The 72,089-nt window shown below is 43.1% G+C and overlaps 1 protein-coding gene across 1 annotated transcript; it reads left to right on the forward strand.

The window, feature by feature from the left end:
• The first annotated feature begins 13,797 nt into the window (after window positions 1-13,797).
• Tmem170b (transmembrane protein 170B) lies at window positions 13,798-51,786 on the forward strand. The gene is made up of 3 exons (XM_057787443.1): window positions 13,798-14,253; window positions 38,893-39,063; window positions 44,705-51,786. Exons 1-3 carry the CDS (start codon window positions 14,157-14,159, stop codon window positions 44,833-44,835), a joined length of 399 nt encoding a protein of 132 aa, XP_057643426.1. The 5' UTR covers window positions 13,798-14,156; the 3' UTR covers window positions 44,836-51,786.
• The last annotated feature ends 20,303 nt before the right edge of the window (window positions 51,787-72,089 follow it).

Raw genomic sequence — 72,089 nt, forward strand, 5'->3', positions numbered from 1 at the left:
TTCACAGGGAAAGCTGCGAGGTGCATGTAGGTCACTTAGTAATTGCATATTTGAACCTTCCACTGAACCATTACAGATCCCTGGTGTTTGAGTGTTCACTCTCCGAAGACGCCTCTTTTCATAAGACACCATTAAAATGATATTGTGCCTCTGTGTAATTTCTATTGTTAGCACTTTGGGGATATTTTAACTCTCTCTGTCATCTCTCTCTCTCTCTCTCTCTCTCTCTCTCTCTCTCTCTCTCTCTCTCTCTCTATCTGTGTGTGTGTGTGTGTGTGTGTGAATTGAATCCAGGTTCTTACAGAAGCTAAGCAAGCACCCTACCACGAAGCAATGTCATCAACCATTTATTTTAATTTCTCATTTTGAGATGGGGTCTGTCTGTCCCAGGTTCCCGGGCTGACCTTAAACTCACTCTGTAGCCCAAGCAGGCCTTCTACTCATCTTTCTGGATCAGTCTCCGAGGTATGTGAGATTACAGGTTTGTGCCACCAGATTGCTTACTTTGAACATAACATCATTCATTTAATTATAAGGGTTAAATTACCTTCCCTTTGAGTAATCTATCTTATAAAGTATTACTGTAGAGTTGGAGAGATGGCCCAGCGGTTAAGAGCAGAAGATGGAAGCAGAGGGTCTAGGTTACTTTCTAGAACCCACGTTAGACAACTCAAAATGCCCGTTACTCTAGTTCCAGAGTTTCCAATGCTCCCTTCTAGCCTCTCTGAGCACCTGCACACACACAGAGAGAGAGAGAGACAGAGACAGAGAGACAGAGACAGAGAGACAGAGACAGAGAGATGAATAAAACATTTTAAAGTATTTCTATAGAGCAAGGTATAGCCATAAACTAGTAAATATTTAGTGTGCTGTAAAATTCTGTAATAGGTATATTAGAAAACTACCAACAAACAGCAGAAATTCTCTTGAAAAAACACTGATGTTATTAGCAACAAACAAGAGAAAATTAAAGTGGGAACAGAAAGCAATCCAAAACTGACCTCCCTGGACTGTTTACATTCATTTGTTCAGTTTCTACCAGATCAGGTGTCAGGTTCAGTCTATACTATCCTAAGCTATCAGCTGCCAGGATGTCTCCCTTCAGAGCTACAGGATTTGAGATGGGGGAAACCTTTCCTCTCAGAGCTGTAACACTTACATGACTGAAGTGTGAATACCACGGAAGTCCACCTTGGTGAATCGACCAGCTTTATCGGGGTTCCTTACATAAATAAATATGGGTGAGGAGTTACTTACAGAAACAGAAATGACTCAAAGACAGTGGCATCACCAAAGCCCACCTCAGCATGGATGACAACTCACAAAAACTGGAAACTTGGAGCCCATTGCACAGCCTACAGGGAGCTCAGCAGGTTGGAGGGTGTCCTTTGGGTTCTAAGAAGATCCTTATTTACAACAATTCCTAATTTTCCCCCCTCCCTCCTTCCATCCCTCTTTCCATTCTTCTCTCCCTTACTCACTTCTTTCCTCTTTCCCCTCCTCCTACTTCTTTTCTTTTCCCTTTTTCTGCAAAGTTGACTGGTTATCAAATAAACCCAAATAATAGAAAAATGAAGTGATTCACGAGAGGCTTTCTCCTATAAATAATCAACCAACCCCATCCACGCTCTACACATCCTTGGCTTTACATATGGAAAGCATCACTTCTCTAGTCCTTCAATATAAGTTCAATTTTAGGTAGACATCTATAGTGATACTGGCTCATTCACCAAAGTATTGAGTATAGAGATCACCCCTACTCTAATGATGCTTTAGTGTGAAACTTTTATGTGTGTCTTCCTGACCAGAGAGTGTGTATTATTAGACAAGACTTAGAATTTGACATCTGATGACTCCTTTAGGTTGTTTTTCTTAAAATTCTAATCCCATCATGTAGTTCTTAAAAAGGCATTGCACTAATTTTTCTTAAGGAAATATGAATAAACATATTTTAATCCAAGACAGAGCATCAACAATAGACAAAGGAATGGATTCTATTCAATCCAGTATGTGAACAAAAGAGTTTATTTGGCTTACTTAAAGGAGCATGGCTGAAACTGACAACCCTCCAAACAGCTCCACCAACACAGAGTTCTGCCCCTTCATTGATGATGACATCATGGAAGCTAGATTATAGAGCCCTACTTTTAGTCAACATGCTACTTTCTATTTACTCTGCCATCTCCCAAAGTCATTTACATCTAGGAAGTGGAGGGAGCAAGGAGTTAAAACTGGACTCTTAGGTAGAAGAACTATTCCCCTACCCCTTCTGCCTACTAGAATGTGTCAGTACATTCATTACTGATACCATAGAACTAGCTGATGTTGTAGTGTTCTGTTTATTTATTTTTTCATGGCAACTGGGCCAAAGTCATCTCTGAGATAGCTATGGGATGATCATGTTATGTCTAAAGGAAAAAAAAAAAACTATGACGAAACAAAAGGAAATCAAGTTTAGTTGGTCCTACAATTATTTAAAATGTTGTTGATACGTTTAATATTGTAAAAATGAATTTAAAAATTTTTACTCTTAAATGTCAATGATTTCTGTTTTCAAACAGTTGGCTTGAGTTCAGCAGACAGTTCTGTGACATGCTTTTAGTGATTGAGACAAAGAGATAATATCCACTCACAATGCTATGTAATACTTTTTTCAGTAATACCCACTAGGCTAATAACCTTTCTATTACTATAACTGTGTTACAGCTCAAAAGAAAAGGTATCCTGCTGGTCAGAAGTCAAGGAATCTCTGTATTACAGCTCTGAGGGCAAAGGAATCCCAACAGAAGTGTTACAGCTCTGTTCTCGTGGGGCACGGTTTTTCCAACAAAATGGTACAGTCCTTGTTCCAGGTGAGGTTTTCCTACTGCAAGTGTAACAACTCTGCTCCAGAGACATATTATAGCTCTGCTCCGCTAAGAAAATGTCCCAGCAGAAATGTAGCAGTTCTGCTCTGCCCCCCTCCACACACTCTGTTCTGATCTTTGCTCTGCTCCTGTGAAAGAATGTCATTACTATAAACCTCACTTAAGAGATTTATTGGGAGAGAGGAATCCAGGAACATGGCTGCTTCTGCCAGGGTTGAAAAGGGGCAGTTCTAAACTGAACGGGTATAGGGCTTATATAGGTTTTCTTAGGTGTGGAGTTTTCCAAGGGGAAGATTTTTCAGAGGATTAGTAGGATTTTAATTCCTGAGCTTGCTACAAGCTCAGAGATTGGTTGGATTTTGTGCCTAGGGATTGACTGGTTTCATCCTCTGGGATTGGTTAGTTTTTGTGCTCAGAGAGTGGTTGGTTTTTGTGATCAGTGATTGGTTGGTTTTTGTGTTTAGGGACTGGTTGAATTTCAACTCCTGATTTGGTTAGAGTCGGGGTATATTTTCTTGGCTCTGCTCTCAGGACCAGGGTTTTCTTTCACTGGCCCTTTCACCCTACAATAGCAAATTACCCCTCAAAACAGTTTTTACAGAGAAAAGGTTTAATTTGTTTTATGAGTTTGCAGATTTCAGTCTGTGATCCTTTTCACTCCCTGTCTTCGGACTAGCATATATTTAGTTTTCAGAAACTTGTTTTCTATATAGTCTGTGTAAAATCTCATTCTCAAACTGTTGAAGAACTTAATTAAACTAAACAAAAATGTCACAATAAATACCCAACATTAGTGGTCAGTGCTACAGCATGGCAGAAGAAGAAGAGATGAGACGTGGAAGTGGTATGAAGAAGACATATATACAATCAGGCTTCTCTTTATTTAGGCTCTTCTGATGTAAATGAACGCTGAAATGGTTGGAGGGAAATTTCTAGAATGAGTGAGGTTTGATATGGGCTTTGAATGTGAAGATTTGAGAGAATAAAGTATTGAACCTAATGAGAACATGCTCTGTTTTGTAGAGGAGCAATCCACCTTTCTAGACTAATGTGTGCTAGAAATTTTGGGAAACTACTCTGGTGAATATGGCAGACAAAGACGTGTCAGTGGCATTGGAATATGAGTGGCAGCACAGAAGGAATTGCTGAACCACGGAGTATCAGGGTAGCAAATAGGGTAAGGTTACTCAAGTTGCACTGGATGGGTGGAGGCTGAACCCCAGGCAAGGTAATTGGGGCATCCTATGATAATCTATCTCTCACACACTGAAGACATCATCAACACAGTACAGATGTGAGAAGGGATGAGAGATTATTCAAGAGATGAAAATACCTGGTTTCAAATGTGCAATAGCTGGAGAAGACAACGGAACTTCTTGTGTAAAAGGAGTCTGCATGGGTGGGATTGGGGCTTAGGGGAGAGTGCAGGGAGGAAATGCATGTTGCTTAAAAAAAATAGCCAATGGCATGGAAGGTTCAACTGAATTCAAGAAAATGGAGATCTTTGGAGAGGGACTGTGAAGAGGAGGATGGAGAAATGGGGTGAAGATGCACCCACAATAAAGGCCTTGGACGGGTAAAATGAGCCATTGTTGATGGAAAATGCAGTCTGGGAAGTGAAACGCAAGAGTTCCAGAGAATTAGGAGAACAAAATGGATGAGGAGGCAAAGAAACTCAATGAGGAAGAAGATGAGCACATGAACTGGTTAGAAATCAAATAGAGGAAGGATAGGGGTGAGGAACTTGCAAACATGCGCAGAGTAATGAAGTTGTTATGAGCATGGGCTCCAGCAGCCACTCTCCTTGGATCTTGGGTCCACGAAATCAGGACAAATTAATTTGCAGAGGTTTACTTACTATAATGTACAAGGCCGACTATCTGTCAGCGCCCTAATTCACGTCTCTCCCATCAGTTCAGCACGTGTTCTTATTTAGAAATGTGGGTGTTTCGGAGCTAATGAGTCCAGAGGAATTCATGCTAGACAAAGGTGGGTCTATAGTGTCCTTGTAATAAGTGAAGAGAGACATAAGGAAGACACCTATGTCTGTAATGACAGGAGCGGAGTCTGGGGTTACCTAGCTGTAAACCAAGAGGCACTTAGGGCTGCTGGAAATAGCAGAAATGAAAAGGAAGGCATGGTCCCATCCTGACCTAGCATTTTAGAAGGAGCAGGGCTCTTGCCTCTAGGACTATGAAAAAAGAAGTTCTGTTCTTTATAGCCCCTGGTTTCTGGTGTGGTAGTCCCAGAACCTTAATGCATTAGGCCACCTCCTTCTTAAAATGAAGATGGTACTGTCTTCACAGGAAGGATGGGATATGGCACACTGAAAAATGCTTGGCACAGTATCTGCTCTGGAGCTAGAACACAGGCAAATGTTGACAGTATATTATGTTATTCTTTAAGGATCTGGTTGTGGACAGAGGGAAAAATAATCCTAGTCAAGCCATGGGGACAATAAAGTCCGCAAATTTTTTCTTGCTAAATAATTGGTGCCGATTTACTAGAGACGACAAATGCCTCACTTATAAAGATATGCATCATTTTAGACGAAAAGCATTTTCTGGGTTGGCCACTTAATTGGTGTGATGTCACACTTCAGAATTTCAGAACACTAGGCTTGCTCTCAAATTAGAGACATTAACACCATTGAATACAACTTCTACAAGAATGCCAATTTTATCAAAGCTAATTATAGATATTCACATATGAAAGAAGAGAATCCTATTTTAGGTGAAGAATCAACTGTGTTGGCTTAAATTCTCAATGACTTAAATCCAGACAATATTTCTTTCAATATAATTTTTCAAAACAGTGCATTATACATCATTCTCTCTCAGATATGCAAACAGCTTTACCTACCCTGCCTGAAGCACTGGGGAGAAAAGTTCAAGGGTGAATTTTTAACTGAGTTCTACTCAGCAAGTTCAAAAAAATTACTAATCTAAGTTCATGGATTTATTTTCTCCTCATACTTTAGACATTGGTACACAGGCTTTGCAAGGTTTTCCTAAGAATAAAAAGGAACAATGATTTGAAAATGCTTAGCAAGTGCTCATATCACGTTTGCATATCCAGAAAGGAAGGAAGATGAGAAAAGGACAAAGAGACTTTAAAATTATTCTCCTGTGAAGTAACTGTTACAGCGGTTCCTGAAAGCAAGGAGAGGACCAGTAAAAAAGTCATAATGAGAGAGTGTAGCTGAGCAATAGACTATCGGTTTAGAATATTCCTACTATTTTTAAGTCACATTGAAATCATTCATTATTTTTTTTTAACTTCTAAAGAATATTTAACATGAAATCTATCCTTTAAGCAACAAGACTACTGTGGACCGAGAATCTGACCCTGCATTATCTTCACCCTGGAGGAAATTAAAGTCCTTATTTACCCTTCTACTACACTTTGAGCACCAGAGTTGACAATAAAATATTACATAGTTCTTCATTTGAACTTGGAAATCCAGGACAAATATAAGGAAGCTGAACATAAAATATGAGTTCCCTTGGCAACAAGACTCTGAGTTTTTGAAATGTTCTATTGTTGCAAGGAGGAAATTACATTTTGTTGTGCAAGCTGTTGGTCATGGAGCCTTTGGCAAACTGAGAGATGACAGTCAACTACTGCCTAGCTCAGGGAATTTCTCAATATATATTGGCTAATGGGGTTTTAGAACATTGCCCTCTGTTCCTTTCATAATTAGAAAAGACAAAGACACTTAGGGAGTGGATTACCTTGCCAGTTGACTCAATCTGAAACCTGTGATTAGACAAGGCTTTGGTCTTAAGGCAGGCTTTGATCTCTTACTTTCACAAAGGTAAAGGCCAGATGTTCATATTTTTCTCTTTTATAATCCTCTCGGCATTTATGGAAAACAGATATACATGCTAATAAATGTAGGTTATAGGTGCACACCTATATATTATGTATTATGTTCAATATATTTACTAAGTACTTATAAGTCATATATAAATATATACTAACTCCTGAAGCTGTGTATTTTGCATATTTATATTTATCTCACAGTGTGTAAAGCCTTGTGGTGGTTTGAATAAGAATGGCCCCCAGAGGCACATACAGTTGGGAGCGGTCGGATTGAAAGTATTAGAATGGCCCCCACAGGCTTGTATATTAGGGAGTGGTTGGTTTGAAAGGACTAGAAGGATTAGGAGGTGTGGCCTTATTGGAGCAGGTATGGCAATTTTTGGAGGAAGTTTGTCACTGGGGGTGGGTTTTGAGGTTTCAAAAGCTCATGCCAGGCCGAGTTTCCTTCTCTCTTTCTCTCTCTCTCTCTCTGCTTCTCTATCTGTGGATCGGGATGTAGCTTTCAGGTGCTCCAGCACCACGCATGCCACCATGCTTCCCACCGTGATGACTGTGAATTAACCTCTGAAACTGTAAGCGAGCCCCAATTAAGTGTTTCCATTTATAAGGGTTGTCCTGGCCATTGTGCCTCTTCACAGCAATGGAGCAGTAACCAAGACAAAGCTAAAACCTTAAGATCAGGTAGCCACACCCGTTCAGCCTGTGACAAGGGGTCTCTTTAGCTGTACAGTAACATACTCGTCTCAGAGTTGCCTGTTGTCTTTCTCTATGAAAATGCAAATGTCCTGTATCTTGGGTTCTTAATGGAATCATGTAGACTCCAGTAGTGGCGGGCCGCCCTGACTTTCCAGCAATACTGCTTATACCCTAATATCCTGTCTTTTAGACTGATGTCACTCCCAGGATTGTAACTTTGCGTGATAGACATCAGCAACATCCTAACTAGGTCTCCATAAACACTTAATCTTCACCTTCACAGCTTCACACAGTGTCCTTGTGGGATCTTCCTGCTTGGCATCTGACCTTGCCATACATTGTGGGCTTTAGGGGTTTCCTGGAATCCTTTGTGATGCCCTTACTTTTGCGTGTTTCATGCCTGCACAACTGTATCAAATGGTGCATGCAATCAAGCTCTGTTGTTGGCTCTAGGCATGCTTGGCCCCCTTGAAGCACAGTTTCATTTGCCTCTGTGTGTGGACCCTGGTAAAACATTTTTCTAGGTGATCGTTTTTGAACAAGGAGTCCCTTCAATGATTTTGTCAGCCTAAGACCATTCCTTCAAAATAAATGTGAGTTTTCACAAGTTGGCCTTACTGCCAGGGACCTTTCCTACTGTTAGGTTTCTTTGTAATGGAACTAAAGGCCCTTAACAGTCATAGTTGCGTTCCCACCGCCTTGCTGCAACTCAAACCTTTCCTGCCAGGCTGTTTTCCCTGCCAAGCCGCAGCTTTCATAGCTTTTTGCTCTACTTGCCACCTTCTCTTACTACAGACCTGGAAAAGAGCAATTAACAGTAACCACGACATGCCCTGAACACTATCCTGTCTTGAAATGCCCTCTGCCAAACAATTAGTGCGTTAGAGTTTAGCCACAGTCAAGTCCTCAGGACACTGGCAAAGTGTGATTCTCTGCTAGTATACAATAGCAATGCTGTCTAGCCTCGTTCTTGGTAAGAGTCCTTGTTCACCTCTGAAACCCTCTGACCATTTGGAGCGCATGTCCACATCTGCTGGCGTTCTTCTGAACTCGCCCCAGAAGGACCAGCAAGCATCGCTTGCAGCATTGTAGAGCTTCTCTAGCTCACACCTCCAAACTCTTTCTCGTTCCTCCCACACATCTGCTCCAAATGCTCAGAGCTATGTGGACGTGGTCGAGTTTACACAGCAACCGCCTTAATTTTTGGTACTAATTTTCTGTATTTCATTTGTGGAAGGAGTATTGACTTCTTGTTTGAAGATTACTTATTCAAGTGGAGGTACATGTGGCAGATGCCATCAGAGGCCAGAGGGTGTTGAATGTCTCAGAACTTCAGATTGGGACAATTTAAGACATCTGATGTGGGTGCTGGGAAACAGACTTGGGTTCTCCGAGAGAGAGAAGCTTTAACTGCTGAGCCAGTTCTCCAGCCCCCAAACTTTTGTTTTTAAAGCAAATAGTCCATGAGGTTGAGGCAGGCTACAGCAAGCTCAGAATGATCTTTGTGGGTTGTGATTGCAGTCTTCACACGGACACTTAGAGCTTTCCCATGACATCACCTTATGGCTCGGCTACTCTGCTATGTGAGTATTCGCTAAACCAAAGGCCACAGACTGGATAGCTTAACTAGTTTATTTTCCACGGTTCTGGAGGCTGGGAATCACAGAGAAGGGTGGCATCAGGCTCCATGTTTGCTCAGGGTCCTTTGCTGGGTTGCAGATCAGCACCTTGTTGCTGTATTTTACACAGATGAGAGACCATCTCTCTCGACTTTTCTAATAACAGCATCAGTCCCAATCACAGGTGTTCCACTGTCATGATGTTCTAGTAATTCGGGAGAATGCATCAATTTGGAGAGATACAGAGAGTCAGTACACAGCATGGTCTATGCTGAGGTTGTTTTCGGGTCGGTTGTATGTGTTTAACATCAGATCCATGGTTTCCACAGAACCAGGTGGAAAATGGCAAAAAGATAAAGTTTACATATGCTGATTTTTCTCAGATTTTACAGCTGTTATAACTGTCTGTTATTTAACCTGGCTGAAAACTGGGAATAAGTCACAAGAACCTCGGAACTGTGTTTGGGTGAGGAGCAGTGAGCAGTTGGGGAGCAGTGGTGGCAGGACATTTTCAATGCACACATTTCATATGGTGAGCGTTTTGAGCCACATGAATACATGACAGTTGTCAAAGGAGGAAAATATATGTAATGTTCTCCTATCAAAAAGCTCCTTTACCAGCCCCTTTTGCTTGTTTCTTAGAAGAGATATTTACAAGGTAGCAATTTTCATCTGTCCTCAAAAAAAAAAAAAAATCCATATGTAAACGTGACAGGAATAAAAACTAGCACCTTCTGTTATTTACAGATCCAGATTCCATTCTGAGTGTTGAAGGACCCAAATGTTAAGGACCCTGGTCCTCAAAATATCTCAAGAATACTGCAATGAAATATAAGTATAAGGGCTGGGCGGTGGTGGCACACGCCTTTAATCCCAGCACTTGGGAGGCAGAGGCAGGCGGATCTCTGTGAGTTCGAGACCAGCCTGGTCTACAAGAGCTAGTTCCAGGACAGGCTCCAAAACCACAGAGAAACCCTGTCTCGAAAAACCAAAAAAAAAAAAAAAAAAAAGAAATATAAGTATAAGGAAATAATATTCTCTACAGTGGGTAACATATGAAATACATATGAAATATTAAAATTCACAGATAATGAAACTGAAGCTTAGAGGCTAATAGCCCGTTGCAATTAAATGTTCACTTTGGCTAATGCAGTTAAATTGGGGCTAGAACGCAGACACTTGAGCTGTAAGAGCAGACAGAATGTACAATCTATTGTAAGAGGATGGGAAAAGAGAAGAACAGCTATGAGGAAGTAGAGATGTGTGCTTTTTAGATTGCTTGGGGTGAATGGACAACCGACACTGTCACCGGAGCAGTTTTATCAGTTACGGTGACAGACATTACCAGAAACAATCATAGAGCCAACCACAAGTGTTGTCTAGGTATTTCCTTCAGGAAGCATTTCCTTGGAAGGAAGCTGGGAAGGGGGGAAGCCGGGAGAAGGACTCACGAGAAAGCTACAGGAGCTCACAACAAAGTTAAAAGTTAAAAGACATGCATTGCCTTCCCAAGGTTACCTAAGTAGTAAACCCCTACTGGAGGAAAGATTCTTGTGTGAGACAGAGAGGGGACCAAGCTCTCCATGAGGTGACAGGCAGGTGTCAGAAGCTGTTAAAGTATTCTTCAAACACACTAAGGACACTATTAGTGTTCATTTCTTATCGTGGGCTCTCTTTCTGGCATTTGTTTTCTACTAACGAAGATGTTGGGGATGGGTTAGTTTGACCGCTTGGCAGGTGTCAACTCTCCCTTGTTGCCCTGTTGGCCTTGAGCGAAAGGACTGCCAGGTAAGCAGTCGGCCAGTCTACCAGCATCAACCGTACGGGACAATCCATGCCCTCAGGAAAGGGGCTGCAGACAGGTTGCCCTATTCTTTTTCTGTACAGTCTTTGGGGGAACTCCAGCTGATCTTGCAGCTATTTCCACTAGAGGAACCTTTGTTCCTGGCAGCCTAGTGGTAGGATGGTTGTTGCTGATACAAAAAGGACTATTGTGTACCCGGTGCAACCATAATCTTCCTTAGCATGAGAGATTTCTGTGCTTGTTGCAAACACTCCTTTGGCTACTTAAGCAGCTTTTCTGGTTCATTCTGTAAGCTGTCTAGGAGACAGTGTCCGGTGCTACTGTCCACGGCTTCTCTAAAGAAATCTTTCCTTGCTGTCCTAATTTGCTTCCTTTTGCTGTGATAAACACCATGCCCAAAAGCAATCTGGGAAAGAAAGGGTTTGTTTCATCTTACAGTCCATCCCAGAAGGAAAGTCAGGGCAGGAACGCAGTACAGGAACCTGGAGACAAGAACTGAAGGAGAGACCATGAGGGAGCACTGCTTACTGACTTGTTCCTCATAGCTCACTCAGCTTGCTCTTCTATCCAACCCAGGAGCACCTGCCCAGGGTTGGTACTGATCACAGCGGGCTGGGCTGGGCTCTCCGCATACCAGTCATTAATAAAGAAAATGTCCCAGGCAGTCAGATGGAAGTGTCTTCTTAATTTGAAGTTCCCTCTTCCCAGATGATTCTAGGCTGTGTCAAATTGCCAAAAAAAAAAAAAAAAAAAAAAGGATATATAAATAAATAAAACTAATGAACTCAAAAACTATTTTGAGTAGGGTAGATAGGGCTCCAGACAGAACAGAATGAGAGCAATGACAGAATCACACTAGGGGTGGCAATGGCAGAAGAAGAAGCAGAACTGAGTGGTCGGTGGGCTGAGCCGCAAAGGCAGCCAAGGGAGCAGCTGCATTGACAGTTACAGAAGAGGCAGAGCTCCAGGCTGTAACAGGTGGAGCTGGCGGCGGCAGCTGGGCAGCCCTCCTGACAAATACCTAGAGATACACAAGCTGCCAGAGAACAGTTCTTGAAGAGCGGCTCCTTGCTTACCCACCATTCCTATGGGGGTACAGCAGAAGGGCTCCAGCCAGCTGACTGGTAACAAAAGTGCAAGACTGGACTCTGTTTTTATTTAAAGAATTTGGTATTTTATTCACTGTGGATTTTTGTATTTAAAAAAAATACGTCATTTTAATACCATTTATCTTGATACAAGGTTTTTTTTTGTGAAATTGCTTTAAGTATTTTATATTTCATTATGCCTCAACTGTCTAAAATAAATGTTTGGATATAAGTTTAAGAAAACGCATGGAAAAAGAAAAATGATAAGTTTCCTATGAAGTCAATTAGTTATTAAACAAATATTTCTGGAGCATTTTATGCTAAGCACTACCCTAGGTTCAAAATGTTTTCATTATGTATTTTTAACGCATGCTACAGCATTTTAAATAACACTGTAATTATAAAGACTCCAATAGCCTAAAGCTTATCGTAGGAGAGTTGAATGAAATGCTCCAAGACTTGGCTATAAGCCTGTCACTAAATGTTCATATTCGCTAATAATGTCAAATCCCTTTGCAACATCATTAGGTAACTTCCCATTCTGAACTTTAATGCTAGGGAGGGACTGGTGAGTGGCTGCTCCAAAGAAAATAAAAAGAATATAATTAGAAAAGAAGCCTCTTTAAATCACTTAATTCCTCAAAATCAGTTTTTAGAATGTTAAAGCTTCACTTATGTCAGATAACCTATAATCTCTGAAGTAACAGATTTAATTCAGCTGACAAACTCTAAATTACAGTGGGTTTTAATTAAATCCCTATTAATGATCCCCTAATTTCATTTTTCTATATTGTGGGATCAAAAGAAAAGTATACATAAATATAAAACTGCATATGCAGTATTATCATTTTTAAATTGCTCACCAAGAACAATACGTAGACCACTTGACTCTTAAGCATCCGGGCAAATACACCTGATGGCTTTAGCTATGGTTTTTTTTTTTTTTTCACTTCCCTCTTTAAAACTTTATCAGCAGACCGTTTGAAAAAAAGATGGAGTCGGATGAAGGGAATGGGATGACGAGCATGTTTTGCAAACACATTTTTATTTTTCAGATTAAAACGTTTCAAACTTCAAGGAAGAATGCCATCAGCATAATTGGACTTAAGATGCTTCTGAGGCTGACCTTGGATTTGAAGGGCAGGGAGAGGGGGGTTGATCTAGTTTAAGTACCAGGGAGGCCTGTGTGGTAAGACAGTTGTAGATGAAAGGAAGAACTAGAGCCAACCTTGGCCAGGAGGATTCCGACACCTGCTGGGCCTTGCTTGCGTCAGTACGTGATTTCAGATCCTGCAGCCACGGGAGATCAAGTTCTTACTGCCCGCAGGAAGGCTAGTTAAAATGATAAAGAGGATCTATTTCTGTTTTAGTGGATTTAGCAAAGGAAGAGACTTAACCAGGTCACTGGACTCGCTTTCAGAAAAGCCCGCAAATAAAAACACCCCAACATTGGCATTTCCACCTTTGCAAAAAGTTGCTCGCAGACGCCCTCACGGAGAGGGAGGAATCTGGAATCGCAAAGCACCGTCTCAAAAAACAAAAACACAAACCAACAAAAACAACCTGACAGCTTTCCCGTTCCACGCGCACCGCTCTCACGCTGGCCCAGCGCGCCCGCCCGCTCGGGGTCTCGGGGGCGCGCAGTCCGGCCGGGGGCGAGGGGCGTGGAGGCTGGACCCTCGGAGCACCCAATCAGCAGCCAGTCCCGGCGGTGGCGCCAGTGACGTCAGAGGCGCTCCCTCCGCCCCACTGCGGGCGGACGCCGGGAGCAGCCGGCCACCCGAGCTCTAGGCTGCGGCGGGCGGTGCACGCGGAGCCGGGGCAGTGCGCGTGCGCAGCCGCTCACCGGGGGGAGGCGGGGCAGAGGGGCGGGCACGCGCACGCGCGCTCCCGGGGCGGTCGCGGGCGGAGGGGGCGGCTCCTCGAGTGTCGGCGACCCTAAGGCCGAGCGGCAGGCGGGCGGCAGGTGCCGCGGCCCGGCGCCGGTGCCTTGTCGCGCGTCCCCGCGATGAGCCTCGTCCTCCGGCCTGCCCCTGCCGGCTGCCGGTCCGCGCGGGCCTCACGGCGTGACCTGAGCCTCGTGGCGTGGCGGGCCCCCGCGGCGCGACGCGGGCCCTGAGCGGGAGCGGCGGTGCCTCCCGCGGCCCAGGCCTCGCCCTCCCGCGCTCCTCGATGTCTCCCCGGCGGGGAGGACGCTGCCTGCGACACCCGCCGAGCGGCGCCCCCCGGAGCGCCCCGCTGCCGCCCCGCGGGGACGATGAGGGCGGAGGGCGCCGACCACTCGATGATCAACCTGTCGGTGCAGCAGGTCCTGAGTCTCTGGGCCCATGGCACGGTGCTGAGGAACCTCACGGGTAATGTGCGGGGCGGAGGGAGCGGTGGGGACCCACTCCACGCGTGTTCTGGGCATCCGAACCCTCGGCCCTGTGCCAGCCGCTGGAGCACGCGCGAGTCGCGTCAGTGTCCAGACTGGATCACAGTTCACGTTTGTGTCACTTAATCCCCCCCCCCCCCACGTGCCCCGCATACACACACGCGCGTGCACACACACACACACACACACTGTCTCTCTGTCTCTTTCTCTGTCTCTCTATCTGCTACTTGCAGTTTCGATCATTTTTATTCTTTCTTTCCTGGTGTAGCTTATTTTCTTGCTGACAGATCTCAAACCAAATGCAGCAGTTCCATTCCCTGCTCACGGTGATCTGTTTGCTTGGACCATTCGTTTCTTTTTTGTAGATGACTAAGTAGATTATAGTGGGTCAGGGGCTGGGCCCAGGTCTAGAGCAGTCAGAGCAGCTGTCTTGTCTTCTCACCAATTTCCTTTTGTCTGTTTGTGTCTCCTGGCCTCAAGATGCTGCTTTTGTGACATTTGGGAATTCAGTGTACTTCCCTTCAGTAATCAGGTGTTTGGGAATTGAATTGCGCTACATTATAGCATCAGTTTGTGGTTGTTGGAGTGAGGCTTTAGTACATAGAATATTTTCATTTAATCTGTAGGCTTGCTTTGGGAAGAAACTTTTGGTTTTCTTAATGTGGAAATGTTTATACTCTTGAGTTCTGTGTATTTTAAATACCTTCTAAAGAGCAATACTGACAGGAAAGCGATTAACAGTTTGAGTCTGGGACGTCTGCTTTTCTGAGGCAACAACCCCCTCCCCCCCAAAAAAACCCTCAGTTCTTTAAAATGTCTTAACTCCAAGTGAACATTAATATTTCAAATCTGTGATATCAACTTAAAAGCACATAGTATACATATGCATATATTCATAGGTAAAATCTGGCATGATACAGGGCTCACATGTTCGCAGAGAAAAGTGTGATGGAATTATGGAGCACAGGACAATTTTTAGGATATTAATTCCTTCTGTGCGGAAACTACACAACTGGAGGAACTCTGGAGCCAGCAGAGTCTTCTTGGCTGCATGTTTATATAGTTCTGAAAAGTTAAATCCACGTAAAGATCATTTCAAGATAGACTTCTTTATCTTACTTATGATTTTGTATTTATCCACAGTTTCATATTTCCAAAGTAAGAATTGTTTATTAATGAATAATGATATATTTAATAAGAATATATATTACCTATATTAATAACTATCTTGGATCCTCAAGATATTTTACAGAAAGTTGGTTCAGGGAGTCTTAAGAGTACGTGTAGATGTGTGGGTCTGTAGGCAAGATTTAGCAGTCTTTTAAAACATTTAAGGCACTCATTATTTTGATGGCTTTTCCGCTCCACAAGTCACCCATTTGATTAGTAATAGCAGGTAGCAATCCTGGAGAGCTTCAGTTATCTCTGGTGTGAGCCTAATAATTGCTTATAGAAAATGACAGCTTGAGGTTCTGTGTGTCCTGCACACATGGGATCGTAGCTGTCCAGCATGTCGCTTGAGGCTTAGTCAAGAGATGCAGTTTACTGTGCCACGTAAAGCCTGGTCTGTTTAAAATGAGCAAGCAAGCACGGTTCCCAAGGCAATAAGCCCACCATTTATTGGATGTCTCTTATGGATTGCTCTCTCTGTATAGAATTTCTAATCTTAATAACTCTGCTATATACCAAGCAATTCAGGCAGATTAAACTACCCTAAGTTATAGGGAGCAAATGGGGCTTCAGTGCGAACCTGCCTACAGAATGCCTTCTCTTTGCGCTTCCCATAGCTCTGTATTAGCTTCATCAAGCAGTGTGAATTTCTTGCTTCATCCTTCTACTTCTGCTCCTTGTACCTACTTCTGTTTTTAATTGCATTAAATTTTTGTCTCTTCTGGTTTGAGTGCTTTGAAAGCAAGGCCACTGTCTTGATCATTTCGGAATTCTCATGTCATAGCACACCAGAATCTGGCACACTGTGAGTGCTGAATCCATGTTTATTGAAGTTAGACTGTGAAATAGTACCTAATGCAGGACTTAAACATGCTGCTGCATTGCATTTCATCTAGGTCTCTTGGAATAAATGTGTCATTAAAGTGTAATGAGGTGCTTAGGCAGTCTTTGTAGGCACTCGTCTCACACACTTGGAAGACACGCAAATGCATATTGAGCGCAGTTGTATTTAGTGCTTGGTACCCAGGCTTCCATGTTCTTTATTTCATATTTTCAATAGTTTTTGGGAGATTGTGTTTCTTTACAGATACAGACGTTGAAGCAGAGAGTAAACTTCTGTTTGGTGCTAATACAATTGTAATATGTACTGTTAATTCAGAAGGCGTAGTTGGCATCATAGCAAACTTGTAAGTGAAGCATAATGAAAAGAAGCATAGTAGAAAGCCAGGGTATCTTGGATTATGGCTGAAGGAATTACAGAAATCTGGGTATTGGGAATTTGGGTTAGTTAAATACCAAATAAGAGGGAAGTAAGCTCTCATTTCTGTTCTTTGTACAGACAAGCAATGTGATTTTACTCTTAGGATTTTGTCTAAGAGGCAGGAGTCTGACCTTTGGAAAGCAATCTGATGTATGCATTGCTTTGACAGGAATAAACGTAAACCAAGAAGAACTAGAAGCATCCTAACCTGAGAATTTTAGAGTTTCTGAACTCCCCGTCTGTCTTAGCAGCCTGCCTTGAGAGATGTTTGACAGAGGCAGGGTGGGAGCTGCTCTGAGTTCCCTGCCGTCCTTTCTGTCCCACATAGCTGCTTAACCTGGGCAGGTCTGAGAAGACGTAAATCTAATGATACTTAACGATTAGCCTGGCACATACTTGTCGAAGCCAGGGAATATGGAAAGGTATCTCCAGTGGCTGGGCCTCATACATCCCAAGACACCTCCTCTACCCCTACCCTCCAGCCCACTTCACCCCTGCCCTCTCCCCAGATTTCCTGAAACCACAGAGAGTATCTAATCCTTAACATGTGTGCTTATGATACAGTTTACTCTGTTAGGTGCAGTAAGATGCTTAATCATGACACACTAAAGCTGGAACAAATTTAACTACACACTGTCACTACTGTGGCACTCCTGTTGCGCTCTGATGCTATTAGGTAAAACAATGGGCTACTTGAACGCAATCATTGCAAGACCGAGGCTGGCTATCCAGTAGCTAACAGTCAGCATGATAAGGGAGATGACAGAGCTGATTCTTAGTAAGACAGAGCAGGACGGTATGAGATGGCACCGTGCTGTTCAGCATGGCCAGCAATATTAAAAGTGTGACTTGTTTGTTCCTAGAATTCTCCATTTGGTGTGTTTGGATGGTTGGTGATACAGGTAGCTGAAACCATAGAAACTGAGATTTTTGAATGATGGTTTACTGATTTGTTCTGTTAATAGAAGATGCTGAAAAATGCTAGATATTATTGAAAAAACAATGCTTTCTAATATTCTGAGTGGCTGTTGTTTTGTAAAAGTTAGTGACCCATATTTATTATATTCCTAGTGATAGGAATCCTCTAAGGTTTGGTCAGCTGTTTAATGTTTCCCTCTTTTGGAGACACTCACATGAAGATTCTGAGAACAAACCGTTCCCAAATCCTGTGTCTGTCACTAGGTGACCACCGTCCACAATCGCTGTGTGTCTACACTTTCCTCTGGATGTAGTATTTAGGATTCCTCCTTTGCTTAACCCTGAATAGGTTATAGGCTTTTTTTTTTTTTTTTTTTTAGCTTAGTAGAGATGAATGGCTTCCTTTCTTTCTTCATTCACTCACAAGTACCTTTTTCTGTGAATGTATTCTAAATTCCTACCCCTCAATCTGAAGTTGGACTCGATACTGTTGTTACCTTTTCAGCTTTGTAACTTGGTTTTTCTCCCGATAATTAGCTGTATCTTTTTGCTTTATTTTGCTTTTCTTAACTGATTTGGCTTCCAATTTGTATTCTGATCCAAATTTGGTTACTAAGGATTTAGAGAAGAATTTTACTTTAGAAAAGGCAAGTCCTTACTGCTGGCCAAACATAGTGGGGTAGGGGAAGGGTTACTGAGCCCTGGGAGGAAAGTAGATGCTATCCACTTAGGCTTGTCCACTTCCTCTTTGAGAGCAGAAAATGGGGTGGGGGGCAAGTGTACCCTTTCTTCTCTTACTAGTAATAAGTGTTGAGAGCCTTGGGTCCAATATATGGTGAAGAATAAAAGCTTATAGGCATATCTGTATATACATATATATGTGCGTGTGTGTATATATACATATATATATATATACTGTTCATTTTGTATGTACATGTATATGTATGCACAGTGGTTCCTCAAATTATGATGTGGTTATAGTCTGATAAACCCACCGTAATGAAAAAAAACCTACTAATAGGAAGTATGTTTAATATATCTGTCTTACCAAAACCAACACTTAGCCTAACCTACCTAAAATGAGCTACAGTGTCCCCTGGTTGGCTAGAAGTCATCTAACACAGCATCCATTTATCGCACACACAGTGGAGAACAGAGAGAGTGGTTGGGTGGACATAGGCTGACAGCATTGTAAAATTGAAACTCTGTAAGTTGAACCCCTGGTAATTTGGGGTCTCTCTGTCGATACCCATTTCCTCTCAGAGTAGTCATACACATACTGTGCTGGTTTCCATTTAGAGTTTCATAGTTGATGTCAGCCAGAAAGGAAGAAATGGTTCCTATCTGTATGGTGTGGTGAACACCTTCACTGTTGTTTTCAGGTAGCTGGGGCTCCCTTGGTGTGAGTCTGTGTTCACTGATAGGTTATACTCCCTCACTAAGGCAGGCCTGTCGAGAGTGGTCAGAAATCGCTGCTGTTACTCGGTTGGTAAACTCAGCTTTAATCCTACATGCTGTGTTGTGTAGTGTATGCGTGCGGGATCGCACAGGTGACTGCTTTTGAAGCACATGATTGGTATTTCTTACTCTTGTGGTAAGTGCAGTAGTGCAGGCAGGTTGTGTTTTGTAGCATGCATCGTTCTAGAAGGCCCGCCTGTGTGTTTGACAGGAGGCTGTAAGCTTTGAAAAGTCAAACTTGGTGTTCCCTGGGCTCGCACTTCACTTCCACTCCGTTAGTTTGGAACTGTACATAAGCCCCTGTTCTCTGGAGTACTGCGGACTCATTTAAAGAATATCTGATTTTTGACTTTTTAATAATTAATTATATAGCATAATTTCATTTATCTTCGCTTTCTTTAGCCACAAGACAGTGAGCTAATCGTAAAGACAGGTCAGAGATGTTGTGCATTAGTAACTGTTTAGGAACCCCGAACTGGAAAGGAAGGGAAATTGGTCTAGGGAAGGGAGCCAGAATTAAAAGTGGTCAGGTGTGGCAGGCAAGCATTGCCTGAGAGGTGAGCATTGACTGTGCATAGTTATGGGGAGAGAAATCTTAACTCATCCACCAGCTTCTGTGCCAGAGCTATACAGAGCACTTCCCATGTGTTTCCCTGTAGTTAGTGACTCTGTAACTTATTAGCTCGCTGTGTATGAGTGTTTAAGGTGTGATAGGGCAATTACATATTTTAATGACCTCTCTAACCAATAATAGTTAATTATAGACTGCACAGTGGTAGCAGCACCACATTTAAGAGGTCTCCTTAACCTTAGCCGGGCCCTGGTAGTGCACTCATTTAATCTCATCACTCAGGAGGTAGAGGCAGAGCCAGGTGGATCTTTGTGAGATCGAGACCAGCCTGGTCTACAAAGCGAGTTCCAGGACAGTCAGGGCTACAAAGAGAAACCTTGTCTTGAAAAAGAAAACAAAAGAGGGGCGGGGTGGGGAGAGGCTCTCAATTTCATTTAGTGAACTTGACCTTGAACTAAGAAGACTCAGCTTAAAGAAACTTTCCCCTAAAATTTAGGGAAGTAGGAAAAGCCAGATTTTACCAGAGACTAAATGCCTAGCCCTAGAGTGTAACCTAGGAGCACATATGCACTTCCTGTAGGACTAAAGAAGATAACGTGTGACTTCCAGGTGAGAGCCTTGGAGACCTGGCCTGTTTGAGCAACTGACAGGTTGTGTTGCTGCCCCTTCCCTTGAGGAGCTGTCCTGAGCACTTGAGAGTACGCTGATTTGTCTCATATTTTCGTAATTCACCATGACTTAGATCGTTCTTACACAAAACAGTTTGTGTCTAGCATTTTAATTTTAAGAATGTGGACATGTCCATGTTAGAACTTTCTTTGTAGAATATAACATTTTTCTAAACCTTTTTAGTGAGCAGGACAGGGCTCTAAGAACATTCATGTGTTTTAGTTGATTAATGCCCCATGTGGTAGGTACACATCTTGCAGAGACGTGGCTCAGGACTTGAGGAATCATCGCTGTTCAGCAAACGTGTCATCTCCTCAGAGGTAAATTGCACCTGGTGATCCCCTCATAGGTCTCTTGCAGTGAGCATTAACTTACAGATTTGAACTGCTTTAATGTTGAGTTACAGTTACTCTCACGTTTTGAAGCTCAGAACAAGGAACAGGCTCTTCCGGAGTAGGCTGGTTTTGGGTGCTCCCGTCCACCTGTCAGCTGGGCCTGTGTTCTCTGTAGACTGTCCTGGGACCAGAGAGACAGCTTCCACAAACACATCTGTGTGGCAGGTGGCAGGTGGCAGGAAGGCTTGCGGTCTTCAGAGGGAGGAATAGTGGCAGCACAGAGAGAGCAAGGGCGTGCAGTCCCAGAGAAACAGAAGGCCGTAAGAAAGGAGGCTCCTGGGCGTGCACAGTTAGACGGAGTAGCCATGGGAAGCCTTTCCAGGAGCGAATCTGGACTTGACTGCAAGCCCTGTGCTGGCCGTTGTGGTACGTGCTGATAAACAGATAAAATGGTCCTGGAAGACTGGGCGCTTTCAGAAGTGCTTCTTGATGGCTTGTTGACTTTGGGAAGGACCAGGAGTAGGATTTTGAAGAAAACTAAAGGAGGAGATTGGACCTGTGTATGTGATGGTAGGTAGTGAGGGCAGGACGGCTGCTTATAGAGTGTTCCAGACATAGTACACTAACAGGAGTGATGCCCTTGGATGTGTGTCAAGCAAAGATTTTGTTTCTTTAATTCAGAAATAGGAATCTAGTTTGCATCCTCAAATTGCACTTATCCTTCTGTCATGCACAACTTCAGGCTGAAGTAGTTGCTTCTAAACCTGCTTGCGTATGGGGAACCACTAGGGCTGGGTATACAGCAATGAGGGTCCAGTCCAAGTATAAAGTATGGGTCTTCAAGGATTTTAGAGCTGCTCTTGGGTGATTCTGTCATAGAGTGCTCAGCAAATGGGAATGTATGCTTAAAAACTACTAAGAGTTTTTGGAATGAGCTCTTCACTGTTCTGTAACATGATGGAAGTTAATGCGGTGGAGTAGGGTGACCGTAGACAGACTCTCCATATGAACAGTTAATATTTGAGGATAGTACCATAATATATTAAAATACTTCATTTATATAATCATTAGCCATAAAGATCCCTGTTAATGTATAGTGTGTGTGTTTGTGTGTGTGTGTGTGTGTGTGTGTATTAGGGTTTGTAGACCAGGCTGGCCTCAAACTCACAGAACTCTGCCTACCTCTGCCTCCCGAGTGTTGGTATTAAAAATGTAAGGCACCACACTTGGCATATATTTAAAATTTCTAAGTCATGTAGTTTCATTAAATCCAAAGCATATAGAATTAAATATTTAAAGTGTCTGTAAATCTGTAACTGAAGTTTGTTTTAAATCTTCCTGACGCCAAGCTAACTGTGGTCCTTCTAGATTTGTGTCTGCATGTGGAGTCAGAAGAATCTATGTCACAAATCTGACTTTTGTCATTGTGCCCAGTGTCGAGAAGTCAGAAGAGGACATCACATCTCCAGGAACTGGAGTTACAGATGGTTGTGAGCCACCATGTTGGTGTTAGGAAGTGAACCCGGGTCCTCCATAAGAGCAGCAAGTGTTCTTAACCACTGAGCCATCTCTCCACCTTGCAATCTGTCTTACATTAGACAAGCATGTATCTCCCAGACCTTGCTTTTTTTCCCTATAACATTAGTGTCAATGTTCATATTGATCTTGTCATGCACACCACATCTTTAATCCCATCAGAGGCAGAATGATCTTTGTGAGTTCAAGGCCAGCTTCATTTACCTAAGTGAATTCCAGGACAGCCAGGGCTATGTAGAGAGACCCTGTCTAACAACAACAGCAACAACAACAAAAATACAAGATGATGATGATAACAGTAATATTGATTGTATTGTATTGATATTAAGGAAAAACTGACTTAGAAATTTTAAAGAATTAAGGAAAGTTGAGAAAATATTAGGAGTCCAGAACAATTTTTCATTTATAAATAAAGGTCTCATTAATCTTTGAATTATAACATTTCAAGCAGTCCTTCCTTAGACTTTCAGTATACTCATTTGTAGGATGAGATTCAAAGGCAAGAAAAATCTTTGCTGTTTTATGACGACTTTGTAGCTTTTAGGACTGAACTGTTCCCTTTTACCTTGGTTGGAAACCTGAGTTCAGTATCTCCAGATTCCTTCTAGTTCTGAACTTGCTGTGGATTTCATCACACTGTGATGCCACTGCCTCTTTGGGACCGTAGTGTCTCACCTGAGCACTTCTTGCTGAGTGTCTCTGGTTGTATTTTTGGTTTCTTATGGTTTTTTTTTTTTTTGTTTGTTTGTTTGATTTGTTGAGTCAAGATTTCTCTGGCTGTCCTGGAACTCAATATTGTAGATCAGGCTGGCCTCGAACTCAGAGAGGTCCACCTGCCTCTGCCTTTGGAGTTCTGGAACTAAAGGCGCACACCACTACCACCTGGCCTCTGGTTGTGGCTTTATTTCCTGACCTGCCATTCATGCATGTGGTCTTATACTTAGTTTTAGTTTTAATTTGAGTAACATGTTATGTGTGGAGTTTTATTAGAAGTTACGCTATTCCTATAAGAAGTTCATTTTTAGCTTTCAATATTAATAACCCTATATGATGAGACTGCAAAATCTTACCCATTTTTAAGATTGCTTTTAGGTCAGTGTCTGATTTAAAAATCATGTGGTAGTATGACTACTTTTTTTTTAAGCATCACCTATATGCCCTCAAGGTAAGTAGCTTGAGGACATATAAGCAATAACATTGAAGTTTTCTGTAGTTGATCTATTCTACCTTCATATAGATTTGGATTGTAAATAATTATTCCATTGCATTTCTGAATGAAAGACTGCTGTAGCTTTAATGTAGAGCAGTTTTTAAGTTACTTTAAATAACTTGAGCATTTTAAAGCAAGTGCAACTGATTATTGTAAATGAAAAATCCTGCTTTTCTAAAGATTCCTTTTTACTGTTTGATGCTGCATATTGTAATTTACGATTTTGAAATTATATAATTAGCAAGCAAGAGGGTAATTTAGCCTAAGTGGGTAATAAACAGTATTGCCATAACTTTTAAAAGGCGGTGTGTTAAGCAGTTGTTGAAGGTGCCAGAACTGACTTTAAAAATTAGTGGTTTTTGTCTTCTAGGAAGCAAAAGCAGAGAGCTATTAGAGATCTAAGTAGGCTTGTATGTTAAAGGACAGTTCAAGAGGGTGGAGACAGGAGTTCATCTTGAGTGATAGATGGAAAGATTTGTATCTGTGCTTAATCTGTTACTCCTTCTTCATGCAGTCGCCCTTCACAATGGTGCCATTGGCCAAAGAAATTCCTTTCATGGTTTTAGCATGGGAGTGCTGACAGGTGAATCTCCTAATTTTTCCTTCCAAAAACCAAAATAAACAAAAAGAAGAAAAAGAAATAAAAAGCAGAAGAAATAAAAAAAATCTGCATTGTGACTTAGCTTTTTGAAGACATTTTTGCTAGATATAGGTATTTGCTTGCTGTCTTCTTCCCTTTGGTTTTCTTGTGGAGGATACTGGCTTCTGGTTCAGTAATTTTGCTGTGGAGGGAACACCACTCGTCTGACTTTGGATTCTGAGACTCTTGGTGACTATCTCTTCAAATATCTTTTTTTCCTGTTGCCTCTTCTGGGATCCCAATTACATAAGTTATTTGTTGGAGTTCTGTAACTCTTGGGTGTTTTCTTCTATTTCCACTGTATTTTTTCTTCTGTCTTAGTTTTAATTTCTTTTGGTATATCTTTAAGTACCTAAATTCTTTGTCCAGGTGCCTCAAGTCTCTTAATGAGCCCATTGAAGGCATGTTTTTTCTATCTAATATGTTTTATTCAACTTCTGTGTAGAAGTTTTAACTCTAAGAGTTTCCAACTAGCTCTTAAATCTCGCTGCCTGGTGACTTTGCAGACTGTCATCTGGGTCAGGTTCTGTTGATTGTTGTATCTCTCAGAAGAGGGTTTTCCAGTTTTTGAGTGTGTCTTAGTTTTTATTGTTGGATGCAAGATAGAAATGAGATACATAATCTTCACTGGCAAAGACCAGCAGTCATCCACACTACTCAAGAGTTGAGCTGAGTTTGAGTTTGGCTGTTGCTGTGGTTACCTTTGCCATACCACATTCTTCACGTTCTCTAGAGGTTGCCACTGTTGACTTGTGCTGGACATGGGACCTGATGCTGCAGGGCTGGTCTCGGGCCAGTGCTCCGTTGCCAGTTTTCAGTCATCCTGATGTTTGCCTGCATTGGGGACCCATCATGCACTTGCTCACTGCTGAGCTGTTGTTTGTGACCCAGTGCTAGGCTTATAGTGGGGATTCTGATCATGCTTGGTATACTGGGGAACTGGGAGTAGAGGCTTCCCAGCATGCCTGCCTTTCCAACCATGGTGGTCTAACTTGGCTTTTGTCTATGCTTGTTCTATGGGTAGGTGTTTCTGGTGCCTTCTGCAGTAACTGACCTCTGCTTGGAGTAGGATTCTTGGTTCGTAGACAGTCTTTTGCTTTTCCCCTGAAGGTAGACATTTTTCCTTCTCCTGTTCTCTATACTTGAGCAGCAGATTATTTTTATCTCTAGAGGGTAATAAGATTTGCTGCTCTCCCAGTGGCTGAAGGGCGGCAGACTGTGATCACCTATCTGGTCTACACCATCTATATCACCATGTGGCTTCTTTAGCCTCCTACTTTCCACCCAGGCTTTCTAGGGCACATCCAGGAGAGAACAACACCCCAGTTTCTCATTCTGTTATTTTACTCAGCTGACAGTTAACACACAGATCTGGCTTATTACTCTCCTAGATGGTGCCCATCTATGGGGATGGTGGTATCTTTTGACTGACCTTGTTACCTAAGACCTTCCAAGTTTGGAGTTTGCAATATATCTTTTAATGGGAGTAATAGTTCTTTTAGCTTTCTGTATCCTACATTCTGATTCATAGTTACTGTTTGAGAGAACATAGTTTTAAAAGTATGGCCAAGTAGATGCTACATTTAAGGGAAAATGCCATATATAAACTAAAATAAAGCTATATAAAGATGTAGGTTAGGTAGTATCTACTTTGTCTACTTGACTTTTTCCTACATTTAGTTTTCTTTATTCCTCGTCTCTCACTCACATTTTGGATAGTCTTATAAGTAGACCAAACATGCTTTTCCATGTGTGTAATCCATATGGTTTTATTTATCCACTAGTCCTTTCTAGAAATCTGGGAGGCCAGATATGACATCTCTCTTGTTCCCTCATCTAGGCTGGACCAGTGGTCCTTCCAAATAGCCAAGTCCAGGCCTTAACCTCTTAACTTTTTTGTGTGTTTTTTTGTTTTTGTTTTTTGAGACAGGGTTCTTCTGTAGCTTTTGGAGCCTGTTCTGAAACTAGCTCTTGTAGACCAGGCTGGCCTCAAACTCACAGAGATCCACCTGCCTCTGCCCTCCAAGTGCTGGTATTAAAGGCATGCGCCACCACCACCCGGCCTTTCTCTGTACTTCTGACATCATCTCACAATTGCCCATTTGCTCCAGGCTCAGTTTCCTGTATCTACCAGAGTGATGTTTTTAAAAATTGAATTTGGTTGTGTAACTTCTGTATTTAAAATATGTAGTAGATACAGATATGGCGGGGCCGTTACAGTCATGAACACACAGGAGCTATGGCTACACTACATGCAGGCATGTGTCACACACGTGTGCACACACGCACACATACAGAGAGAGAGAGAGAGAGAGAGAGAGAGAGAAGGGGGGGGAGGAAGATGGGAAGAGATAAATATGAGAATAGGGGAGTAGTTGGGAAGAAGGGAGTCAGCAGTAAAGGGGGAGGTGATAGAGGGTAGTGGGAGTGGATGTTATAATGAATTATATGCACATATAAAATTGTCCAAAATTTAAAAATTAAAAGATTTTTCAGTTGGCTGTCCAAAACCTTCCATCTTCATAGTAAAGTGCACATTGTTTAGATTCTCTGACATTCCAATCCTCCCTGTTTTGCCTCTAACACTCCTCATTTCTCAACAGTTTTTGCCTTTGGTCATACCAGTTTCTACAGTTGCATTCAGTTGTGTGATTTGAACATCATGTTTTAGAGCTGTGGTTTCTCATGCTTGGCTATACATGAAAATCACCTGGAAAACATTAGAGAACCCAGTGTCCAGTATGTGATTATTATATACAAGGCACAAGACCCCAGGAACCGCACCAACCCAGACTCCACAGCCCTCTAAGACAGTGATTCTCAGCCTTCCCAATGGTTCGACCCTTTAATACTTTTGTTGTGGTGACTCCCAACCATAAAGTTATTTTGTTGTTACTTCCTAACTATAATTTTACTACTGTTATTAATTGTAATGCAAATATCTGTGTTTTCCAATGGTCTTAGGCTACCCCTGTGAAGGACTTGTTCAACCTCAGGGGTTACGACTCACAAGTTGAAAACCACTGCTCTAAAACAAATCCTTCTGTTCTGTAAATAGTGACTTCACTAAATTTTGGGGGCTTGGTAAGCCATTTGATCCTTGTCACAGCTACTTAGTCTGCCATTGTATCGCAATAGCACCCATGGATGATCTGAGTATGCATTCTGGTGTCCATGTAGAATTTTTTATGAAATTTTCCTCTTTGGATTTTAAACAATCTTCTTTGAATGTGCAATTATTTTTAGCCATAGATTGTTCAGAGACAGCATGGAGCAGACATGACTCATAGGCTGTATTCACTTATTGGCCCGAAACTAGGGGATCTTACCAAATTATAAATGCATTGTATCCCATAGTGTAATCCGACATTACAAGATCAGAAGTTTCTGCTGTACGCAATGTAGTGGGAGCAATTTCTGTATGTTTGCATTCCCTGGATTAAAAAAACAAAAACAAAAACAACCAAACCTTACAATCACCCTATTTGAACACTAGATTATTTTAAAATATTGCAGGGACTATTTATATAAAGCTGAATATTATGAATAGTCCCTAAATGTTGTCTTTTGTAGGTGTCAGATTTTTCATCTTGAGGCATAAAGTATGTCAAATACATAGTTTTTATTAGAAAGGATAGTTACTGTTTATTTGTGTATGTGTGTATGCATGTGTGAATATACCCACATACATGTCTGTTGAGGGGAACGTATGCCTGCTTATGCGTGGGGGCCATAAGACGACACCAAGTGCCCTCCTCTATCACTGTTTTTTTGAGGGCAGACTTTCTTCCTGAACGGCGAGCGCGAGCTTATATTTTCTCAGCTAGCCTGGAAGCCAGTAAGACCTGGCCATGCTCCTGTCTGTGTCCTAGGGCTAAAGGCATATATGCCATATACCCAGCCTGCTGCATGCGTGTTGTGAGGACATGACACAGGTCTGCATGCTTGCATAGCAGGCCCTCTTAACAGCTGAGCTCTTTCCAGTCCCAGTGTGTTTCTGATGATAGGTCTTATTCTAGTACTAGAATATTTAAGTAAACATCTCTTATGTAATGGTAGCCCATGGTAGTGGTTTCCATCTGTGTTGCATGTTATGACAACTGGGAGGATTTGATGGAGATGTAATTGATTAGGTCTTACCTCCAGGGAAGAAGTTGCGCTTTAGGTAATTTCCAGGAGCAGAAAGCTTAATAGAGTATTTTATCTCCTTTGATGAACTAAAAAATGAAATAAAGCCTAATTTTTAAAAACTTTATTTTCAGTACAAATGTTCAGAAGTAATTTAGACTCTGTTCAACAGTGAAGACTCTAAAATACTGTTCCCATTATCCATCTTATCCATCTGATAACTAATGCCCGGTCTTTCATTGGTTTCTAACAAGCAGGATCAGCCAGTGTCTTCCTTTCTTTGATGTGTTTTTACTCAGTGTTTTTTAGATGCCTCAAGATTGATTTCTCATATACCATGTTTGCAGTAAGTTAAAAGCATAGTGACTTGGTAGCCAGGGCTGAGGGGTATTACAGATGGGTGCAGGGCTATTTCTTGTTTTGTTTGAAAACTGGAACAAATTATAATTCGGATCTCACAAAAAAGTAAGCAAACACATTGCAGTGATCCAGATGAAGTTAGTTTAAGATGACGATTGCAGATAGCCTATCTGTGGCAAATGACTAAGAAGGCTGAGATAAGTTTTGGATCCCCAGTTATTGGATATCCACCACTGCTGATGTTATAAGCCAGTCAAACCGAGTTAATAATTCCAGGTTTAATAAACAGAGCAAAGGACTCCTGGATGACCCTCAGGGCAGGAGAGGAAGGAATAATGTAGCAAATATGGCTACCATTTTAGTTAGCCTGTAGGTATGATCTTGAGCTGCCCCTTGGAGTGGAACTGAGCCTTGGCAGGCTTTTGGGGGGGAGGGGCTGCTGCTTGGCAAACTTTTTGAGGGGCTTGGGATGGGAGGAGTGAGACCAGAGCGTGGAATGAGGCCCCAAGCTAGGGATCCCCAACATCCCAACCTTTTTGGGTCTATATGGACACTGGTAAGGCTTCCACTTAAACACCCCAGACTCCTTGGGTATAGAAGTGCTGGTTCAAGTCTGGCTACTTCTTTTAGGCATGGGGTGATGGGGGAAGGAGAAGTTGGGAGTTGGTGGGATCACACTCCGTGGGAGGTGTAATGAAGAAGCATTTGGTTAACTGCCATTCTGGAGACCTCAGGAACCTGTTTCTTGAGGAGATGGAGAAGGCAGGTTGCTAGGAGAAAAAATAGTTATCTTCAGCCCTATGAATGGAGCTAGCCATGGGAATGGTGATAACTGCCAGGAAGAATGGAATGGAGAAGTGCCTTGGTTGTACAAAAGAAGCAAGGGTGAATGAGCAGGAGAGCAGATATGCCCTTTGTTGGGACTGTTGGAAAGCCAGGTTCTAGTTGCTGGGTGGGTGCCTGCTTGAGCCTAGAGAGGTAGTACCAGTGGTGAGGTGCCAGGAGCTGGTGCAGGTACTGGCATATTTGGAGGGCCATCTGTGGTTTGGATGTGCAAAATGAGCTTTAAAATGGGTGGGATCAAAATGGGCTCTGAAGACTGTTTTCATCAGGCCAGGTTTCTTGATACAATAGCAGAGCTTCTCCAGGAGCCTGCAAGTGTCTGTAAAACAACCGAACAGATTCACATCTTGTTGGCGTAATAAAAAGGCTATGGCTTTGGGTTAAAAGGCACCAGCAATTTTAGAAGATAACCAGAGGAAATTTAAAACTCTGAACCTCCGAAATTCTATCTGAAACCTATTAATTTGGGGCTTTGGAACCTATGAACAAAGCACACCTGTCTGTACTTTTAACAGGAAACTTAACCTATGAGTTACCAGGGTGCTTGTAGCCTTGGAGTTGGGGGGGGGGCACTGTTAAACTGGTACCCTAGTCATCAACACCACAAAATCTGAGAGGAATAAATTTGAGCAGAAGTGACAGCTTTCCAGCTACCTAGGCATCAATCCCAGGTCTCTCTGTGGCCTTTGGCAAACCCAAGTCTCAGAAGCAATACTTGCCTTTAACTGCTAAGCCCAGGAGGCCTGACAGACTTTTCTGTGGAGTAGGGATTGATCTCCCTGTCTTGGCAGGATGGGATGATCGATCCCCCTGTCCTGTTGTCCAGTCCAGGCAGGGTCTAGGCAGCGGAGGGGGTAAAAGGCAGTTTTCTTTCACTATGTGGCTGGCTTTGCCACATTTAAAGCAAGCCTCCAGGTGAAATTGGAAGTTCTTCTGCAGCCATTCGTCTTCTTGGAGGAGATACAGGATGCTGCTAGGAGCTGGCATGCCCCTCTATCGTAAGAAGCTTTTTTTGTTAAATGACATACTCCCAAATCTGTAAAGGTGCTTGAGGATCAGGGTATCATTGTCTGTTAGGTATATCTAAGTTAAGCCTATTTTTAGACTTAACTTTGAGAGCATATAAATTAAATCTGGACGTACAGTTTACCCAGTCAGTTACAGCTTACCAATGTTAGTAAAAGCGAAAAGAGCAGAAGGAATGCTTGAGTCTCTGGTTTTCAGCTGTGGTCCTGAGACCTAGAGCATAATCCTAATTTGTAGAAGGTAGAACCAAGTTATAACATTATAAACAATTTAGTGTTTTAAATCAGTATCAAGGGATTTACTTTTAGGTTACAAAATCTGGCTGCCAGCAAGATTCATCCCTGTACATGAATGTAGAGGGGTACCTTTTAATATTTCAGTGAACCAGCATTATTTTAAACCATATCTTTTATAAACCTTGTTTTTAGGGTAGGACAGAAATTATACAGAAATATATCCTAACCCAAGGTATATTGGAGACCTAATGTCTCCTTGGTAGGACTAGTGCATGTGGTCACCCTTAATAAATATGGCAGTGAACTCTCTCTTTAGCTTAACCCAAATGGTGGCTGTCCACATGGTCACCCTTAGTAAAGATGGTGGTGAAGTCATATGACCTCTGTCTCTGACCTTAGTTAGAATGGCGCGTGCCCACATGTTGTAAGGTATTGGCAAACCATGGGGTGTTTCCCAGAGCATTTTCAGTCAGGAGTCATAAGCCTTTAAGATTTTAAAATAAGTACATATACACACACAGGCATAAAACAAGCATACTGTGGCCACATTATTCAAAACACATACACACAGAATAGCCGGTTCATTCCAACAGAAAGGTGAGCAAAACTTTTCCTAGGAAACTGTCAGCTGACTGACTTAAAAATCTGAAAATAAGAGTTAACACTGTAAATCAGCATAGGAAAGCAGAGTAAAGACAGTTCTTAGCCATAGCAGGTGGCTGGGCCTCAGTGCTGGGCTCAGAGTAGCAGTGCCTCATGCACAGAGCCCGGGGAAGGTAGTACCGCAGAAGGAAACTGAGTAGGCAGGAACAAACAAGGAGAGTGGGCTTGGTATAGGTGGAGCGGGCATGGTACTGTGGACCAGCAGGCAGAACAGGCAGAGGGTACAGATTCGTCACAGAAAGACTCATTGCATGGCCAAACCAAATGCCAAGGAAGCCTATTGGGTAAAGTCAAAGTGTGTACCTTTTGGTGGGCTCTGCCAAAGGTATGCCAATAAGAGAGCATAGGAGGAACAAGAAGTTTATTGAGGATGGGGAAAAGGAGCAAAGGGCCATTTTGGAGGTAAGACAGGAAAGCAGATGAACAGGGAATAAGGAGATTGGGGAGGGAAGGGCTTGAGAATGAATCAATGGCATCACAGCACAGGACAGGGGAAAGAGCACGGGAACCGGGACTGACAAGGGCAGATGGCAGAGGGGCAGGAGCCATGTGGAGGACACAGCTGACTGCAGTTTAAGCTGTTGGGGGAGAGGGAGTGAACAGCCATGTGCTGGGCATGAATCCCAGCATGGCTGGACCAAACACCAGGGAAGCAGGCAAACTAGAGTGAGCATCCAAGAAAGCAACAAGTCAGGGAAACTGGGAGAGCAGTTGGATGGAAGCATGAAATACAGGCAGGCAGAGAACCAAGGAGATTGCCCACACACGGGAACTGTGAGCAGGGAGAAAGGGCAGAGACAGAGACAGCCGGAGGAAAGGGGGCAGGGATGCAGTACTCATGAACCTAGGGTAGCACAAACCAACGTACAGTGAGATAGCCCCAGTTTGGATAAATTTCATGCCAGAGACTATGGTGGGGCAGCGCCAAGACAGCCTGAGGCAAAAATGGTAGGAGGTTTGGGGTATCCCTGTGTGGGACATCTCCCTGACAAGGAATCTCTAGAGGCAGGGACTATCCCTACCCTGGAACAGGCCAGTCGCCTGGCACTGCAGTGACTTGGAAAGAGAACTGAAAGGCAGAAGGGATCCTAGATCTCTTAGAGGCCGTTGGTTTTAAATTGGGTAACTCACCAAGCAACTCTGTCCAATGGCAGTAAAAGGAGAGTGGTTTTCTACAGCCATAAAGTCACTGCCAGACAATTCAACTCTACTCGGATTGATAAGTTTTGAATCCCCAGTTATTGGTTATTGACTAACCTGCCTCCCTGTTCAGCTGTATATAATAAGCATGCTATTCTTCTGGGGTGCTGTGGCTTCTCCATCACAGAGACTGGCCTACCCAATACCAGCTTTTCTGTGTGTCTGTGTTTGTCTTTTCTCTTTCTTTCCTGGCTCTAGTTAGATTAATCCTTGCAGGAAAGGCCCAAGATCACAAGAGGATGTCATAATATGTTGGACTTGCATTTGTCCAAAATATGTGATGTACTCAAAGAAGATGTAGTGCTTTCTGTTCCATTGTACTACACATCGTATCAGAGCAGATCTTTGTTAACTAATATAGTGGTTTTAGTACAAATACTCAGAGCTGACTTTTCCGACTGAATATGTTCTAGAAATACGTTGTGAAAAGGCTGAGAGTCCCCTCATGGCATCGTTCTTCCCTAGGGCTGTAGGCACCTGCTATTAAAGTCCTTCAGTTCTCTTCATTTGAGCAAATTATAGTTTTCCTGTGATTGCTGCTGGGGAGTGGGTTCTCAGACAGACTTGCTTGCCCAAAAGGGCATGTTGAAATGTCAAGAAATTAAAAACAATGGCAGTAGCTTTTAACCTATATAAATATTAGCAACAGAGGTCAGTGTTTTCTAAGATGAATAGTGTAGTGTAGTTCAGAGAGGGTAACAAGGAACCATGAAAATAAACTTAACTTTGGGGTGGTTGTTCAGAATTAGCTTGGCAGATGACTCTGGGCTGGTTCTCAGGAGCTCTTGAGGTTGTATTTTAGTTTATTAATCTTTTGCTATCTTAGATCTTTGTAAAATGTTGAGCTTGAAATTCCCCTTTCCATGTTAACTACATTTATTATGTAGAGGTAACTTAGTCAGTGGGTAAATAATCCCATTTTTATGTTAGATATGTGTTAGCTATAGTCAAGAATTATTTCCTTGTGTATTATAAGGACTTGGAAGAGGCCTTTAGGGGAAGTAAATGGATTCAGCTTTCCTAAGTGGATGGGGAATACAGGGTTTTGTTGACTTCTATTACTGAACTGTTTGTGACCACCATGAGACCGTGCTTGCCCAAGTAGGATGTGGAAGGCACCTCCCAATGACACTAACCCCCTTCCGTACATTCTCACTGCTAGGTTCACTTTGAGAACATCTATCCTTTAATATACGAATATCTATTGAGATAGTTAAACTTTTGAATTCTTAATGCAACTTATTCTAATTGAAGCTGTTTGTTCTGAGATGACCATAGAATGAAAGCACGATTTTCCTGAGAGTTAAAGAGAAAAACCTTTTAAAAAGACAAGCTTTATCTATTTTTCCTTAATTATCAGTGTCTTTGCCTTTTGTTAGGAAATATGTGTGGTATTTTAGCACACATCATAAAATACATCAGATGTCTCTTGATGTATTTGATGAATTGGAACAAATTCAAGTTTTTCTGAGTCCATTCTTTGTGTGTGGCAGGAGAAAGTACATATTCTCACTTTTGCCTTCTGTATTTCTTCCCTTCTTTTCCTCATGATTAAGCTTTTCATTCTGAGATAATTACACAGCAGTGGTAGGAAATAGTACACAGGAGAGCTGGTTAACCCTTTCTGTAGCTGGCCATAGTGGGTCGAAGCCGAGTTCCTGATACTGATTCAGTCTGCCAGCTGTACTCAGCTTCCTCCAGAATTGTGTGTGTGCTTGCTCCCATTTGTGCATGTGTTCTCTGTGTATGTGCGTGTTTAGTGGTGGTTGTCTTTATCACTCTGTGTTTACTGACTCGCCATGAAGAGCAGCTCCATTGCCATAGATATGTCTTATGCTGTCCTTTTGTACCTTTCTTCCATTTTCCAGATAGGTTTTTTGTTTTTAACTTTTTTTGTCATTTATTGTCTCGACCTAAGAATAACTTAAAAATTTATATCCATGCTTTATACATTTTAGCTTATTTATCTCTTAAAATAATAGTTTAAAAAATGAACATATGATGAAACCCATGAATTGTTTCCTCTACCCTCACAGGGAAGACTCTGTGACCAATGTAATGGGCAGTTCTTCAGGGAATCAACTAGGTGTTCTATAATTTAGTTCAGTTCTGACATTCCACCTGAGTTAGCACCCGATCTCTCAAATGAAGGGCTCAGCGCCACAGGACTGGCTCACTCCAGACGCTAGTCCAAGTCTGTATTTTCCTCACACTGGATGTTTTAGGAAGCCCCATCTGAGAGGTCACATGTTACTCAGGAAATTAGTGTCTTCTCTTTGGGCTTGTAGTCTTGTGAATAAGAATTTAAGAACAAGCTCAGAAAGCAGCTCCAAGATAATTTTATTAGAATTTTTTTTTTTAAACAAAATAGTAGGGCAGCAAGCTGGAAATCTTAACAGCTGTCAGGAGGAAGGAGATGGAGAATTAGAAGAGAAGAAATCATTCTGTTTGAGTTAGGTATTGGGGTTAGCAAGCAGACACATGGCAGACAAGAAGCCTATGACAAGGGGCAGGGTGTATGTCTTCAGGGGACAAGGAAAGAAGCCCAGAGTGTTAAAGGAAGCCTTCCCAGGCTCTGGCCAGTATCTGGAGGGAAGCATGAGGTGCAAAGCAGGAAAATTGTAAGTTAGTAGGCAGTGAACAGTTCATTTCTTGTCTTTGGCTGGAAGCAGAAGTCATCTTTGGTTCTCTGGCCAGGAATGCCAAGAGGAGCTCTAGCTTCTTCTCTCCTCGTGAGTGACACTTTCAGCTGTGCTTGAGCAGGTGATTCAGAAAGTAAGAAGTCTTAGCTGCCTGCTAGTGCCTCTGCTCCAAGAGTGGGAGGTTTCTAGGAAAGAAAGGTACAAAGGTGATAGTTACTCCTTCTATCTCTTTTATATGGGTAAACGAGCCTTCTTGGAGGATGGCCACTGGCCAGGTAATTGACAGGCCTAGCTGGATTAACTCTTAAAGGAGGCAACACCACTATCTAATATTCTAACCTTCGGAACAGATCAGAATGACATGTTTCTACCCAGGGCCAGAATAGATTCTTTATGGAGTTTATCCTCAGTGGCCTTTAAGGTTCCTGTAATATTTCTCCTTCAAGAATGGGGACTTAAAACCGTTTAGGAGATAGGCTGAAATTGAGGAATAGATATACATTATTTTCACCAAGAAAAGTTTTCCATTCGCAATGTACATCTCTCTTTTGGGCTGGTTTCCACTCCTGGATGCAGATCTCTTTGGCGGTTATCTCCTGACTCTGGCATCTCTAACATCTTGGGATCGCTACCACACCCCAGGCTTCACAGGGCTCACAGTCTACACGGTGACCTCTCAGAGGCTCTGAACCTGCTACATGCTACCTGGCCTCAAGTTCTGAGATGTCTAATCTTGGTTCTCAACTTGACTGAATCTAGAGTAACTAAAACCACACAGCTGGATGTACCTGTGAAGGATTTTTTTTTTTTTTGATTGGACCATTTGATATAGAAGATCCACCCTAAGTCTAAATCATTTGAAGTTGGAAAACCCACACTAAATCTAGGCCACAGCTTTTGGTGGCTTCCCACATAAAATGAGATTGAAGACGGGAACTTTTGTTTTTACATGCTTCTTGTCACTCTTACTAGCAAGTCCATCTCTCCTGCTGCTGAGGCATCCCTTTGCTGTGTGAGACCCTACTTTGGGATTCCAGTGTAGACCAAAACAATCAGCTCTCTAGGACTTTGAGACTCCAGCTCCAGCCTGGGACTACTGAGACATGTTTGTATAGATTCATTCTATCAGTTTGTTCCCCTTGAGAACCCTGACAAATACAGCAGCTCTCTGAAACTGTGAAGGAAGAACCCATGACCTCCTTTACCTTGCATCTTTCATACCCCAAAACCAGACCAAGTGGATGATGCTGCTAAGCTCAGCTGCCAGAGTGAAATGGATCCTAGCCCTTCCCTTAGCCCATAGTTGTAGATGCTTCTATATGTTGACGGTGTGGATGAACTTGGCTAAGTGTTTTCTGGGAACAGAACCCCTTAGGCTTTCTTCTGTCACATGGTGTATGTTTGTAGGGTGAGGCCTTGCCCTCAGAGCACCCTTCATCCCAGTGCAGAGCACAAAGCTTCCTTCCCTTTAGTGATGTCTGTCTCCTTAACAGTCACAGCCTCTTTCTCAGCACAGGGCCCTACTGCCGTCTTCTGCTTCCTACCACTCTTTCCCTCCAAGCTGCACATTTTCTCTCTCTGCCCTGCAAGTTGCTTCTCTTCCTGGGAGACCTGCATCAGAGTAGTCAGTAATAACCATACCATAGATCTAGGGCTGTGCTGCCAGATATTCCCGCTGCCTAGTAAATTAGTCCGTTACTCTTTATTCTCTCCTCAAAGAGGTTCTCAGGGCATGAGCAGAATATAGCCAGATTCTTTGTCAAATACCGCATGAATGGCCTGTATCCAATCCTCCTCTTCCTCATAATCCAAGCCTCCACTGTTCACATTTCTTTCAGCATTATAGCCTTTTAAATTTGGCTTCCAACATTGAGCAACTTTTCCAGCCTAAAATTCTAGACAAAAAGTAACACAGACATCCTACTTTCCTTGTTACTAAATTCTGTTCTTGTTTCATTCTGTTGCTGTGACAAAAACCATGATCAACAGCATGTGAGGGGAGAAAAGCTCTTGTTTACACTTCTAGATCACAGTCCACCATTGTGCTCATCCTCAGCTGTCTCCCTCCCTCCCTTCTTTCCTAATTACCAAAACATTTGTCCCTTTCTCTTTGCTTACATTTTGTTACATGTAATTTTGTTACATATATAACAATGTATAACCTGCTGAGTCCACTTAGTTTTGTCTGTATATGTTCTAAGGGCCGAGCACTTGGTGTTGGATAACCCATTAAGAAGCTAATCTCGCAAGGATGGCTTTCCCTCCCTCAGCAGTCATTCATCAGCTATAGCTCTTCATCTAGGGTTGGGGCTTTGTAAGACTTGCCTCATCCACTTTGGCATGCTAACTCGTAAGCTAGCTTTCTTAAAGTTTATTTATTTTTATTTTATGAATGTGAGTATTTTGCTTACACATATATGTGTGTGTGCCAGGTGCCCATGGATGCCAGAAAAGGGCTTTGGATCCCCTGAAGTTTAAGACAGTTGTGAGCTATCTTGTGGATGCTGGGAAGTGAACTTTGCTCTTAACTGGTAGGCCATTTCTCCAGCCCCCAGCTAGCTTTCTTATAGAGTCTAGGTATGCTGCCACAAACAGTGGGCTGTGCCCTCTTACAGCAATCATCGATCAAGACAGTTCCTCAGAAACAGGACATCTGATCTGGGCAATTCTTCAATTGAGGTTCCTTTTTTACCAGGTCTCTCTGGGTTTTGTCACATTGACAATAAAAACTAACCAACACAGATACATACGGAGACATGGCATTGGATCGTATGGTGATTCTGTTCTTAGAGTTTTGAGGAACTGCCATACTGTTTTTCATGGTAATTGTGTCATTACAAATGTCCACTGTGATGTTTGGATAAATAGGGCTTACTTTAAAAAATGTGTCTCTCTGTAGTGACCTGACAGAAAATACAAGTAGCACAGACAGCAGAGGAGGTCCTTCCTCGTAGGATGTTTGCGTCCCAAAGAGCACCCTCTCGAGGGTGACTAAACATGGTAGACAGCTTCTCAGAAGCAATTTTCTCTGAATTACTTCACATGAAACAAATGTGTTATTACAGAGAAACTGGGGTGTTAGCTTCTATTTTAGGATAGGAATGTGACATACCTCAGAAGTCACTGAAATATTAGACTTGGGGGCCTCTTGTCTTTGATGGGTCTACTTTCTTTCTATCCTGTAACTTGCACTATACAAGGAGGAAATAGTTTTAACTTCAGTTACCCAAAGATGGAGGAGAGTCAGCGCATCCCAATCAAGTATTCCAGGGAAAGGGAAGAATTGGCCTCACCTGTAGCAGCTGCTGCCTCTATTGAATGTGCCTCTTGGATGTGGCCAGGGAGATGGAGTTACACAAGCACAGGGCATCAGCGGTATGAGAGACAGTAGGGTGTGCTCTGTCCCTGTGGTGTATTAAGACAACAGTGAACAGCCCATTGGGAGCATTTGAAGAAAGCATAAAGGATTGTGAAAGTCCTGGCTAAGATTAAAGTGACAGGAGACGAGCTGATGGATTGCTTTCTAAATGGGATATGGAAAGGAAATGTCAGTGTGGCCATTACCTTCTGAGATCATGAAGGAGTTCTTCCCCATCAGGCATTAGCAGTAATGATAATCACAGACAGCAGGCTAGACCTTTTTATATGCAGATCTCACTGAGGCTTCTCCCCAGGCCTGGCTGCTCACTGTTTGCTAATGGGCTCTCTCACCTGTATTTCTGCAGCAGAACTAACACTGTTCTTTCCTTTCAGAGATGTGGTACTGGATCTTCCTCTGGGCTCTCTTCTCCTCTCTGTTCGTCCACGGTGCTGCAGGCGTGCTGATGTTTGTGATGCTGCAGAGGCACAGGCAGGGCAGAGTGATCTCTGTCATTGCTGTCAGCATCGGCTTTCTGGCTTCTGTAACTGGAGCAATGATTACTAGTAAGTTGGCTTGTTATATTTAAGGACCTAATTTTATGTGCAGTTACTGATTTCGTTAGTACTGTCCTTGTTGTAAAGGAGGCTTTATCTTTCATGTAGATTACTCCCCAGCACTATACAACCAGAGCCTCGACCACAAAGAATTCACTTATCACCAGACAGGTGGCTGCATCTCACTGTGAATATTTGCTCTGCGGGAATTCATGGGGAATGGACTGGCAAGGGGCATGGGTTCAGTCTGAAAGTGTTTATAAAAAAAGTAGTTTCTGCTTTAAAGACACCTACTGTTTACCAAGAAAGGAAGGTAGCCACTAAAATACATCAGTAACAGTTGTCATTTAAGAACATGAAAATACTGCCTTTGAGTCTGTAGGGCCATTTGCCCGTGACGACATATAATCGCATTTCTTCCTGTACCACATGTTATGACAAAACTTCGCTGCCTCGGGAAATGTACAAGTTTTCTGCTGAACTATCTCTCTTACATATATCCTGGTTTTATTCCTCTGGCTGTCCCCTAGCACTGAACTTGGCCCTGCTCCACCCTGCTCTTCAGAGAGTTCTGGTTTCTAGGGTTGCTGGCAGAGCAGAACCTCCTTCCCTCCTGGGAGCCCCACAGCTGCTTTCTTACTAGGTTGTGCTTACAGGTGGTCACTTCTCCGCTGCTTTTGAGGTATATACTGACATAGCACCCTCTTCTGACTTCTACCTGCTGGGGTAGCTCACTGCTGCACTGCGTCTGTTTCGGGACTCTCCCCCCACAGGGGACTTCTGAAAGTCGTCCTGGCCCCAGTATGATGAGAAAGGCCTTATCTTCATAGTAAAGGTCTCCTTCCTTCACCTGCTCCAGAGTGATGACCACGTCTTGTTTGAAGAGGGGAGTGGTCTCCCTGTGTCTAACTACGTCTCCTGACCTCAGGACGGTATCAGAGCACCTGTGGGAAATAGTGAATGTCCGTCTGTCAGTCTCTCTCTCCTTTTTAATCTCTTCTTTACTGTTTGGTTTCCTGGGTTGGCTTATCTGGGGATGTTGTGTGACTTGATGCTGTGGTATCTTGTCAGGTCCAGCTGCTGGGGTCGTAGGAGAGAGTTGTCTGGGAAAGCTGGCGTGAGTGCTAAAGGATCTCCAGATGCCAGCCGGAGAGAACACATGGATATTTATATTTTTCTTTTTAAGAGATTCATATTGGTGTTTTGCCTGCCTGTACATCTGTGTACTGTGTACATGCAGTACATACAGAGGCCAGAAGAGGGCATTGAATTCTCTAGAACTGGAGTTCCAGGAGGTTGTTAGTTGCCATGTGGGTGCTGGGGACTGAACCCAGGTCTGCAGGAGCAGAACAGTAAGTGCTCTGAAGCTCTGAGCCAACTCCAGGCCACAAGAAGATATTTTAAAGGGCAAAGCTCTTCAGTTAGATAGTTTGTTCTGTAACTGTATGCAGAGTATTTGAAAAGAAACGAAACTCTGAGAGAGCAGGCTTTCACCGCCACACCCACTAATAACACTACCTAGAGAGTAAATTCTCAATACTGTTGTCTGGGTGATGGAGTGAAAGCGAAGAAGAAAGAAGTATGTGGGGAGAGTCAAGAAGGCACACACACACACACACACACACACACACACACACGGGTCGTCCTTGAAACAAGAATGCCCCTTTTATTGTGTTCAAGGGCAGCTTATATAGGGTTCTTCTTGACTAATGACTACACCCTAGTTCTCGGGATTTTTCAGCTGCAAGCCCACCAGAAACCACTCCCCTATCATCATTAACTCATGAGGGTCTGGTGCCCAGAGCAGCTGCAAAGCACAGGAAAACAAACTGTTGAAAATTCAGGGTCTGAGGGTCTGCAGTCCCCAACAAAGGAGAATAAAGAGGAAGGAAGAAGAATTAAGAGGTACAAGTAAAGTCAGTATTTGTGTCAGGGTCTGTGCTAAGTGATGGCTGTGTGCTGTTCACTGACTGACACTTAAGGAGACAAGAAAGGACAACCACTGGGCTACTGTTGTAGCTGAAACTATAAACAGAGGAGGGAGAAGCAGTTTGCTCAGATGTTGTAAACACTGTGCTTTTGTCTATGTCATTGTAGGATTCTGAAGGGTGTGTGGGAAATTTAATTCTACTTCCGTTTATGTCTAATACGGGTATATACATGGAACCTACTTTCAGTTCCATCACAAATATAGTAAGCTCATGTTTTTTTTTTCTTTCTTGTGGGGTGTTTTGTTGTTGTTTTGTTTTTTTGTTTTTGTTTTTTGAGACAGGATTTCTTTGTGTAGCCCTGAATGTCCTGGAACTCACTGTGTGGACCAGGCTGGCTCACAGAGATCCACCTGCCTCTGTCTTCGAGTGCTGGGATTAAAGGTGGCGCCAGCACCATCCAACAAGTTAGTAATTTTTAAAAACTGCAATGAAATGTTTTGAAATCTTTGAAAATGTAAGTCTGCCACAATTTCAGATAAAAATTTGGTTCTTAGGTTAGCAAGAATAAACAGAAATGTTTTTGTTACTTATTCTTTTGGCTTGCAACCATGAATTAAGTAGCTAGACTATTTAACTGTGTATCTTTTTTTTTTTTTGGTATATGGGTGTTCTGACTTCATGTGTGTCTGTGCACTACATATGTGCAGTGTTCTTAGAGGCTAGAAGAGAATGTTGGATCCCCTGGAATTGGACTTACAGGTGATGCTTGTGAGCCACTATGTAGGTTGAGCCTCCATGGAGGTGCTAAGAATCAAACCCAGGAGGAGCAGCCAATGCTTTTAACCACCTAGTCATCTCTCCAGCCCCTCTATGTCTTTTCATAATGTAGTTTGTTGGTGGCTTATATATAACTATATATTAAACCTAACAGTTGCTGTATATCATCAGTGAGATGCTGATGTGATAAATATTGGCATATATCCATTGTGTTTATTACTTAGATTTTACTTCCAAGACAAAGTGATGTGTTGCTGGATATCTTAGTTATTTTTCTCATGCTGGCTAGTATTGATATTATCAGATTTGATTTAAACCAAAAAAAAAAAAAGTGTGGGCTAGGGTGATGTTAGGGAAGTGACTCAATGGTATGAGTACTTGCTGTGTAAATGTGAGGACCTCAGTTGGTGCCCCAGCTTCCACTCAAAACCCCGGGTGTGGCCATGCAAGCCTGTAGACCCAGTACTGGTGAGAGTTGGAGGTTAGGGGTTCACTGACCCTTGCTTAGAAAGTCTAGCTGCACAGTGATGAGCTTCAGGTCCAGTTCAGTGTCTCAAGGGAGTAAGATAGAGTGACAGTAGAGGATGCCCAGGATGCCGGCCTCCTCATTTCACCTCTGCATAGGAGCAAACACAGCCTACTCACCCCCTACATACATAAAGGGTTTGCTTTTGTTTTCTTTGTTTTGTTTTTGTTTGTTTTGAGACAGGGTTTGTCTTTGTAGCCCTGGCAGTTTTGGAACTCTCTCTGTTGATCAGGTTGGCCTTGAACTCAAAGACTTGCCTGCCTCTGCCTCTGTTGCTGGAGTGCTGGGATTAAAGGCGTGCGCCACCATGCCTCATTACAAATAAAATTTTAAGAATAAAAAGATGAGTCTATGTAGTGACCAATTCTAGCTGGCTAATCTTTTATAAACATTTTAGCCAATAAACATTTTAGCCAATCTAAAGGTGTAGGGTGACATCTTTTTATTGATTTGATGTGTATTTCTCTGTATACCGATGAGTCTCAGCATCTCTTCCGTCACTCACTGCACAGTTTCCCCTCTACATATGGCTTTGATTCTGTGCTTTTCTTTGGATGCACCTGTTCCCTTCTTACTCCATTCCACATGCTTCTCATATGTTGGTCTGTATGGAGCTTGACGGATGCCTTTTCCTAGGCTCTTACCACTTCCCTTCATCCAGTGAGTTTATCGAGTTGAAATGTTTAAATAGCAATGTAATCAACTTACGTTTTTTCCCCCCATTTATGGTTATAATTTGGGGCTTTTAAGAAATTCTATCTCACACCAAAATAAAAAGACATTTTGATATATAGTCTTTATTTTATACCTTTATCTATTATAGTAAGATCTTTAATTCATCTAGAGCAGAAGTCAGCAAAAATGTTTTTAAAGGGACAAATTGTAAATGTTCCAAAGAAAACTGTTCACAGAAACAGGCATCTGGTAGTGGGACTGTAACTCATTCCTGACCTAAGTCCCCCTTTGTTTTTAGCGTTAGGTGGGATCCCCTCTTACATGGTAAGTCACTTTTCACCCCAGCACCCACTGAAGTACTCACTAGTTGCTGATCAGTGTGTGGGTGCTGCCTCTTGTTCGCTGTATTCTCAAGGTTCAGGGATCCTTCTCTCAGCTCTTGTGATTTGTTCATCTTCTTTTTCTATTGTCTCAGCAAGGCCACATTTTCTAGGCCCTTGTTTTGTAGTGTGTTGTGGAGGTGTACATATTTATTTATTTGTTTGTTTGTTTATTGTATTCTGTGTACCACTTGTATGCCTGGTGCCCATGGAAGTCATGGGTGTTGGATCCCTTGGAGTTACATAGTAACCACATGGTCATGAGTCACCATGTGGGTGCTAGGAATTAAACCCAGGTCCTTTGAAAAAGCAGCTAGTGCTCTTAACCATTAAGCCCTCTCTCCAGACTACATTTGTTTGACTTTTGAGAAAGGGTCTCACTGTGTAACCCTTACTGGCCTGGGCTGGCCTGGGACTCACTAAGAACCATCTGCCTCTGCCTTGTGAGAGCTGGGGTAAAGGTGTGCGTCTCTATGACTGCCTTGTGAGAGCTGGGGTAAAGGTGTGTGTCTCTATGACTGCCCTTTTCCTTTTTTGTTTTCTACTACTCTTCCTTCTTCCTCTCCTCTCCTCCCCTTCTATCCCCTCCCTCGTCCCCTCCCCTTTCTTTTCCCTTCCTTCCTTCTCCTCCCCTCCCTCCCTTCATGATTTTAAGGTCACCTCTTTTATAGGATACTAAACCCACTCACTTGTGTTTCAAAGTTTATGGCTGTGTTTTTATTTTTAGTGTTTTGTTCTTTAGTCTGCCTGGTGGAATGGTGTGAGGTAGGAACTTCAATCTATTTCTTCCAAATGGCTACTGATTTAGTCCAACACCATTAGTTGTATTGTGAGGCATGGATAGGCTTTTCCGTGTATGGCTATTGACTAGAATTAGTGCATAGAGGTCCAGGGCTAGCATCTAATTCTTTCCGTGTGTGTGTGTGTGTGTGTGTGTGTGTGTGTGTGTGTGTGTGTGTGTGTAAGGGCATGAGAGTTTATTCTGGAGTAAAATATGAGTGGCATTGTTAAAACAATCTCACATTAAAATGGATGAGAGCGCAGGTGGATCTCTGTGAGTTCGAGACCAGCCTGGTCTACAAGAGCTAGTTCCAGGACAGGCTCCAAAACCACAGAGAAACCCTGTCTCGAAAAACCAAAAAAAAAAAAAAAAAAAAAATGGATGAGAGCATAAACTGTGTCTTATAACTTTCTTGGATTAAATAGTTATGTGTTATGTGGTAAAGGTAACTTTAGACCAGTCATGTGGGAAAGTGAGGGTGCATTGAAGTATTCTGCTTTGGTAAACAGACAGGTGACCTTTACAGCAGCCATGTGCCAGGTCGTGCCCTGGGTGACCCTGTGCTCTGTTTCCTTTACAGGTGCAGCAGTGGCAGGCATCTACAGAGTGGCTGGGAAGAACATGGCCCCTCTGGAGGCCCTGGTGTGGGGCGTGGGGCAGACTGTACTGACCCTTATCATCTCCTTTTCAAGGATCCTCGCGACACTTTGAGGTTCTGAGGGAATGTCTTCTTAACTAAGAAAACAGATGTCCAGCTTCCCTGGAAATGGCCTTGTTAACCAGCTGAACTGAAATTGTACAAGCAGGGACCCAGCAAGTCAAAACCTAGGAAGACCTTGAGCCGTGTGGAAAGCCTGCCCTCTGGCGTCCAAGCGATTGCACTACCGCACTGCACCTTACGTGCCTCCACCCCAGGCAAGGTGCACAGGACACTATGTGAAGCTGCAAGAAAAAGCACCTTGTTTAGCTGCCAATCAGGTTAACATTGGTGTTGAAATCATCGTTCTCAACAGTGTTGTGTTAAGTTACAGGGACGTTTTGAGAAATGGATCTATGTGCCAAACTTTTCTTTCTGTTAACATTGATCATGTGACAGTTTGCAAGTGTAGATGTGTAGAGTGCTGTGAATATACTTGACATGGTCCAGGTAACGTAGTCAGACTTCGTTTGTAATTCTAACTCCCATGTGAATACCGAATCCCAGGCTTTCAATATTAAGGAAGGTGTTTGGTTTCTAAAGCTGAGTGTTTCGGGAATTTGGGGCTTTAATATGTCTATGTGTTGTTATTTAATTTATGTGAAAAACAATAGTCTTCTTAATGGAAGACTAGCTGAGCTGTTCTAAGGACTCAAATAGACTTGGAGGGTGCATACTTTTCAGTAACTCACACCCTTTTAATAGTTTCCCTTATACATTATATTCTATTTATATGGATTCAAAACCTTTCTGGGTCAAACGTTGTCACTTGTGTGTCACAAAAATATAATTTGAAAATTTTCTTATAAATTTTGTAAGAAAAAGTCTGAAATGCATGTTGCATTCTTCAACCCTTCTAAGAATGTTTTGCCTCATGTGTCACAGAACACAACCTGCTAACTCGTGTTGCGCTGGGACCGTGTTGCGTGGTGTACATGTCTGGGCAGTCTTTGATTCTGGAGTACTAACTGCTTAGAAAGTGGCCTAAATTAGGCTGTGGGATTTAAAATGCCTCATTTATAGAAAAATAATAAGTACTTTACATAGGAAGAGCAGTAATTTACCTTACCCTGTACTTGTGGCAGGGTTAGATTTACACTAAGCGCAAGCTGGGACATAGTGTATCATTCTACAAGCTGGCAGTTAGTCTGAGTGTGTCAAGACAGCACAGAACCTTTGTCTGAGGAGTTTGTTGCGTGTCATTTGAGTTTATGTTCTAAGTTATTACCTGAGTCAAGAGTGTCTCTGATCACATTCATTAAAGTAGAATTGTGCTTTGTCTATAAAACCTTTTAGGAGGCTTACAAGAACACACGGTTGTTTGTTATGAATACAAGCAGTTGGGAAAGTACAAACCCTGGTTGAACTGAGTATGGGAGGGGGTTGACCAGTTGTAATTATAAACGTGCTAACTTAAGGGAAGATCCATTGTAGAGATTGTGAATGAATTTACGACTAATCTAAAAAACAGTGGAACACCCTAAGCTCCTTAATTTAGTTTTAAGACTTTTATCATCCATACCCTCTTTTCTCTAGCAAAGAGAGTATCTTAGCAGTTTTTGGAGGGGATGCTTTTGCCAGTACATAAACCAATTTATAATGTGGCTTGGAAATTTAACAACCCCCTAAATCAGCCAGTAAGCACGTCTTCAGCGTTAGAGATATGGGAAAACAAGTCTTGAGATGGTCTTTGTGTGTGTGTGTACAAGCTTGCTGTTTCTCCCATGCCTTCTTTATATTCTTAATCTTTTCTAAAATGAAACCCAGGTGTCTTTTCCAGATAAACTTGGCTTCCTTTCCTGTTGGGCTGATTTCTGCCCTTCTCTCAGACGGCTTGTCAGGAATTCAGAGCTTTGTGAGAATTGCTAACACAGACAGTGTCTCATGTACAGAACAAATATTTATTTTAACATGGTTATTTTATGTTTTAAGAAAGTTATAATATGAAATAATATGGAGCTCATTGTTTATAATCTAAAATTAATTAGAAATTAAATTGATACATTGAATATGTGAATGAATGGACCAAAGAGATCTGAGCTCCTGTTTCTGCTCTAGAAGGGTTAATTATTGTTTTATAGAGTGTCCTGCAGTCATCTCATTACCCAGCTGATTTGCATTAAGCATTGTTTTGCATATGAATATGTGTGTAGTTTTAATTTGAGGGGCATTTTTAATTTCTTCAGTTATTTCCATTGGGATTTTGTGTAACTATAACTATCACTTGGTATTTTGTAATGCAGTTGAATAGAATGGATTTATGAAACTGTCTAAATAGCTATTTATATGGTGAAGTTTTCAAGAAGTTAGCTGTTTCTTAAAGAGACAAATGTTTAATGATATATATATATACACACACAAGTATATCATTATATACATATATAGATAGCTATATATGAATACAGTCCAATTGGAAAGCTTTGCTTGATGAACATTTTCCTATTCTACTGGAGAAGTTGATATATTTGTTCAGTTAAATGATCTTTTAAATAGACTGGAGGGTATTTTAAGATTTTTGCTGGAGACCCTTTTTTTGGGACATGACAAAAGCTCTCACCGACAAAGTCGGATTCCACCTTCTGAAAACTCAGCCATGGTTTAGCAGTAAATTTTCTTCATGACAAATTAAAACTCTTCAGCACCAGGGCCTCATGTAAGTTCCCTGTTAACTTCCCTGAGAAGGAGGTGCAGGTCATGGGCCCTGGCACAGTTTCATTGGCTTCTCAGGGGACCTGATGCCTATGTGGATTTAGATTGAAAGCACCACTCTTAGTTTGAATTTTCATATATCACCCAGTGTTGAGGTCTCACCCAGAGCACTTTCTTAGTATTTGTAACACAGAATTCCACTGCTCCTTTTCCAAGCCCTTTTCCAAGGGTTTTGTTTATGAAAGGAACAAGGTTCATTGAATGATTTAAGATCAAACAATGCTGTAGGAAACGGTGCTTCCAGGATCTTTCATTTGCAGTGGAAGGCAGGGTGGCCTCTTTAAGGTGCCCAGGCTGGCATTCACTACCTAGCTCTGTTTGGTGAGTTCCCTTCCTAGATCTCCTATGTAAAAAAGATGCTAGAAATAGGGTTCCCTCACCCAAGTCTACCAGGAGCTGGTGAAGCGATTTCAAACCCTGAAAAACTTGGACTAGTACCTTGTTGCTTCCCCCGCGACTCATCCTCCTCTTCCTCTTTTCCCATCCAATTCTCTGAATTGGGCATTTCCGTGTCTTAGATGTTGCTCTGAGCTAGTAGAGAAAGGACTAGATGGTAAGCCCAAGTGATGCGCTCTTGTATCCAGGCTCTGTCGCCTTGGTTCACTGTGATCTGAGCAGCATTTAACCACTCTGAGTCTCACTCTGAAATGTGATTGATACCCGCTGGGTAGAATAATGCAGATATGACAGTTGGTGGTGGTGGTGCCCCCGCAGAAAGGAGTAGATTACAGCAGGGCTGTCACCACTGGGCTATGTGGGAGGAGTAGCTGTGGCCAGCATTTCCTCCTCCGCTGTCATTTCCTAGTTACTTCTTTGGGTTAATTTAGAATATTCATTGACTCTTTACCATATGCAAATCATTGTCCTTGTTTTAGCTCCCCACCCCTCCTGATCACCTATCATCTGTCATCCTGAGCATTTGGGACTTCTATGTCCTGTCACTGTTGGTACTGGCTATTGTTTTGTTTGTTACCTATTTACTATTTAACCTAAAAAATATATATATACCAGTACCTTAAAGTTATGCCATTTTATAATGCAGGAAGCGACTAGATGATGAGAGCACTTTCTGAACTGTGTGCAGACCACAGTGCTCTTGCCATGTGGAAGCATTCTTTAGGAGTGTTTTAAAATACTCCTTGAAAACATCTCTGTTTATTTTGTTTGTAAGATAGGAGGAACATAGAAAAATTACTGGGAAATTTCTGATGGGTTTAGCTTGCAGGGAAGTGTGGTAACACAAGTTGAGTATAACTGGGTAAATTATCGTTTCCTTACAATGAGGGGTTACAGTCTCTGGTTAAATGTGACAGTCACCTAGTGTCTCCTGATGATTGTCCATGATTTCTCATCCCTTTGAAACTGCTCAGGATATAAAGGACATTATTTGATTTTAAAATACAATATTTTAAAAATGTATAATCCCATTTGTAACAGGAAGATTCAAAGAGGAGGAATTGCCAGTGCACAGAAGCATATGTGATCAAGTTCCCTGTGTTATTCAAGCAGTGAGACACAGATTTGCTGATCCCTCACTCCAGGAGTGTGGGCTCTGTCACACACACGCACTTAAATTGTAGTGCATTTTGTGTGTGGTGGACTTGCCCATCTCCCTTGCGGATCCCTGTCTCCTGTAGGTGATCCAGGGTAGGGTGGCGGTGTCTGAATTTGCCTATGTCAGAACATAGCTGGGATTTGTTTGGAAGGAATTAATGTTAAATATATGAAATGTTTTCAGTAAACAAGGAGATGCACTGGCTAACTCTTCATGAAGATAGTGGCAGCATCCACCTTTCTGAGCAAGCTGAGCTGTGATCCAGAATAATTTCTTAATTTAGGAGATTGTCTCTCACATTCTTTACCTGTGTGTGTGGCACGTGTGCTGAACTTACGTCATGGTTACCTTGGTTTTTCGAACTGATTTATTTAGCAGTTCCTCTAACAATTTCGCTCCTTTCTAAAGCATTATCAGATGTCATTATTTAGATGTGCACAGTTCCTTGACCGAAGCTGAAGTGCTGGCCCAGAGAGAATATTCAGTACCCTTCTTTATGTAGTGGTTATCCTGTGGAAAGGGAGTAGCTGAAGGCACAGGTTGGGGCTGGTGTGGAGGGGGGTGACAGAGGGAAGGACAATGTGATGTTCATGTTTTCCTTTAGATGATATCCTGTACCCATCCCCTGTGTGTGCAGGCTCAGCTCTTCCCTTTTGGGGAATTCTCAGGTCTGTAATGTAAACTGGGAAAAAGTATGGCATTAAATACCTAGAAAGAGGAACTCTGATGCATGATCATCTGAACCCCATAACCAGAGTACTTTTCCTCCTAGATATATATTGGTAATTACTTTTTAAAAATTAATTTCTTTAGAGCCTTGCCTAAATGAACAGTAGATTGGAAATACTACTGATGTTAAAAGGCTTAATTTTGCTTTTAAGTTTTATGTGTTTGAGGCAGGGTCTCACCCACTGTGTAGCACAGGCTAGTTTTGAACTTCTGATCCTTGTGTCTTAGCCTCTCAGGTACTGGGATTAGGGGTGTGTGCCAAGTGCTTGGCTCCTTCTCTTTAAATCAAAATGTTTATGTTTATTACTGAATATGGCTGGGATGGAATAGCTTTTTTTCCTGCAAAGAAAAACAGAAGCTTTTGTTTGCAAAGTTTTTCTTAGTGTTTATGATAGTGGACACAATTTCCACAGAGTAATATGGAAAGATCTGACTCTCTCCCTAGGACATGCCTTTCGTCACGAGCTTTGCCTGTTTAGATAGATAAATAAGAAGTCCTCCTTTTGCTCAATTTAGCCATATAACCTGGCAGAACATCTACCTGTGGTTCTACCCTCAGTATTAGCTCCTGCCTTAAGATGTCCCAGGCTGAGGGAGCAGCTTTAGCTCTGTGCTGGTGTGGCTTTGTTCAAGTAGCGAGTCTAATTGACCCAGCAAACAGTACTAAGAAACTCACTTTAAAATTCCAGTAACGCTCAACCCACTGATGAATCATTTAGCTGACCCACAGTACAGTTTATAAAAGCTGAATGATATCTCGGTGCCTTGAAAGTTATGAGACTTGTGCAGAGTGGACTAAGGGAGCTCTGGGGTTGGTACCAGTGAGCTGGCTTTGCCTGCACCACCTACAGTGAGACTCCAGAGCCAGCATGAGCCACTGAGACCAGTCCAGCTGCTAACTTCATATGGTTCCCTAGAAACCAGCCAGCCACTGTATGACAGGTGACCACTACTTTCCCTGTCCTTCACCACATGGCATTTTCCTCAGGCTTTTGTTTTATTTTGTTTCATTTTCCAAGCAATTATGAAATGGGGAAAAATGTTGTCAAGCAAATTAAGTGTGGGATTTTAAAGTTGAGTTTTATGGTAGAGATCCCTGTGTGAACAGTGTTAGTGAAATATTGTAGTACAAAGACAGACTTTATGTAACCTTAGAAATATGTTTGCCATCAGGGATTTATTTTTACAATAAAAATACTAAATGTACTGTGAAGCTTAAAGACAGGAAGAACAGACATTGGAGGGTGCTGCTCAAACAAGAGTGTGTGTGATGAAGTACCTGCATTGTGTGAACACAATCCTCCCTTCTGCTACGGCTGTAAACTACACTGTATGAATATGTGTACTGCATGTTTACATAAAACAGTTTCATTTGGAAGGATTATTTAAACTATGTTTATATGTAATACCTAACAGGCTGTAAATATTGTATACTATTGATTTTTAATTTTATATGAGCGATTTTTTTATTTCCCAAGTCATGTACAAATCTCATTGTGTATATAGCATAACTCCCTGAAGAACACAAATTTTGCAGTGAATTTTAAGTATTTTAATTGCAGTAAGCATCAGGTTAGCCTCAGAGATGCTGGTCCTTATTTTAAATTATTTTTCACCACACATTTTCTTCAAAGGGCAGCAATAAACATATGCAAGTTCATTTTGGTTCTTGAAAGTTGGGCTGTGAAAACAACCACAGTTCAATTCACTGCTGTAAAGGAGAGATGCACAACTCACCCCATCCCGCGTCTGGTCCCAGGAAACCTCTGAGATCCGCACATGGCTCTCCTCTTTGTAATATACAGGGTGAACCGCTGTAAACACACAGAGCATCTGTTAAAGCGACTCCAGCACTTCAGTGTCATTACAAGAATTTATTGGATTAAAATTTGTAATGTATAGTATTTTAATAAAGTTTCTGTATTCAATTTCATGCACTTATATATAAATAAACCTGTCTTCAAAAGCTTTATACAGGACTGGACTCTTGACTGATTAGCCTGTATCTTCTCAACTTGCTCACAGTGGACTCTGTTCTCTAGGTCAGTGATGTGGCTCAGAACTAAAATGCTTGTCTTGTATTTGTAAGATCCTGGGTTTAATCTCTGCCACCACAAGAGCCATAGAAAAATGCAATAACATGGCCTCTCTTGATCTTTTGTCGGCTTTTTCTGGCCAGTTTCACCTATGGAACATGAAAGTATTGAAAAGGTAAGCAACAAGTTGAAAGACAAATTTGGCCTGACTTATATTTGCCAATAGCCAGTCTGTGTTGAACCAATCCTGGGCCACATAAACATTTATTTCTAAGAGTCACTGTTCTAAAAATTATGCCCCGGGACTGGGGTGATGGCTCAGTCAGTAATGCTGGCAGTCAGTGTTCATGACTCCAGCATACATGGGAAAAGCTAGATACCATGGCATGTTCCTGTAACCCAAGCACTAGAGGAGGACACGAGACAGGAGGATCCCTGGCCTTGCTCCTTAGCCAGCCCTGATTGGTCAGCTCCTGGTCCAGTATAGACTCTCAGTGAAATTGTCTAGTGAGATGGCTCACTGAGTAAGTGTGCTCGCCACCAAGTCCAGTGACCTGAGTTTGTTCCCAAAACCCACATGACAGAAAGTTCAGCCGACAAATGGAGAGCATCAGAGAACAGTACCTGATGTTGACCTCGGCACACGCACAGCCTTGTGGATGGAGCCTTAGGATTTGGGCTGTCAAATTTTAGGCAGAATATAGGTTTTTTAAGGGGATTTCTGAGGGAGGTGCCAGGCCCACCATCTTGAGAAAGGAATAGACTGTCCCTTCCTATGAATATCACTGACCCTATCGGGATAAAAACTAACAATGTATAATGCTTGCAAGTAACACATTTTTCACGTATACTGGTCTTTTTCTTAATTTATCAAATTGAAGTAAATTTCCTTTTTGGGGTATCAGAAAACATTCTCATTTTACCATAAGAATTACAAAATTATTAAATACATTTCCACATTGCCCATGATGCAAACCAAACAGAAACCTCAGACAAAATCTTGCACACATACACCAAAAGTTTACTACTTCGCTTTCTTTTCTTGGTTTCAAAATGTTTTTACATTTTATATCCACTGAGCATTGAGACATGGCTTAAATGTCATACTCACGGCAAGACCAGAGCCAGAATCCAGATGGAAGACACTTGAGCCCTACACCAAGACTTGTGGAGGACAAGTCCTGCTCAGACAGGACAAAATAGTGCAGACTTACTGGAAGGGTCCTCACGTCCTTGGTGGTGGTAAGCCTAACCCTGTCGATTTATAAAGTTATGCCTGGACCTATGGTGGATCTTGCAGAGAGAAATTGAGAAACACTTGGGACTCATTTACACCCCTTAACACTGTCTGTTTGTTTGTAAGTTTCATTATTGTTGCAGCCAGACCCACTTTTGGCCAGTTTTGTGAATATTCTTCAGGCTCAGAAGTTCTGGGGAGGGTTTGTAGAATGGAATTGCATTGGTTGGCTTAGTTGCAAGGCTACATTCTGCCACTAGATGGTGTAGTGGTTCTATTTTCTTTTTCTACTTTGGCGGCCTGGTTAATTTGGTAAGTACTTTTGGGCTCATTCCCTTAAAATGCTAATTGGTTTTCCTCCTAAAGATAAGTGAGCAAATTAAACATGAGAGGAAACATGATTTCTACATACCATCACTAACCAGTTTTTACTTTCTGATGAATGATTAAGATACAGTGTTGAGAGTTAGTGACAAATCAAAAGAGTCACATTGGTTGTATTAGTGCGAGTTTTTATTTATTGATTGATTGATTGATTTCTTAAAGATTTCTGCCTCTTCCCTGCCACCGCCTCCCATTTCCCTCCCCCTATCAAGTCTCCTTCCCTCATCAGCCCAAAGGGCAATCAGGATTCCCTGTCCTGTGGGAAGTCCAAGGACCACCCACCTCCATCCCGGTATAGTAAGGTGAGCATCCAAACTGCTTAAGCTCCCACAAAGCCAGTACGTGCAGTAGGATCAAAAACCCATTGCCATTGTTCTTGAGTTCTCAGTAGTCCTCATTGTCCGCTATGTTCAGCGAGTCCGGTTTTATCCCATGCTTTTTCAGACCCAGGCCAGCTGGCCTTGGTGAGTTCCCGATAGAACATTCCCATTGTCTCAGTGTGTGGGTGCCGTCCTGAGTTCCTTGCTCGTGCTCTCTCTCCTTCTGCTCCTGATTTAATGCGAGTTTTAACTAAGTCATCAGCCTGACCTTGATTTATTCATTTTTCTCAAATTCTGTTACTTAACGGTTAAAGATATTTTATCAAATTGAAAACAGTGCACAGCTAGTGACAGTAAATGGCTTCCTGGGAGAAGACAGCACCAAACACCGCACAGCTGATATCCTGGAGTGCCGCCCATTGCTTCAGCGTGCCCAGTGCCCACGATGTGCAGTTTCTGGGACCCATGGTTTAACCATCAGTAAACGGGAATAACTGTAGAGTGACTGTTGAGCCTGTAGCTCTGCTCCCTCCCGTCAGCCGTCTGTCTGCTGGACAGGCAGACAGATGTCATTCCGGGCCTTGCTACAGGTTTTAGTAGGGAGTGAAGTGGAGCTCTTTGAAAGCCAGAACCAGATTCAGTGTCCTTGAGGTCACGGTGCTTTTTTACTTACTTATTTATTTATTTTGAGAAAATTCTTCCAGACTAAAACTGTCCCATTGACCATAGTACTACTTCTGAAACAGAGCCTGCCGGGGATTTTCTTTTTTTCTTTTTTTAGAAGCAGTAATGGAGAGGAGCCTGTTACAAAACAGAACAGATGAACTTGCTCAGCCAGCAAATTCCTTGCATTCCCCAGACCAAATATGTCCAAGCTGAGGAAGCCACAGCAGTGACTTCAGTGAGGTCCCCTGAAGGACGGGCCTGACGTGCCTGTCAGCTGTACAAGGTCACCAGCTATCTCAGATCCGGTTGCTAATAGTTTTGTTTATTGTACAGAAATAACTATAGCTCGGACCCCACTCAGGACTGGCTCGTTCACGTCCAAAGCAGCTGACTTGAAAAGCACCCGTTAAGTTACACAGGGTGCTCTGTAGGGACTGAGGAAGCAAATACAGAAGCTGCTCCTAACCATAAGACGCGGTGACACGAGGACCTGAGGGTTAAGCCTGCTATTCCTTCTTTGTCCCTTTATGTTGACTGCCACTGGGTGACTCCAACTGATGGCACAAACAGAAGTACAAGGTACAGAAATGGGTGGCAACAGTTTTGAGACTTACCTTGAAAGCCTATGGATGTGTTCTGAGTGAGACCTGGTCCTCTTTCTAGTCTGCCCTCCCTGTACAAGACACTCCATTTGAGACCTAATGTTCCTGCTAGTCTCTTTCCTGATCAACACAGAAGTAGATGGACTTGTCTTCTCACAGTTCAGGCTGACACTGTTCGTGCAACACCATCTAAACAGGTGTATTATGCTCACAACTTTCCTAGACTGGGACCAGTCGAGCATCGCAAACTCAACACTTAACCCTGACTCACGTCACAACCCTACCCGTAACCTTGAGGTTTGAAGCTTTAATCTCTGCACAGTCTTAGCTCAGTCTTGGGCAACTTGAACTACTTGGTTTTCAAGGTCAAAGAGAAGGCCTGAAAATTTGAAATCCAAATCATAAGTTGTGTGTGTGTGTGTGTGTGTACTCACACATATGCCTAGAGAAAGAATGAAAATCTCTTGGTAGAGCAGCTGCTGTAATTACATTATTTCCTGACCTTTCCTGGCAAACCTTTAACACATTCGTTTTCGCCATCATGGTCTGTTCTCACTCATCATGGTTTGTTGTTCGAAAAGGATATTTGTTTGTTGGTCCTGTTTGGGTTGCATCCCAGGGCTTCGTGCACACTAGGAAAACACTCTTCCCCTGAGATGAACCCAAACGTCTGTTTTTTCCCCCGCTTTTCTGTCCAGAATACATTTATTTACTTAAACGAAGTCTTTCGTGGCCTTGAGCAGCTGGTTAGACAAAGTCAGATCAGAAGGCTGACCTACAGTGACCATAGCAACCCTTGTCTGGACTCAGGTGAGTCTCGCGGTCCATGGATTACCTCTGGAGAGCCCGAGTGCAGCTCCTCCACCTGCCATAAAGTGTCACCTTAACACTTTATGAAGAAAGCAGCAAAGCTTAACTAAGGTGTCCGAGACCAGCTTTGACAAGCATACCACTTACCAGGGTAGGGGCATGGGAATTAGAAAAATGAGAGGACAAAGACACCAGTGAAAATAATAATGCAAGAGCATAGGATAGTTATGGAAGGGAGTTCCAGTGAATACTGAAATTGTCCATGGTTTATTTTCCATACACTTTTATACCCCAGTACAATGGGGGGAGAAGGCAAAAGACCACTTTAACATGATACAAAGGACAACTAGAGCAGTTACTTGCTTCAATACTTTGAAACATCAAGTCACTAATTCATGAGAAAAGCATTCTGTTGTTTAGGCAGTGAACCCATCCTAGACCAAGCATCCTGAAGGCAGCCACTCCGTAGGTCAAATCTCCTAACTCCAAAGAAGGAGCAGAAGTATGCTAGAATTCTCTGATCTTTGGTCAAGGTGGAGTGGATCTACCTGTATGGGCCATCTTATTGTCCAAAACACCAAGGAATCACACCCCGGTCAAGGTGTGTAGATACACTTGTTGTTTACAACTTTGAGCAAGACGAAACTCTCTGACCTTCACACAAGGTGGAAATAGGCTCACATTTTTGGGCCTCCATACTAAGGTTTAGGTGGGTACTGTTTGGTAGTGCTGAGCATGGAACAGTTAACCAGATCCTTCATCATAAGAGTTACATACCAGTGACCAGAAACCGGTAAAATGTGTTCATGTGTTTAATTAAGGCTTCAACTAAGCAGACTATTTTCCTTCGTAAGTAAAACCATACTGGATTCCAGATTTGTGATTCCTTACCAGTTCAATGCCTAGAACTAGTTATTTGGATCAGAAAAACATTCCCAAAAAAAAGTCAAAAATCAGTCTTTGTGGCTATTTTGAGTCCAGTATAGACAAAAGAACTAAAGGGTCCTGTGGTTGTCGTAGTAGTGGGATGCTGTGTTTGAGAAGCATCTACAGAACAGGGCCTGGAGAATGTCAAGAGCGGAGTCCATGGTGTGGTGGGGAAGGTGAGGAGCATACTGATTAGCCCCGATCAGGATCAAGCGACACTATATTGGTAGTGACAGTGGGATTCATCTGTGGTGTCAGGGACTGTCATGGAGAAGCCATTGAGAGCCTGGGCTGAAATTTAAATTACAGTGGTGTCCCAAATACAAACCAGCTCAACACTATGCCACCTCCTCTCTTGCAGAGATAATGGATTGGCTGACAACCCTGAGAGGATTTTTGCTTCGTGCTGAACAGTGTCCTTTTACATGAATTCCTTACTGTTAAAGTACCCCCGTTCCAGATGTGTATGCATATCTGACTCCAGTCACTATTTCTGTGAGCACAGAGGTGGGTAGGATCTTCTCTCTTTGTGATGTAGAAGACAAGGCGTTTTCAAAAGTGCATCCTCAAAATGAACCAAAAGGAACCCTTGAGATGAGTCCCACTGTGAAAGCAGAGCTTTTCTTATAATTGGAAATCTGAACAGCCCAAAGGAAATAAGTAAGAATTGATTTAGTCTTCAATATCCATTTAGTGTTTTTAGTTCTGGAAAATAATGAAATTTGAAGAAAAAAATTAAAGTTCCAATGGAAAAAGCCACTTGATAGGATTCCAACTGTATAATGTACAACTCAAAGAATTCTTTGGTTATCTTGGCTACTCCTAATCTGTCATGTCTCATTCTTTTGTTCAAAAACTGCCAAAAAATGCTAGCTTTTAACAGTAAAATTTGGCCAAAATACAGATCCGTCTCTAAAAGTTTCCTAATCTTCCCCCCTTTTAAGTCTCAACTAAAGATGGATCAGACTAAATGTAAATAGCATGTATTAAACGTGTTCCAAAAGGTATGGACTGAGAGAGGCTTTGGCACAGAATTATCTGTCCAAAATTTCTTTTGATAAAAGTAGCCTCTATATTCCTGTCATAGCTGCATAGTTCATACCTGCATATTTAAGATGGCAGAAACTGCTACAACCCTCTCTAGCCTTGTTTACTTTCTGAGAATACTGTGAAAAACATCAACAGTGGTGAGGGAGATCTCCCAAGCTCAGCCTCCGGTTTTCTGAAAGCATTCTGAACATATATTTAAAGTTTGACTTGGTCTCCCGATCTCAACGCTCTCTAACCCTCTAACCTAAGCACAAGCCAGTGCTTTGACTGTTTCACCCAGACCCCTCACTCGGTGCTGCGCCCTCTCATCCTCCAGTGTTTGTCGACCTCCTTCTTAGCTCTCTGCAAGGCTCCTGAACCCTAAAACCTTCCCAGTTCTATGATGTCATGCCTGGCATATCTATGACCGGAATTTCCTAACTTGCATTTCCAGAAACAAACCTGTTTGCTAGCCCTCGTTATCCATGTCCTAACTCGGTACCCTGTGAATGTGAGGACCCTCAGAAAATCCAAGGTCGCATCTAGTTCATGTCAAATGAGAGGTACAAGCTAGAGGTCATTATACCATTTCAGAAATGGGAGAAGCTCCTGGGAGCTTAGATGGGCAGTGATGACTGTCCTGGTGACTGAACACCAGGACAGGCTGGAAGTATGGGTTTCTAAAAGTAGATATGGGGTATTCAGCCGAGAAAATAACAGAGGTGAGCACTCAGGATGAGGGAGCAGCGGGAATCCAAGGCTAGGGCCCGCATCCCTAGCATGAGCGTAAGTGAGAAAGGCTCACAGGGCGACAGTGTCCGGTGGGACTCAAAAGTCAATCGGCATTAAGTATAAGCACCAGTGTTATCAGAGTTCTTAGGGCCAGAACCTGGACCCTGATACCCCTAAGAGCTAGGCTTGGCCACTCATTCTCAACAGGACAATGAAACAGGAGTGACAAGCAGAGAAACAAGATTTATTCAATGTGGCCACATTTGGAAGACAGAGAAGTTCAGCAATGGCCCAGGTTTGGAGTATTGACCTGAGGTTCAGGCTTAGGTGTAGCTGCATCCATCCCTGACCTAGCATTGTCTGGGCTCCTGGTCTCTTCTGCAAAGTCATCAGACAGGTCAGAATTATGGGATATCTCTTCCTGGGAAACAAGTTCCTCCTTTGGCTGGCACCAGCTTCAGGGGCTTCAGCCTTCTCCTTTTCCCAGAAAGAGATTCCCAGGGAAATTCCAATTCCTCAGAGACCATTGTTCTATAGTCTGATAGCCAAGGGAGGGGTACAAATATCTCTCTTTAGAATATCTTTGCTTTGACCAGGACAGTTCTGCCAAGAGTACCAGAACAATGAATTTGCTGGTGGAACAATACCATTTTGTCCAAACTACTTTCCATAAAAAACAAAGTAGATCTCGATCTAAAATTATAAGCTAAGGGATGAATTGTTGTCTTAGTCTGTCTGTTCTTGAGAACAAATGATTAAAAATGAATAGGTTTATTTGGCTGACAGATCTGGGCCCTGGGAAGTCCCAAAGCATGTTGCTGATATCAAATGAGGGTCATGGTGTTGCGTAACAAGGTGGAAGGTATCACGTGGTGAGATGAGGCAAGGGACCAACCCAGCCCCTCCTCTCCTCTTAGTGCTTGTGATGCCACAACAAAGTCTCACTCTGGGGACTTCAGCTATCCCTGATTACTTCCCAAAGTTTTCCCAATACTGTTAACATGATTTTGAAGGCTAAACTTCCAATATAGAAACTTTGGGTGGACATCTAGACCACAGAGGATTCTGCTTTCTGTTTTAACACCTTTTCAGTGTCTCCTTTCTTAACAGTAGGAAAGATCAAAGATCCCCTCCCTTACCCACATCAGAGTCCTCAGTCTGACCCTACCTCTGCCACTCACTTTGCTGGATGACCTTGAGAAGGTTACATCACATCTTTGAATCTCAAGCTTCAGACATGAAATGATTTCAAAAGCTAGTCTGTTGTGGAATAATCTTTTCGTATGCTGTGAAGATGTGTCATTCTGATTGGTTTAATAAAACGTTGAATGGCCAAAAGCTAAACAAGATTTTTGAGGCACAGAGGATGCTGGGAAGAAAGAAGAGGAGTCGCCAGCCAGATGGAGAGGAAGCAGCGTGGATAGTACAGAGTAAAGGTAATAAAGCCATGAGAGAAAAAACAAGATTGATTTAAAAAAAAAATGGGCCAATTTAAGTTGTAAGAGCTAGTTAGTAACAAGCCTAAGCTATCAGTCAAGCTTTTATAGTTAATATTAAGTAAGTCTCTGTGTCATTGTTGGGGAACCTGTAGTCCCAAGGAAAATGTCCAACTATATTACTCCAGCTATTTATTGGAAGACTGAACCAGAACAAGCCTTAAAAAGAAACCATGGTAGTTGGCACTGGGGAGAAAGCTAAGCAGCTAAGAGTACTGGCTATTCTTGCAAAGAACCTGGGTTTGGTACCTATCACCTATAGGGTGATTCACAACCATCTGTAACTCCAGGGGATCTGATGCCTCTTCTGACCTCCACAGGCGCTTCACACATGTGGTGCACATATGTATACTCAGGCAAATGTGCACATAAAATATGCACAGGAAAAGAGCTGTGATGGTGGAGTGAACACAGCTGCAAATGTTCTGGAGCTGTGAGCTTCGGGTGGTGTGTATGCACGTGTGTCTGTGTGCATGTGCACATGTGCATGTGTGTGTGTCCTATCTTATTCTGCACTAGAAACAGTGCTGTGTCCCAGCCACACTGGTAGAGGTGTACCTGAGCTGCTGTGACACAGCATCCCTGAGCCCACACCGCACCGATCACCCACCAGAGAGAATGGGGTGCTTCTGAACCAGCGCTTTCTCTTTCTGGCCTGTATAGACTGAGCTGCCCCACCCCAACACCATACATGATGAAGATTCTACAGACCGGATGACTCATTAAAAGATTCTGCGATTGTAGAACATTGGAATGTTGCAGATCAAGAGCTAAACGTATCATCGATTGTCTCCAGTCCCTTTAGTAGGCATCGATCACCCACCTCTGGATCTAACAGCCTTCCGATTATCAGGTTAAACCTTTAACCCCGTGGAATGTGTCAGCTCTGCAGAGCACTAGCTCCTGCTGACCTGACAGCTAAGCATGCCTTCAGCAGCACTTGGGACCTGCAGCAGAGATTTCTTCACTCTGTTGAAAACTGCCTGCCTGATGCTCCCTCGGTGTATTCGGTAAATGAGCTCATGTGTGGCTTTCTTTTGTTATGTGACTGTAAAAAGTTCATTTAAATGATTCCACAGTAGAACGTGTCATTTGAGGTATCTGGATGGGAATATGCTGTCTCCTAGTAACCCTTTGGAAACCGAGCTGTGTTTTGCATGATTAAGTTAGCCTGCGTTGTTTGCGTTGGTATGAGGCCCTTGCCTCTCCGTTTTCCTTCATTAGCATCAGGTTTAGCTGCCATCAGCAGCCAGCCACCTGGGCTGCCTCAAGACAATGTCTTCCTGAAACTTAATATACTCACTGGCCTCCCTGCAAAACAGCAGATCACAGGAGGTGAAACCAATTGACCCCAGCCTGTCAAGGCAAGCCTAGGACGCCAAAATAAAATTTGCTTTTGTAGTTTCTCTTTTTCTCCTTTTCAAAGGCAGTGCCTTAGAGCAGGCAGTCCTGATGGGAGCTCTTTACAATGGCTCTCCTCTGGATACAGTGTGAGCCCAAAAGTGTTGCAAATGCATAAAAGTAAACTTTTATAAAATGAGAGATTAACTGTGAGACACAAAACAAGCAGTTATTACAAGGCAAGGGCTTGTTTATATCCCTGATCTGTTGTGTCCGTTCTTTCTGTGTCTGAAAACTGAAGTCTTTCCGGATGGAAGGCATTGCCATGTCCCCTGGGTTCACTGCATGCCACCTTCCCTGGAACTACTCTGGCATCAAGGCCTCCTGCAGATGAGGCTGGGACTGGGGAAATGCTTCCGTCATGAGGAAAGTGGAGAAGGAAGGAAAGAAAGGCATTGGTAGATTGATAGTTGGAACAAAGTCTCAAAGAGAAACCGGGACGCCCTACAGGAAAAGAAAAGATGTTATTATGTGAATATAAAGTGTTGCACACTTGGCCCTATCTTCTGATGCTGTTTGGGAGCTCATGAAACCTTTAGGAGGTATATTAGGGTTGGTTCTGTTACTACGAAGAGGCACCATGACCATGGTAACTCTTATAAAAGAAAACATCTCATTGACTTACAGTTCAGAGGTTTAGTCCATTATTATCATGACAGGAAGCACAGCAGCCTGAAGGCAGACATGGTGCTGGAGAAGGAGCTGAGAGTTCTAAATCTTGACCTACAGGCATCTGGGGACTGTGTGTCACACTAGGCATAGCTTGAGTATATAAGACCTCAAAGACCACCCCTGCAGGACACATTTCTCCAACAAGGCCCCACCTCCTGGTAATGTCACTCCCTATGGGCCAAGCATTCAAATACATGAGTCTATGGGGGCCATTCCTCTTCAAACCACCACAGGAGGCAAGGCTTAGCTGGAAGTATAGATTTCTGTCCTGCCCTTGTCCCCCAGCCACTTAGTCCCAAAGAAGCACACTAAGGCTTATATCAGTTATAAACTGTTTGGCCTATTAACTAGCTCTTTTTTTTTTTTTTTTTTTTGGTTTTTTTTGAGACAGGGTTTCTCTGTGGTTTTGGAGCCTGTCCTGGAACTAGCTCTTGTAGACCAGGCTGGTCTTGAACTCACAGACATCCGCCTGCCTCTGCCTCCCAAGTGCTGGGATTAAAGGCGTGTGCCACCACCGCCCGGCTTTATTAACTAGCTCTTACAACTTAAATTAACCCATAATTCTTATCTATGCTTAACCATGTGGCTTGGTATCTTTTCTCAGAGAGGCATTCTCATCTTGTTTTCTCTCTGTCTGGCTAGTGACTGACTCTCTGCCTTCCTCTTCCCAGAATTCTCCTCATCTGGTTGCCCTGTCTATACTTCCTGCCTGACTACTGGCCAGTCAGCATTTTATTAATTGAATATGAGTGACAATTCCTTACAGTATTCAAGAGCATTATGCTACAGCATGGAAGAAATAGGCCACTGGAGTAGTGAGATGGATCTTTGGGGCATATTTTTCCTGGTTCCTTCCTGTCACCCTCCCCTTATCATGGCCTCGACATGCGCTTCTGTACCTGGATGCTCATGGGAACAAATGACAGCAGATGAACCTCCGGAAGCTGTAAGCCAAAGCCAAGTCCTTCTTCTCTTTAGGCATTTCCATCAGGGATTTGGCCACAGTGATGAGAAAAGAGACAAACACAACTGTCCTATAGAACGTCTTTTCCGATGCCACAGAACAAAGGGAGAGGAAAGTGAGCATAAAGGGCTGGGGAGATGGCTCGGTGATACAAGCTCTCACCGTGCAAGAATGATGAAGACTTGAGTTCAAAGCCGGAAAGTTCATCTGCACCCCAGTAGGGTAGCCCATGCCTTTAATTTCAGTGAGCTGGGAAGTGGAGGCAGGAGAGTCCCTGAAAGCTCCCTGGTCAGCTAGCCTGGCACGTGCAGACCTTATATTAATAACAAGGTGGAGGTGAGGCCCAGTCTGAGTTTGTCCTCTGATCTCCACGTGGGTGCTGTGGCACTGTCACGCCTGCACACTGTGACATGTTCCCGGGAAGACCCTGACATCCCATCGGCCCTTCTACCAGGCTGATTGACTCATCAAAACTTAAGTGATTGTGGAGAGGTTGGAACGTTGCTGGTTCTGAGCCCAGTTACAACAATCTGGGCCTATCTTCAGGCCCCCAAGAAACCTGTGACTGCTACCATCCTGTGACCAACAGAAAAATAAAACAAACAAACAAACAACAAAACACCAAAAACTTTTGGAATGTATTAACAAAACCGTAGCTTCCGCCAACCAAAAAGCTAAGAGTCTCATCAGACAGCATCTGAGGCCATAGCTGAGCTTTCCCTGTCTTGCTGCAGCCGCCCACTTAGTGTTTCCACCAATGTTCTTAAAATGGACTTTGATTTTCTTCTTTTCTTTGTTCTGTTCCTATCATACATGCACACCAGTACACATCATACACAGACTGGCGCTGAGATCACACCTACCTGATCATTCTAGGATCACACATCCATGCCATCACACCTGCCTGATAGTTCTCTTTCTAGTCTCTCGAGAACCCACTATACTGTCTTCCATAATGGCTGCACCAGGTTGCCTTCCCACTAACAGAGGATGGGCTCCCTTTCGAGACCTGGAGCTTCCCAAGCTGACCCTGGGACCCTGGAGAACCTCAGTGATACATTCACCTCTCCACTCTGATACCCCTCCCTTCTTTGCCTTTCACCTCCCTTTCTCTTCCCTTTTCCCCTCTACCCTGGTATCCCCTTCCTTCTTTGTCCCTCCTGTCCCCTCTCTTCCCCTTCTAGTTCTTTCTTCCTCTTTTTAAATCCCCACCCCTCAGCTTTGACAGACAGGGAACAATCAGATCGGTTCAGATCTCTGCAGAGTGACATTTGCTAACGGGAAGCTCCCCAGGGGAAGGGATGATTCTGAGAAAAACGGATCTAAAACAATCAGAATCCATCTTTTACCCCTGCCTTGGGCATGTCCACTTTCAAACATTCACTCCTGACTTCTTGTAGTTTATAACCCTAAAAGGCATCCCTAGGTACTACTTTGGGACTAAAAGATGTTTTTCAAACATTAAAGACTTTGAAATAAAAAGGGCCTGTTGACTTTTATATTAAAAGCAAAAATTTTCAATGTCAAACACAAAACACAAAAGGGTAGAAGGGCAGGAGAGAGGAAGGGAGAAAATTCTGCTGAGCTCAGAAATGTTAAATTGAAGGTTTATGAGCACACAAAGAATTGGACATCTCAAGGGGCAGAGTTAGGCACAATTGCAGTGGATCTACTCTGGTCATCAGGGGCTCCTACACACAGTGATCAAGCCTTCAGTCTGTTTGCTGCCCAGAGACCCAGGATCTTCTCAGAGCACCAGGTGTAGCCTGCTCTCTGATAGATTTGGTGAAAGCATGTGTTAAAGAAAAGGTCATTATTGGCACTTATTGAAAAACGGTAAGGAAGGGGGACCAGCAGGATGGGATTTGTTTTGTTTTGTTTTTCTACATGGGAGAAAGATAGGATGTCAGCAGATGGAAAATGACTAAGACAGAGGAAATGGGGTGATCTGACATCACCTGGGGATGCTGAGGATGAGAAACCAGATCAGATATGAAGGGGGAGGAGTTCCCAATTGAGTGATGTAGCAGAATTCTTCCTAAAGTTATGTGACCCACTGAAGAACATTGGAGCCCCAAACTCAAGACCTAATTGAGAAGAGAGTTCAAGTCAGTGTGAGTAGTCTGTAGTCAAAAGGCTAGTGACTGTGTCCTTTCCCTCCCTCCCTCCCTCCCTCCCTCCCTCCCTCCCTCCCTCCCTCCCTCCCTCCCTCCCTTCCTCCCTCCTTCCCTCCCCCTCCCTTTCTCCCTCCCTATTTCCTTTCTTTCTTCCTTCCTTCCTTCCTTCCTTCCTTCCTTCCTTCCTTCCTTCCTTCCTTCCTTCTTTTCTTTTTTTGCTTCTTTCCTTCCTTCCTGGAGTGGAATTATCAGCATGAGTCTAGGAATGAATTTTTCCCCAGTGTTGGGCATTGAACTCAGGACTTCATACGTTCTAGGCAAACATCCTACCACTGGGCCACATTCCCAACATTCCCAGTAACTGTTTGCAGAGGAATGAGGTGACTAGGGTTGGATGACAATAATGAGTTTTGAACTTCTATCTTGGACTTTTTTATAGCCTGAATTCTCTGGTGTTGCCATAGATGCTTTCTTCCTCAAACTTGGTCAGGTTCCTCTAGGCCCTGGGCATTGAGAATCGCAAACTATTCTCTTTTTTTCCTCTTTTATTTTTTATTAAAATATAATTAAACAATTTCTCTCGGTTCCCTTTCCTTCTTTCAACTTCTGCCGTGTCCCTCTGCCCCCTTCCTTCCTCTCAAAGTCCTGGTCTCCTCTGCTTTAACTGTTTTACATATACATTACATGTACACGTACAGCCTTCAGAGTCTGGTTATGTTGCATACATGTGCATGATTTCGGGGCTGACTTGCTTGGCATCGGACAACCAGTCAGGGGGCTCCTCCCTGGGGAAAACTACATCTCCTGTTCTTAGCATCTTTTAGTTGCTTGTTGTTCTTTGTTTGTGGGTGGGGTCCCTGTGAGATCCCACCTTCTACAGCAGTGTGTCTATTAGTGTTGTCCTTGTTCAGTCTTGTTCAGGTAGCCATATTACTGAGGTACCACGGGTGTGTAGCTTCCCTGTTGTTTCTAGGAGACACAATCTTATAATAGATTTCCCTCTTTTGATGCTTACAACAGTCCCACCTCCCCTCCTGCTGTGTTCGCTGAGTCTTCGGTGCAGGGGTAGTGTTATAGATGTATCCCTTAGGGTTGGGCACACCCTGATCAATGGTTCTCTACATTGTGACCCACTGTGGTTTGCTGTAATGGTATCTGTCTGTTGTAAAAAGAAACTTCTCACTGTTCTGAACCTTGGCTTTCTCGGTCTAGGCTTAGCAGAGGGGTTTGCTAAGGCAAATCAGCAAGATGGCCGTGCTCTTGATATCTCTCAGTGATTTTTTTCATTCACTGGCCCCTCACTCTGCTCCTTGGCTGTGTGGCTCCTCCACCATCCTTGCTATGTTGGGAATTGAGTTCAGAATCAGCCGTTTGTTCTAACAGTTCCTACTGCAGTGATCTTACTTTAACAGGTGTCAGTATAAGTTTGATTGATGTGTGTGTGTGTATAATGATATATTGATAATATAATGATGCCTAGTAGATTTGTGGTCTTATTTTTACAAAGCTAAGATTGATCAAGAGTAACACAGAGAGGCTTGTGCCGTGGAGAGTCAAGTGTGCAAATACATTTTAAAAAATGAATGCCAAAAGATAAAAGGGAAGAAGAGCAGGCAGAGAAGGAGGGAGGAAGAGAGGGGGGAAGGGAGGGAAGCCTAACTCATGCCTGGATTCGGGCTGGGCTGCTGAAACAATAAGCCTCCAGCGTTAATGGTTCCATGGGTCCAGACCCCCTGGGTATAGGAGTCTTTCCTGTTTAACCAGAAAGTGATTTCCAAGCCGGGTTTAGCAGGGCAATTGTTCCAAGAATATAGAAATCAAGTTACCCTGAGCATTTAAATTCTGTGATAAAGTTTCCATCTGGGGCGTCCTCCTCTCTCCTGCCCCCACCCAAATGTTAAATGCTTGGGCACCTGTCTGTGGTACTATTGGGGGTGCTGGGACCTTTAAGGGATAGCCTACTAGGTAGAAGTTACGTCATTGAGTTTACCCTTGCAGGGGATTTAAGACACAGGTCCCTTGCTATCACTGCTTCCTGACTGCCACTAAGTGAGCAGCCAGCCCCCTCTGCCACATGCTCCTGCCATGCCACACGGTGGCATCACAGTTCTAAAGCCACAGGTCCAATAGACTGCTGACGGAAACCTCTCAAACTGAAGCCATGAGCCCAAACAAACTTTCCCTGTTACGGAGGTGATTTATCTCAGGAATTTGTTCTGGTACTAGAAATCTGACCAAGGCAAATTATGTGCTCAAGAACGGATTTGTGCCTTCCAGTGTGTCCTTCTGCTGCACCTTGTGGGAATGAGGTGCCAGGAGCTGGTCTGGAAGATTCCAGTGAAGAGCAGCCTCTGTCTTAGCTCAGACAAGTGATTCCACAAGTCGGAATTTCAGGTATCCTTTCGGGGCAACCATCACCATGCTTGCTGTGGTCGAGAGGATGCTGCTGTGCCAACCTACAGGCAGTAAGATGCTTTACAGCACCTCACGTCTTCACTGCAACTGGGGGTCCCGTTCCAAAGATAGAGTGTTTTAATTATGGACATGCAAAAGTGCATTATTCGATACCTTTGCCGCTGGAAAGGGAACTGCTAAAAAGGAACCTTGGCTTTCGTTGGGACTTCAAAATCAGAAGAATGTTTTGACTCTCTTTTACAACAGTTGTTCTTTTGAGTCTTACGAAACTGACTGGGGAGACCAGAGTGGGTGAGATGGAGAAAGAAGAAGGCAAACCTTGGCACTGGTCCCTGGAAAATGATTCCCTGGGGGTGGAAAATACTTCAGTCATTTCTCTGAGGCGAGACTGAAAGCAGAGAAATCATGCAGAAAAGCACACGGAAAATCCGAGCAAGAATATTTTTAGCCGGCTGACCTTTTAGTGAGGGCATTATCTCCTTTAAAAGGAAAAATTATCAAAAAAATGCACTGTTACTAGCAGAGCAAGGAGGTGGGGACAAGCCAGAGGTCGAAACACTCCATCTGGGCTGCACATTGTGGGAAGGAGGTGCCAGCGGCTTGTCCTACCACCTGAATGGGGCACAGGCTTGGTTCTTGTGTAACCATGTCCCCACTAGGTAGAGTGTGTGTGGAAATACTCTGGTTCCCATGACGTCTTCCCTCCCTTTTCTTTCTCCTTCCTCTCTTCTCTCTTCCCACTGTGTCTCTCTTTCCACCCCTCTTTTTCTGCTCCCCTTTACCCCACTCCCCATTCCTCTCCAGCTTTATTCTATTGTACTTGGGTGACTTGCTTTTCCACAATAATTCTGAACTGTTTGATTACTGCGTTCAGCTAAATTCATTGATAATAAGTTTGTTTTGAAAATTTCTCTGCTGCCTCCCACCATCAAGTCAACTCCCAGGAACATCATGGGGTGGGCGAGGTTTGGTTTGGTTTGCAGTTCCCCCTGCCTACTCTCTCTTGTAGACGTCTTAGCTCTGCTTCTCCCTTTCACCCTGAAACCCCAAGAACCTAAGGGTCTCAGGACCTGGGAGTTCATATTATAAGGCTTAGTTTTGTGGCTTCGCTTTCTTCGGTTTCCAAAATGACCGTTTTCCAGTGACCTTTCATGGCTTTTATCCCTTGGCATAGCTGCTATTTTCTTAGGAATGAGCAGAGGTGAAGCCAGTTTGCAAAGGATCACAAGAGCTGACACCGCTTTCCCACTCCTCTGCGAGCATGGCCGAGGAGTGATCAGCCAACACACACTGAGCATACTTACCATGAAGTTATAAGTACAAACACACTGTTAAGTGACAGTTATCGAGGTTCACCCATTGTCCGTTCATTTCTCCCCATTTTGACCCTGAAGGCACATTTGTAAAAGTGAGACAAACAGCCCTTTAGCTGTTAAGCTTCTGGCCTCTGTCACATTCATCCCCACTGTCTCTTTCACTGAAGCTGGCTCCAGCAAAGCTCAGGCTTGTGACCTCTAAGACACTCGTGGCCAGAAGGTATGGAGAGTTGGTCCTGGTTGTCAACTTGTCATCACCGAGAGATGCTTAGGACATGATGTGCTCCTGTGAGGTGTGTGGGACATTTGCAGAGGACCAACTTGTTAAACAGCGCTGGGAGGGAAAGACCCCGCCCTCAGTATGGGTGACAGCTTCTAGGGTGGAGGGCAGACAGCGAAAAAAGTTCAAGAAAAAGATCAGTGTGCCCACGTCTGATTTCACTTCTTCTGAGCACGTGCATCTACCCCTGCTGCAGCCATGGCTTGCTCACATCACACTCCAGTTTCTTCTGCCTCGCAAGGTGAATTCATAACCGGAGACTCTCTAGGAGTGTCTAGGCTTTTGGTGCTCGATTGATACTACTAAGGCATCCTGGACTGCAATGCTGTTAGGTTCTTTGCCGTCTCCCACACACAGATGGTCATTGTTAGATTATCCAGCCCCTGCAATGTAAAGCAACTTAACAATCCCTTTTATTATATTGATATCTGTATCACCTCTGTTTTTATCATCTACCTACCTACCATCTATCTATCATCTGTCTGTCTATGTATTTAATTCTGTTCCATTAGAGAACTTTGCCTAAAACAATGTGGGGTGGGTAGACTAGAGTATGAGAAACCAGAAAGAAGTGGCTCTGTTATGTCAGCAAGGAGAGGGGGAAATTCCCTGAGCGCCTGTCCTGTGCACTGCTAACAGTAGCTAGACTCTTTTCCACAACAGCTAAACCATATTCATTCCCAAGAGTGTGGAAGGGTTCTATTGCCTCTAATTCCTGCTGATGCGTGTTACTCCTGTTCCATTCCAGCCGCCACCCTAATGCACAGGGTGCATCTGTGCTCTCCTTTTCAGATCCCCATATTCTTTAAAAAAACCATCATGACTTCTGTATCTTTATTATATATAACAGAAGCAAGACATTTGCATTGCAGCAAATTCAAGGGTTCCCTTCATAATAGTCAGGCATTGGTGTTCTAGTAGTACATTATCATATAGGATCCCACTCCCCAAACCTTTCCTATCCCTGAACCTCCTGGATGCCTTCCTCCGCAGGCTGCACCCTTAGAAGTGGGGGTGCCAATGGGATCCACAGCTCAACTACGACTGTTGCTCACAGAGACTCCATCTCTGTGTTACTTGCTGCTTGTTTGACACAGAATATCAAATCTGCCTGATGTTGTAGAATAATTTTTTTTGTACAGTGTGAAGATGTTTCTGTGCCAAGGTACCTTCTGATTGGTTTAATAAAGAGCTGAATGGCCGATCGCTAGGCAGGAGAGGTTATGCAGGACTTCTGGGGGCAGATAAGAGAGAGAGGAAGAGGAGATGAATCTAGGCATGGAAGAGACACCAGAGGACACGGAGAGGAAGCAGGAGGTGCAAAATGAAAAAGAGGTAAAAATCCATAAGGCAAAACATAGATTAACACAAACGGGTTAATTTGTTGGTGGCCCAAATTAAAATCCATTAACAGCCTGGGAGTCATTCCTCCTAGATGGTTTCCTATCTCTAACAGGGCAGACGAGGTAAGGTTCTGAGCCAGTAGCTATGAACAGGGAGACAGAGATCCAAAGGACTCTTCTTTGGTTCATTCCATAGGAATCCCCTTCTCATTATCCCAGCCAAAAGACCCCGGGGAAGCAAACTATGCCCATCCTCTGTTCTTTCCCCTCCCAACAGAAGTCATGACTTCCTTCTTTATGTTGCCAAAGTTTCCCCTTGGGTCTATAATCACTCATTATAATATCCTTCCTTAGTATATCTGTCTTTACCACTAGAGGGCTCATAGTTTTGTTTTTGTGTCTTTGTTGGTGGTGGTTTCTTTCCTGACAGTACCTCAGGTCACACTTAGAGTCCCGTGGGCTGGTAACAGTTAGCTCAGCATTGAGTCACTCAAGTCTTGGGTTGCCCTATCCTGCCAGTTTTCAGCGAGACCTGTAGATAAAGGTCCAGGTCCGGAGAGCTGGGTCCGAGCACAATAGCTGATAAAGACGGAAAGTGTGAAGTGAGACGGAGATGTAATAGAACCACGGAGAAGTGGCCCTGTGGCAGGGAAGCAGGAACTAGCCAAACGACCTGTTAGCGTCAAGGGAGAAACCAACAGGGTGGGTAGCTGGAAGGGCATCTACGTAAGCACAGCAAAGCTCTCAACATGGCAGAATCGGTTATGCCGATAGTGAACAGCTTTACTCTGAAACATTACTGTGAGGTAAGGGGCAGGCCAGGCAGATGAGGCAGGTGGTTTTCCACAGGGCAGCCACGAAAGTTTTTATCTGTGGTAAGACATTAAAACTCTCAGGGAGAGCAACAGCCACAGCCAGGATGGGTCCGAGTCAGGAGGGGAAGTGGGTGTTGTTGAGAGGAGAGGGCAGGACTTGACATTTGCACCTGTGGGTTGCACCTGATTTTTGTCACCGCAGTTGGAGGCAGGATTCCTGGTCTCCTTTCTCTGGATGCTTCCTAGCAGAGTTTACCTGGCTTTGAATTTTTCTATCACAGGAATGTAAAAGGCTATCTGGAAGAATAGAACAGTTTTGAATCCCATTCTGCCTTTGAGACTTAAAAGTAATCAATTTGTCAGTTTCCAGAACCTTCCGTGCTATATATTTTACAATGCAAGGCACCACCTGATTTTAGGGCCTCGGAAGGGGTGATAAGCCTTGGAAGGGGTGATAGTCAGCAAAGAATGTTGCGGAGAGGCTTCCGAAGGACTGGAGAAGTTACACCAGGTGTTACACCAGCCCAGCCCCCAGGGAACCTGTAGCTGAACAAAACAGGAGCCATCATTGAACATTCCAGGCAGGAGCCAGCTTGCCTGCCTGCCAGTTCTGCCCTTGACCCAGCTGACCCAGGGTGGGGTACAGGGACACCCTGGAAACTCTGGGAAAGGAAGAAAACAGGACTATTACACTTCTTGTTTTATCTTTCCCA

The sequence above is a fragment of the Chionomys nivalis genome, chromosome 13, assembly GCF_950005125.1.
Source record: "Chionomys nivalis chromosome 13, mChiNiv1.1, whole genome shotgun sequence".
In the NCBI taxonomy this organism is placed as follows: Eukaryota; Metazoa; Chordata; class Mammalia; order Rodentia; family Cricetidae; genus Chionomys; species Chionomys nivalis.

Bases quoted from the DNA above. Each gene is read 5' to 3' on its own strand.
- Tmem170b (XM_057787443.1), top strand. From the start codon at position 14,157: ATGAGGGCGGAGGGCGCCGACCACTCGATGATCAACCTGTCGGTGCAG. The intron at 14,254-38,892 runs GTAATGTGCGGG...CTTTCCTTTCAG, and splicing joins GGTGCTGAGGAACCTCACGG to AGATGTGGTACTGGATCTTC. The intron at 39,064-44,704 runs GTAAGTTGGCTT...TTTCCTTTACAG, and splicing joins AACTGGAGCAATGATTACTA to GTGCAGCAGTGGCAGGCATC.